This window comes from Brachyistius frenatus, unplaced genomic scaffold (assembly GCF_029030835.1).
Source record: "Brachyistius frenatus isolate BFR_SWC_R1_liver_20210118 unplaced genomic scaffold, ASM2903083v1 Contig_111, whole genome shotgun sequence".
Classification (NCBI taxonomy): Eukaryota; Metazoa; Chordata; class Actinopteri; family Embiotocidae; genus Brachyistius; species Brachyistius frenatus.
Window position 1 is genome coordinate 1175672 of NW_027210710.1, and position 72089 is coordinate 1247760.

General features: G+C 41.2%; 2 protein-coding genes across 2 annotated transcripts; one reads left to right on the forward strand and one right to left on the reverse strand.

Annotated features, from left to right (window-relative positions):
- The first annotated feature begins 12042 nt into the window (after nt 1-12042).
- Nucleotides 12043-54945, forward strand: rims4 (regulating synaptic membrane exocytosis 4). Its single transcript, XM_069712656.1, has 6 exons — nt 12043-13321; nt 34573-34717; nt 40638-40750; nt 41993-42094; nt 43621-43760; nt 48441-54945. Exons 1-6 carry the CDS (start codon nt 13225-13227, stop codon nt 48657-48659), a joined length of 816 nt encoding a protein of 271 aa, XP_069568757.1. The 5' UTR covers nt 12043-13224; the 3' UTR covers nt 48660-54945.
- A 4709-nt stretch (nt 54946-59654) lies between these two features.
- Nucleotides 59655-65303, reverse strand: abraa (actin binding Rho activating protein a). The gene is made up of 2 exons (XM_069712686.1): nt 64216-65303; nt 59655-61202 (listed from the first exon to the last, which is right to left on the reverse strand). Exons 1-2 carry the CDS (start codon nt 64846-64848, stop codon nt 60765-60767), a joined length of 1071 nt encoding a protein of 356 aa, XP_069568787.1. The 5' UTR covers nt 64849-65303; the 3' UTR covers nt 59655-60764.
- Nucleotides 65304-72089: the final 6786 nt, after the last annotated feature.

A 72089-nucleotide genomic window follows, 5' to 3' on the forward strand; every position in this document is an offset into this window, starting at 1 on the left:
GCCAGTTTTCTTCGTAAACATTTTTGTGTGTGTGTGTGTGTGTGTGTGTGTGTGTGTGTGTGTGTGTGTGTGTGTGTGTGTGTGTGTGTGTGTATTCGCTTGCGTTCAGGGGTGTAAATCTGTTTGTATCCTTTGCCAGCTGCAGAATTAGAGCAGTAGACAATGACTGTAAATCTGCCAAAGCACCGGAGTGACCGACACGCCGTTACTCCTTTTCATCTGAACATCCCCGGCGACTCCACGTGGACACGACTCGAATGAGTAAAAGTCCGTAGAGGATGAATCCGAACGATCCCCCTCGACTGGACTAAAATCACCCTTCAAGATGCCCGTTCGGCGTACGTTGGATGGAACAACAAGGAGATTTACCCAAAACCAAAAAGTCAGTTGTGGATTTCTGAAGTGACATAACTTACTTAGAGCGTATTTAACTTGCCTAACGTACGCTAAGCAGCTTATGTGATGTACGTTAAGAGAGCTGCGATCTTTTCCAAACCCTAGCCAAGCTGTTTTTGGTGGCTGACCGCGTAACGCTCTAACCCAAACCACGATATATGTTCCTTAAACCTAACCATGAAGATTCGTCAGCCCGTCGGTTCGTTCGAACGGCCGTTATGAAGCCTGTCAATCAAACAGACAATCCCCCCCCCCAAACAAAAAACAAAAAACAAAAAAATAACACAACTTTTTGAAGCTTATCTTCAACTTTACGGATTATTTTTAGATGGACCGCCAGAAAAACGAATAAGAAGGAGCGACTTTAGCGCACAACACAAAATTTGTATTGACTTTGAACTTTTCGAGAGAAGTTGAATGGGAGTCTATGGAGGCTTTTTTTTTTTGTGGAGCTGACCTCTGGTGGCGCTCGGTGGTATCGCAGCTTTAAGGCGCTTCCGCATCGGCCTAATTTTTATATACTAGTCTGCGGGTGTGACGATTTGTGACGGAATATCTGTAAAACAAAACAAAAAAAAACAACTAACGTGACGATAAAGTGCTTAGCGTGTTTGGCAATCAAACCGCAATCGACTCATTTCATCACCGTCGTGCTCGCTGCTGCCCACTCGTCTCTCCCGGTTGAATTCGTGGCTCTTTTTAAAGTCTGCTGGTTATTTTTTCCTCCCATGTAAACAAACGCTCTGGTCTCTTTCTCGGCTCCATCTGTGCCTTCCTCTCTGAAAAGAGGACACAGACGCTCTTTTTTTTTTTTGGTCTCTTTAAATATCTCCTTCGCACACGAACAGCCAAAAACCTCGTAGACGTGACATGTCGGTCCCGGTGATGTCATACATCCAATGTGTGGGGGGCCGTGACAAGCTGCTACATCGGAGGTGTCATATTTGTTCGCTGCTTGTTTCATTTTTATTAATTTTATATTTATTTTTTACCCTCTTTGAAGATTAAAGGACCTCAGAGGGAGATAAAAAGATTTTAAAAAAATAAAAAATTCTCCTGCATGTTGACATCAAAGTAGAAAAGTTTCCTGATTGAACTTCCCGGTTTTTTTTTTTTAGAAATACACAATTTTAAGCATCAATATCATTCACATTATAGCCTTCAAGAGATTTCAGTAATGGTAATCAGAACAGATACATGTCGCTTAAATATGTATATGCTTATTTATGTGTTTCTGACTTAAGATCTTGTGCAATAATTAGCGCCCAATTCAAGCAAAGCTAGCTACGTCACTTTTACAATTTTATTTTTGGGGTAACTTTTAGCCCCATTGGTGCTTTAGGTTAAATAAATGAATAAAAACGATTAAAACTAAAATATTTCTGTGATGTGCAGCATGATTATTATCACAGGACGTGATTACATTATTGTTCCTTTATCAGGTAGTGCTTGAAAAAATATCATTTTCTTCATTTTCCACAATTTTGACGCAAACAAAAACTCTGGAAAGGATCCAGTGCTGGAGAGTTTATTTTCCAACATTTCACTTTTAGATTTTTTTTTGGTTTTTATCCTCGTTTAATTTTAGGAAATTATTGCTCATCCACTTATTTTATCGCTGAAAGACATTTAGTGCATCATCATCTGCTCTCAGACCACTCTGTTCCTACTGTTTCCCGGCCCTTAGAAACACACACAGTCACAAAATCATTATTTACACGCTTTTTGTATGACACACACACACACACACACACACACACACACACACACACACACACACACACACACACACACACACACACACACACACACACACACACACACACAAAATGAGCGCTGCAGTAGATGAAAGACTGGAATGAGGAATTGAACCTGCAATCTCATGAGACTTTCCCAACACGTGATTGGGATTCAGTCGGCAGCACTAAGAAACCGAGACCCATTAACCAACACGTTACACGCACACGCACACGCACACACACACACAATATGATTTATGCAGTCACATAAATCATCTACTTTCTCTATAAGGTACACAGATACACAACAAAGATTACTGTGTGTATGTGTGAGTTCAGTCGGTCACAAATTAAATGGGCTTTTTTTTTTAACTATAAACATTCACATAACAGCAAACCAATGTGATACGTTCCTGAAACCGTTTATTTTGGTCTTAAATAATCTGATTTGCCTCAGCTAACAACACCCAGATAACTGGTGGAGATGTTTTATTGACTGAGAATTTTATGAGAAGTTGAATGGGAGTCTATGGAGGCTTTTTTTTTTTTTTTTGGAGCCGACCTCTAGTGGCACCCGGTGGTATTGCAGCTCAAAGTACTTCCGCATCGGCCTCATTTTTTTCAGAGCCGTAAGCTACGTCCACTTTAGTCCACGGTCTCTACCCAAAGATCGACTTGTAAATCGAACGCCATCTCTTACTACCGTCCTCCTCAAAAAAAAAAAAAATCAAAAATCTAATTTTTATGGAAATCGATATCAAGAGTTTCAACATCATCTCTGCTTATTACAAACTCCCTTTCCCATCTCTTCCTTACTTGGAACCAAATCAATAGAGTAATCACACGTTTCTGAACAACGGCGGCCCCTTTGGCTCTCCCATTTAACAACAACCAACCCCCCTCCCCCCCCCGCCCCCCCCCAACCTGGTAAACAATTGATCGACTCGCCCGCTGCTGCTGGTACGTCCTGCCTCTGTCCCCGGGACATACGGGGGATAGAGGGACATACGACGTACGGAAAAATGACTCGCCTCAATGTTTTAGGTCCAAAGATGGACAGAAGGGAGAAGAGACGGTTCGGTTGGAGATCAGCGATACCGGAAAAGAAAAAGATGAAGTAAAAAAAGACAAAAAAAACAAAACAGGAGAGGAGGAAGCTGAAGGTTCAGGTTCATTTATTTTGGACCCGTTGGTTTGACGTAGAGGGGTGAGAAATAAAAGATACAGAACGCTTCATCCACAAAGACAAATCAATGTCACCTCTATGTTTGCACGCCCACCGGGACACACACATACTACACACACACTCACACACACACACACACACACACACACACTCACAGTCATGTACTGTCGAACAGCTGCACAGATCACATGCCGGTGCAAAGCTGCTCACCTCCCGTGGTTCAAAACTCCATCAGACACAAACACACAAAGATCACAGCGCTCAGAGTATCTCAGGCACATCCGCTGGTTTCCTTTCCGGCTTGTTTTTTATTTTTATTTATTTTTTTTTTTTATGTGCACGTGCGTGTTTGTGATCATAAATATAAAAGGTGTGTAAATACAGACGTCCCGGTGCCACGGTCAACCCATCGGCAACGACCGTCTTTGGACGTCTTTGCTTTACATCTTCTGCAAAAGTTTGAAAAAAGTTCACGTCATTATTTTCTAAATTAAAGTTCACAGATAAAGGTGAAGCAAAATCACTTTGAACAGTCAAAATATTGCTACAAACATTCTCATAAATTTCTCATAAAGAAAACTGCTTGTGAAGTCCAGCTCGGCAGGAAATGATCCGTTGACATGCTGGAAAAAACAAGAAGACAAAACTATAGAATAAATGTGTTGCTTGGATTATTTCCTTCCAAAGTAAATATTGAAGAATCCTCCTGAGACATTTTTAATAAAAGCCTAAAATAATGTCCGCTGGGCTTTCTGATGTAACGGAGGAGAGATTTGTGCTTTTTGAGTGTGTAGATACACACACACACACACACACACACACACACACACACATACTACAGAGCTACCTGGTGATCCATCATTACACAGTTATATAACATCTTTATCTGTCCTCCCTCCCAGTGTCTGCACACACACACACACACACACACACACACACACACACACACACACACACACACACACACACACACACACACACACACACACACACACACACACACACACACACACACACACACACACACACACACACGAAGCGTAAATGAAGCCTTCTGTGGTTCTTTGTCCCGAACACACACACACACACACACACACACACACACACACACACACACACACACACACACACACACACACACACACACACACACACACACACACACACACACACACACACACACATGCATTCTCTATCACAGACACACACAACAAAAGCGCACACACACTCAGTATGGCGACTCAGTGGAGGTATTTACCTCTGGCTGCTCGTCCTTCTGTCTCTTCCTGGACGGACCCCAGAGACGCAGCAAGACCGACAGACTGACGTCAGTGTGTGTGTGTGTGTGTGTGTGTGTGTGTGTGTGTGTGTGTGTGTGTGTGTGTGTGTGTGTGTGTGTGTGATTGACAATCCATGCACGATCAGCAGGTAGAAAGGTATGAAGGCTTTTTCAGTACCATAAAATATCCCCTTTTTATTTGGAAAATAATTTTATTTGTGAAATTGTGTTTCAAAGCTTCTTGTTACACGTTGTTCTTTTTCCGGGTCACTTTGTCGTACATTAGTAAAACCATCAACATCGGACTTGGACGATTTACCAGATTTCACACAAACTGGCGAACACAAGATGTAACTTTAGTAACTTCCTTTCGGAGAGAAAACGATGCTTAAAAGTCGCTTTGCGTTGAATGAAAAAAATACAGAAAAAGGAGTTCCACAGGGTTCAAATCGAGGCCCGCTGACATTTTCTGTTATGGGACTATTTTTTTTCACCTGCATCACTCCTGCTGCCCACTAGAGGGCCTCGGTCCTTGTCTTACGCTGCGTGCCAATGGAGGAGAAGAACGGCGCCCTCTTGTGGTATCCGCGACGTGGGAACTTTACATTTATCTATAAGCCTCGAGTTCACGAGTTGCAACGTGTTCACACGGAATTGCAGAGGTCGTGGAAGTTCATTTTCGGTTGTATGTTGAGCTAATATATTATATATATTAGAATATATTAGAATATATTATATATATTAGTCATATTGTAACAAAGGCGCGACAGCGAGGAATAAGAGAGTACGTGGGTGCCCTACTCTACTTATAAAAGTTTTGAATGTTAATACCCAGTGAAGCGGGATTATGATGGAATAACACTCATTCAGTTGCATAATCTCAGCGGACTACATGGCTGTGTGTGTGTGTGTGTGTGTGTGTGTGTGTGTGTGTGTGTGTGTGTGTGTGTGTGTGTGTGTGTGTGTGTGTGTGTGTGTGTGAGAGAGAGAGAGATAGAGCTGAGAGTTGGAATGATTTCAGAAATAACCAATAACACTGACAAGACCCTTTTCCTGTTATTTTATTTTCTCCTCTTCTGTCTCCTTCTTTTTCCATCATTTTTTTTTTTTTTTTGTCTCATCACTTGAAATATACGCCGTTAGGGAAAATGTCACGTCCGCCGTCTGTATAATTTCTTCCCCGCCTTTATTCTCATTCAATCTTCTCTTCCTACCCCGGGTGGTCCTGTCATCTCGCATCAGCGTCAGCTGATCCTGACGTTTGCTTGCTGCGACTTGCAGTTGCCGTGGGAACACGCGGGTTCATTTTTTTTTTGTTTTTTTGAGCTGGTATCTGAACTTCGTGTATTCAGTCACACCGTGCAGGTCAGAGTTCAGTCCGACTTGAGTTTTGTCTTTTCAAAGCGTCTCGTGGTGTCTAAAGAATTTTTCATGTGCAAAATGTTAAAAACTCAGACAGGAAGCCAGACAAACACTTTTCAAAGTGTAATTATGCAAGGTCGGGATTTGTGGCTGTTTACAGGTCTGGAAACACTATCGTGTAAAAAGTTTGAAAACAAAATGAGGCTACATGTATTAGCTTCATATATTAGCTGCTACAAGCGTAACATACCTAGCCTGGCTCTTAAAGAACATTACATCGCAGCTTTTTCCGTTTTTTGTTGTTGTTTTTTTGTGCTTATGTTTATAGTCTGGAAACCCCGTTCAGAATGGAGTTTTGTTTTAGCAACTCAAAATCAAGCCTTTTTTTAATACATTTTTTTAAATGTAGTCGGTAGTTTCAGCGCACCATGCGGGAGTCAATGCCGATTGGTTAAAGGCTGCTCTGGTAGTTTCAAAACGAACCCGAGGTCTACGCCCAGCGGGACGCAACGACTTAAAACAATCCTCAATGTTAAAAAAAAAAAGTGTCCAATTTTAATAGCGTTACTGATTAGACAGTCGAGAGGAATGCATAACTGAGACCTCTTCCAATGATAAACTGGGCTTTTTTTTTTAGGCCGGTGTGCATCATGTGATAAACAAGTCAACAAGGGTCCTCAAACCGAACAAAGTCATTTTATTTAACATAATTAATCATCTTTCCCTGAACCCAGATGTTTTTGTTCCAAACTAAAAACCTTAATTCAATCTTTTTGGGATAATAAAATAGAATAAGACGACAATAATATTGACAAAAGACGTATTTAGTCATTTAACTTGAAGGACTAATTTCATTTAGCTCAGCAGCATCAAGGAGCTGGAAGTCAATTCATTTTCCAGAAGGGACACTGATGTTTTCTTGTAAAAAAAAAAAAAAGTCAATTTTGCTGTACTCTCCTTGCAGTTAGTGACATTTTTTCTCACCTATTTTCTTGTCTTTTTTTTTTTTTTTTTTTAACCTTTAAAGGTTCATGTGCTTCTGATTTTTTGCACAAAAAAAAAAAAAAAAAAAAAAGTTTTTTGTCTGGATTTCATGTAATTTCTCTGAACTGTTTCCCATAAAATAACTCCAGGAAAGATTGCGCTTTACTAACCGGGATCAACAGCAAAGCCCTTTTAATCACTGATGCCCCGAGTCGCAAGCGCAGCGATTCTGACAGATTTCGCTGATCAATCGGTGGTCTACGGTGTGTTTTCATGGTCAGTATCGGGTTCGGAAAATTGGCACCGGGTACCGTCCACAAGAGAACACCAAGAAACAACAACAACAAAAAAAGAGTAGATGTCAAGCAGAGCCGGTACCGTCAGTGGAAAATGGGTTTTTTAAACTTAACCAACAAAGAATCTCAGGACAGAGATGTCACATCACAATGTTTGATTGATAGATGATGCCTGAGACATCAAAAGATGGACATAAAATGAATAATGAATTCAAGCTGGCGCCGCTAACAAGTGTCAGTGTTCTTTCATTTTGACGTTTGTGCCATTTAGGTTGACAGAGCAACGCCTGATACTGAAACTATTATCTAATGTCCCCTTAAAATCCAGCACAAATAACATTTACTCATTCCTTTTTACGTAAAACAAAGTTTTATGTTTTTTATTACATAAAATGAATAGAGTGTGAATATCTGAATATCTTTTTGGTCATTAGTCAGCTTAAATTGGTTTATTTAAATGCGTTATGGATTAAAACAGATAAAACTTGTTTATAGTGTAAAGGAACCAAAAGACAGGATTTTAAATTTCATGGAGACAGAAGTAGAAGTAGAGACACAGAAAACTAAAAAAGCAGATGTAGATTAAAAATAAACAAAACAAAACAGGGAAGCAGGGAAAAACAACCAACAAATCAAATTCTGAAAGAAAACAAATGGAGACGTGAATGCGAACGATGGAAAAAAAGGTAACGAACAGGATGTCGGGTTTATTTACGACAGCAGAGGCAGAAATGGCAAAAAAGAAACTGGCAGGTAGACAGATTAAACTTGATCTAAACTAAGACGGCCGATGATAGCGGCAAGAAGAGGGAAGACGGAGGGTCCGACGGGAAGGAGCAGACGGAGGAGGATGTGGAAAAAAAATAAAAATGCGGAGAGGCAGTGACACGATAAAGACGGAGAGACCGCGGCCGAGGCAGGTTGCTCGTAGCGAAAGGTCAGTGCTCCTGCGATAAGGCGTACTCGGACAGCGTGCTCGCAGCGAGCGGGCCGAGCGCTTGTCAACACGATGCCGGTGCACTTCACTGGCCACAGGACACTCAGCGGAGGCGCACAAGAGGGCGAAAAGGCATCGCTGTGTAAAGAGCCTTTTATATATATATATATATAAAAAAAAAAACAACGTAAAAACAAAAAAAAGCAACTGGAAATAACAAACACGAACAAGGGGACCTGAGGGACACAAAAAAAAAAAAAAAAAAAAAAAAAAGGACAGTGAGTAAAAAAAAAAAATAGAGGAGAGAGTATATCTGCACTGGGTTGATAAGGTTTGTTTATGACTGGATTCATTTGTTACGGTCTTTTTCTGGCCCCGTATTTGCTAGATGGACAATAAACAGCGGCGAATGATGCCTCAGTAATGAAGCATCGTGCGTCACGGCTGAAGCAAATAGAAATATATGCTGCCCTCGGTTTCTGTCTGTTTCCATCCAGCTTTTGAATTTAAGGTGATCTTTGAGGGAAAACCAATAGACGTAGCTTCCGGCTCCACAAGATGAGGCCAAGTGCCTTAAAACCGCGATACCACCGATCGCCACTAGAGGTTGGATCCAAAAAGCTAGATTTCTCTGAAGTTTTCTATATGACATTCGCTGAATTCACTCTTCCAAATTAGCGTACTGGCGTCTGGCGTCATTAATTATAAAATAAGCTTCAAAAAGCTGTTTTTTTGGGGGCCTCAACTTCTCAGAAAATTCTAAGTCAATAAGTTACGAGTTACCTCGGTGTTGTTAGCTAAAGTCACTCCTTCTTATTCGCTTTCTGGAGGTCCATCTAAAAAATAATCCCGTTATTAATTATAAAATAAGCTTCAAAAAGTTGTGTTTTTGGGGGGCGTGTCTGTTTGATTGACAGGCCTGTGGTGCAGTCACGTTACGACTATCGGTGGGGCAGGACGTAGCATCGTCGGGTTTCCGATCAGATCGAGTCAGATCCACCGCTCGCCCAAATATGGTCGCTTCCTTCTTGTGGTATTCGCGACGTCGGAGCTCGGAAAGTTCCTTTAAGCCTCGAGTTCACGAGTTGAGACGCGTTCGCTGATGGAAACGTCAGAAGTCGCTGAAGTTCATTTTTCGTCAGACGTTAAGCTAATATATATATTGTAATTTTATTCACGTAGAGTTTGTCTTCGTAACTTAAGATAACAGCCTACGTCTGAGGAAAATGTTGGCCTCATCTTTTTCCCCTCTTGTGCAGTTGCATTTCCTGCGTTACGTTACCCCGTCTATTAGCTCCCTAAATCGTTAGCCTCGGTGGCTTCTAGACGCCCTCCGAGAAATTTTTACGACGTGGAACGCAAAATTCTCCGGTGACGTATCTGTAAACAAACTCGATCATTTCTGCCAACTGTCGCCTCATGCGTGTGCACGTCGATTGTTGCGTTTGTTTACGTGAAAAAAAAAAAAAATGCGATTCACCACATTTTGTCTGCGTATTAACGCACAGTTTTTTTTTTTGGCATTTGTATGTCTCGGTCTGTTTTTGTTTTCTGTGTGTGTGTGTGTGTGTGTGTGTGTGTGTGTGTGCTTGTCTGTCTGTGTGTGTGTGTGTGTGTGTGTGTGTGTGTGTGTGTGTGTGTGTGTGTGTGTGTGTGTGTGTGTGTGTATGTGTGTGTGTCTGTGTGTGTGTGTCCCCCCTATGGCTTCTATCTATGGAAACAGAGAGATGAATGGAGGCCTGTGAAGAAACGTTGATTACACAGCCCATCTCTTCCCTCCTCCTCTTCCTCCTCCTCCTCTTCCTCTCTCGGCTGCACAGAAAAAGCAGGAACAAAGAAGAACAGAGGGGAAGCATAGATAAAGACAAGCAGACAGAGAGGAAGGAAATAAGAGGTCAGAAAGAGGGAGGAATGAAGCACACTTAGGAATAAAAGCAGAGAGAGAGGGAAAAACAAAAAAAAGATGAAAGAAGAAAGGTCGCCATCCCATCGAGTCTAATTTCACCACTCAGAATCCAACGCTGTCTTTTTTAGCTGTTGCTGTTTTTCACTTCATGCAAATTCAAAATGTGACGTCACTTCCTGCTGTTCTTCTTTCACAATAAAAGCTTTCCGATCAGAGAGACTTTCCAACTACAAAAAACTGTGAAATGAGGTTGCGATGTATTTTGTTTCCTTTTTTATTTTCGCCATGTGTTTGTTTACGCAACAAGATATGGATATTTTTCAGCTGCGTTATCTCCGACACTTAAATTACAACACTGAAAGAGCTGCTGTGTGTTTTGGGATTCTACAGTGTTAAAAATTACCAACAAATACAAGGAAAAGTGTGTTAAAACTGTAAAAATGAGGCTCTACAACCTCATCGGAGACTAAACAGGAGATTAGATGTACATGTCTGGCTGCAAAATGTATATTTTAAAACATTCACAGCTCACCGTGTCTCAGACTCAAAGCCTCACACTATACGTGTTATGTTGGAATTAATTACAATAAATTATTTATTGGGTTCAATTGACATCCCTATAAACATTCATTATTATTGTGTTCCTGATGGAGAGATAGCAAAATCTGCTTCTGGTTTCTTATTGTGCAGTAAAAAATATTTTTAGTGACTTATTGAGTGAAATCGGCTCGTTTTTCATAATTTTTTTGCTGCAAAAATATGTCTTTTAGGCTTGTTTTGGTATCTGTAATTTCATATTTGTCACTATACAACAAGTAATGCCGACTCAGAGATCTGATTGGTCAACTGTACATTTGGAACGTGCTCAAATCACCATGACAACACACTACGATCATCGCTAGATATATCACTTCGCCTTCTCAACGGGAATATATAATTAGAATTGAATTTCATATAATACGCAGTATAATGTTGTTTTTACTTGTTATAAGTTTATTAAATGTGACCCATTTGCAAAATTTGGATCCTTTTTTTTTTTTAACAGGGAGGATAGTCACGCACTTAAAATGCTAGCGGCGGCTAGCTTGGTTTGAACACATGACACGGTGTTTAAATCTTTTTCGATATATTTTTTTCAGCGGATATCTTAGTTCCAACCAGACTGAGGTAGCTGAGCAGTTTAGCGTTTCTACGCGCTGTATTTATTCAGTTTGAGAAAACCGTATCTGGAAAGCGATAACACGGACTAGAAATCCCCTCTGTTGCTAGGGTCGTTGCTAAGGGTCGGTCCTACTTCCTGGAGTCGTAAACATTGTGTGCGTGTACGTGAGCGTCTCCCGTCTCGCGACTGATCGATTTTCCAGTTCTTGGTCGTACCCAAGTGCATTGCCATGGAAACGAAGATCGCAAAAAAGGTTTATATTTTGAGAGCGAATGTGCTCCACGACATGAACATGATTTAAAAGTTTTTTATTTGGTAACTTGTTGTACGATCGCATTATTACGCGCGAGAAGGTGTGCTTTAACGTCGTTATCGGCACGACGAGCGACGCGATCGAACCTTCTCGTGTAATATCGCTTTATTAATTTGTCGTCAATAGTTTTGATATTCAGTGTTCGGACACCTCCCGGATTTTATTTTTTGAATTTGCTCTACCTCTGACAGCCTGCGCTTTGTTGCAGGTTTACTGATGTAGAGACTCTGTAAACTTGTAAACTGCCCTGCGTCGCCTCAACTCCTCCCCCCCTCCCTCCCACCTCCCCCTTAAGCCACACCCATATCCATATATCAATATTTTGATTGGTCGGGCTGCCAGCAACAGTCTGCTCTCCATCCCTACTGCCCCCCCCCCCGCTGCTGCTCTGTGTCTCTCTCTCTCTGTGCAGCTCGCCCCATGAATGAGTCCAGTCAGACACAAGCTGTTTAACAGTGCAGCCTCTCTCTCTCTCTCTCTCTCTCTCTCTCTCTCTCCGTCCTCTCCCGTCTCCGGAGCAGACAGTCAGTGGAGCATCGGCACGGCAACGGAGCGACACACGGCGCCGGCGAGAGGAGACGAGAGGGAAGTCGACAAAACCCCATCGCCGAGAGCGAATGCAACAATAAGAACGTTTACAAGCAGCGGCGGCGGCAGACGACCCTGAAGCTGCAGCACAGTTCAAAGCAAAAACCCGAGCAACAGATTGCCCTCTAGTTGTCAATTTGTTGCTGCAACTTCAACGCTCTACCCGGCACCGATCTGATCCGATCCGGGCAGGTGGATCGGCAGCTCCCGCGGCTCCGAGCAAAAGCCAGGAGGAGATGATGCCGAGCGACGGGCGGGAAAAGCTCTGATTCAGGCGGAAAGCAAACACGCCGGGCGTCTGCATCACCTCCGCCACCACCAGCGTCTCCTCCACCCTTCCTCCCTCCCTCCCTTCCTCCCTTCCTTCCTTCCTTCCTTCCTTCCTTCCTTCCTTCCTTCCTTCCTTCCTTCCTTCCTTCCTTCCTTCCTTCCCTCCTCCTCCTATCTTCCTTCCTTCAGCAGGATCTAAAGAAGACTCCGGCGTCCGAATGCACAAGCAGGGAGGAGGGGTGTTCAGATTGAGATGCGGAGCAGCAGAGTTCAGAGAGTTTGGCCGTGAAACAGAGAGATCAGGTTCGATCAGAGTGATAAAGAAGAAGCAGGTGAGACGGTCGACGAGTCCACCAGGCTGTCACCTCCACTTCTGAGGAACGAGGAAGAGGAGGGGATGTACGTCGACGAGCGAGAGGGCAGACGCTGAGAGACGATGACAGGACGACAGAGGTTCAACCAGACGGTCACCGATGCGTCTCCACTTCCCGAAAAATAAAAAGTGAGCGAGAATCTGTTTCGCTTCACGTTTTGTTTTTATTTCTCGGGGATCGCGCTCGACGTCTCGTCCGACGACGCAGAGAACGTGACGATCGAGCAAAAAAAAAAAAAAAAAAAAGCCAGCGAGTAAAGTTCCAGCGCCGATTTTCAGTCGGTTTTTCCCGACTGTGTTTTCGGGGTGAGGTGGATCTGCCGTGGGGGGCAGCTGACAGCCGTCCAAGACGCCGCGAGCCGTACTCCGCGTGAAGAATGCCCAGCCGCGCTTGGCCAAGCCGGCCGACCCGGGCCCGACGGCGGGCCTCTACATGGAGAGGTCGCAGAGCCGCATCAGCCTGTCGGCGTCCTTCGAGGCCCTCGCCATCTACTTCCCCTGCATGAACTCCTTCGACGAGGACGACGGGGGTGAGTGGGGATAAAACACACACACACACACACACACACACACACACACACACACACACACACACACACACACACACACACACACACACACACACACACACACACACACACACACACGGCTGCAATGTAAATCTGGAACACTTTCCTCGGTACCAAAAATGACAGAATAAAGATTGTCCTCACACCTACATGAAAAAAAGAAGAAAGTAATTTGACAAAACGACATCTATGACCGTCGGACAGTAAACGCGACAGGCAATACCGGACGTTCGTTGTCACGGTAGCAACAACAAATGGACGCGAATAACGTAAAACAAAAATCGCAGTTTGGGCTTTTGGTTTTGAAGGCAAAGGATCCTGGTTTGGCTGGAAATAAGTTACGTGCAAGTTAAATTTGTTACGTAAAATAACTTGCGGTTAAGGTTGTAAAACTTTTGAATGCCAGCTGATTTTCCTCCTGTGATTCCCGCCATAACGACTCCGACCACCAGAGGTCGCTGAGGTCAACGTTGGCCGTTTTGACCCGCTTTTAAACGATTGACCAGGTTTTTTTTTCCGTGAGGTTGACTTGACGTTTAACATCGTGTTTGTTCATCAATTTCATTTATCATTATTTTCCATAAGCCAGAGGTCATCTTTTTTTTTCCTGATGCTAATTTTAAGCGAGAGATGAAATGCGACTTGTCAACATTAAGTGCGGAAACAATTAGCCGATTATTGAATTAATCCGCCCACAGACAACAAAACACCGGAAAAAAACATGTGCGTAGCTAACGAGGATTTCCACATTTGTTTCCTGCCGGCAATTATCAGTTAAATGGAAATAATGTTGGAATTTAACCCAAATTTTGTCTCCAATATATATATATATATATATTTGTGTTTATCTGTGCTACGTACTTGTGTTCATGCTTCTGTGTGGTGTTATCAGGTTTCTGTGTTGAGACATCACATCCACAAACAGGAATTTAGATGGATTTCAAGCAGTCTTTATGATCAGAGGCTTAAATTGCACGTTGGCGGTTTTATTTTCCTACATGACAAAAAAAACCAAATGACACGGATTTGATTGTGATCAGGTCACCTGACCGCCTTCAGTCAAACATGTCAAGTCAGCCGAGACTAGACGAAGACTGATAAATGTGTGTGTGTGCCTGCGTGATTACGGCAGCGTTTCTATGATGAAATTTGTCGGTAGGATCAACTATTTCCTCAAATTGGATGCATTGGATGATGTAATGCATTTTTTTTTTTGTTGCTCTGAAATGGTACGAGTGCTACATCACATCCTGATTTCCTGCCGTACTAATCCTGTCGGGGGAAAACCTCAGTACGAGATTATCTTTCCTATAAAAATTGACTTAAAGGATATACGGTTAGGTACCAAAGCTACCGGAAAAAGTCTTTCATGAAATCCACATCATTTTTATTCTCAGTTTCAAATCCATGTTTCCTGGGTGAAAGTCTGGTGTTTTATCCATCTGACCACCAACAACTTCGTCATGACTTCCGTTATATGACCTTCGTCCACGTGACATGGTGTCTTTTAGTGGTCAGGTGGGTGTATTACACGCTGTGACATCATGCTGGGCTGTACTACAGTATTTTAATACTTTAACCAGTGAATTCAGAAATGTGAATCTTTTTTACGCTTTAAGAGCACATTTCTTGCACCGCAATCCAAAATCAAGTTCATAAGTAAAACTTTCTGAACTGAGAGGACACATTTTGGGGAGTTTTGTTGTTTTTTTGTTCACAAACCTGAGAATTTTGCTCGTGTCATCAAAAGTTTTGGTTGCAAATGAAGAGCATATCAAATTGGACGTGGCTCCGAGGGTGTGAAGAAATGAGGCTGACGTGCCTTAAGCTGCAATACCACCGGGTGGCGCTAGGGGTTGGTTACAAAAGGCCTTCGGGCGTCTCGGTGGAGAACGGAAACGAATCGGTGTCGACTACCGAGACAAAACGTTTTAACTCACGCTCATAAAACACACACACCTGTAAGAAAATACAGGCTTCCCCATGTCCGGAAACTTTACACACAATCGTTTGTGATTTGTAGGTGCACATGCCCCCCCCCCCCCCCCAACACAAATACACAGGTAAGTCTCCACACACACACACACACACACACACACACACACACACACACACACACACACACACACACACACACACACACACACACACAGATAGGAAAGCAGTGTGTGAGGTAATCAGAGCAGAGCGGCAGGGCCGTGGTTTGTGGCTCTCAGTCTAATTAAATGCTAATATGGCTGCTGATTGTGGCTGACTGCAGCTAAATAGAGGCCCTGATTGCAGGTTAATTCTCTCTCTCTTTTCACTCGGCGGTTTAAAAATCCCGTTTGCAGGTTACCGCTTTCTTTCCCCCTTAAATTGCCTTTTAATTGCTTTTTACCTCTTGTTTTTCCTCAGCTCCCCCTTTCCCCCTCTTCCCTCTTCTCGTTTCTTTTCCAACGCCGTCTCTTCTCTTCGTTTCAGTTTAATTCAAATATGCTTCGCCGACAGGACACGAAGGAAGTTCTTGTAATAAGAAACAGAAGTTTGAACACTACTCAGGTCTGAAAAACCTGCAGCTCCAACTGTTCCTGTGGATTTGAATGTGCTTTGAATTGGCTGCTGCAATCGCTTCTACGATTAGATAACTCTGAATAGCGACAGCGAACCGGGAGATTTCACCGTCCCAGGTGACGATTCTCCCGCTTTAGAGAATAAATGTAAAACCACGAAAAGCTGAATGTTCAATCAGGCGCTTATTGATCCGTCAACTTCATTACCTGTCAGACTCAAGCCAACATCCAGCTCCCGCTCATTTGAAGGAGAAATGTCCCCTTAAATACGATCAAGTCTGCAGTCATTTTATTTATTTTTTTGCAGGGTTAATCTGGGGGTTATTTGGGGGTTAATCCAAAGTCCCCCAGATTTGCTCATCTTCCGCTTCAGGTTATGATTTTCCTGCACCTCCTTATACAGTCTCTCCTCATTGCAGTCAGCTGTGGTTTTTACATCAAAGTGGAGGAAACGAGATAACGTGGTGAAAATGTTCCAGTTTCAGAAAAGTGATTTATGCCTCATTCTCAAAAACTCATTTCTGCATTTTATTCTGAGCTGTTTCATGCAGAAATTGATGTTTGTGTATTTTTCTATGGTGGATTTCTTCTTGCATGATTAGTGGGGAAATGACTCAAAAATGAGTGTTTACTTCCTCGAATCATTTACCAAAGTAAAAGCACTCATACTGCAGTTTAATGGAATATTATTCAGTTAAAATGACTGCATTCAAAACGTTAGTGAAGGCGCCTGTATGCAGTGTGAAGTACCAGTCGGATGGTTGGATAGCTTTTAGTAAAACAACCTCTTAGCATAATGCAGCCATCGATAACATTTGCCAACATTGTGTAAATGTGAAAACTGTTTCGCAATATATGTGCATAATTTCTAGGGGAAATAGTTGAACTGCTTATCATCAATTTTTAAAACCAAAATTTAAGGTTCTGCAGAAAGTGTGGCCAATTCCCGAAGCGGCGTTGTTGGTCTCTTGTCCGTTTACCCCGTATTACCTTGCTCACAATATATAATAATAAAAACAGTTGAATTATTTGAGTTAGGCACAAAACATCCTCGTCCATAACATCCGCACTCAAACTTTTGTACGCCATTTTTGCTGATAGAAACACAGCTAATTGCCGTAGAAGCTACTAGCTTTTTTTTTTTTTTTTTTAGCGGCATCTATAGAGCGCCCCCTAGCGACGCGGACAGGTCTAACACGTTAAATGATGGCGCTGATGCCGACAAACGCAACAGGTTTCACAGCTACTCGTTAGAGAAACAAAAAAACGTGTTGAGGAATTTACCGCTTCAATCGACTACATTTTATGATAAAAGTAGTAATTTTCCTTCTGTTCACATTCAAAATTGTCCCCTTTTTGTTATTTTTTTCATATACTTACATGTGATATAGTAACTGTAGTTTAAACCTTCGTACATTGCAGGCATTTTCAACGATCAAATTCTAGAAAGTCTTCAGACCGAGCAAATTCAAAACTGTTGTTCACTGAAGAAAATTGCCAGCCAAAGCAAAAGGTACATTTCCAACAGCTCGGCAGTTTTTTTTCCATTAAAGATTAAAGTAATAATGTTTAAGTGTTTTAAGGGCGATTTATTTTTTTTTCTCTCAGGCTTCTTCTTGTTCATTCTGATATTCTCATTAATCAAATGGAAGGAAAAAACCCAAAAAAAACCCACTATAATACAGAAACCGAACAGATGCTCCTTGTGCTGCTGCTCTGGGAGACTAATTGACTTTATATTTCTTTGTGTGAAAGTGTGTGCTGCAGTAAAATGTTCTCAGAAGAGGAGGAAAAAAAAAGATGGAAAAATATCTCAGAACGTGCTTATTTTTTTATTCCATAAGTATATAAGTATGGTGAAATATTAGAGCCGGGATAATGTCGGTTTATGCTACACGTTTCCTATCACATACCCGTGGCTTTTTTTTTTTTTTTTTTTTTTTTTTAGGCAATAAAGTTATAAATGAGAGTGTCGGCTAAATGTGCGCGTGAAGTATGAGCACGCGCCGCTTATTATGGCGTCGTAAAGCAGCCGAGGTAATGAGATGTCGCGTAACGACGGAGCGTCTCGGACGTTAGCCATCGACCGGTCGAGAGACGTGGAAAAGAGAAAGGGAAGAGACGGGAGGAACTAACTTATAGGCAGAGCTGGGAATGACGGACGAGTGGAGGGAGTGAAGAAAAAAAGGATGGTGGAAAACATGTAGAAAATGAATCATACGTCAACCGGGGGATACAGGCATGGAGGAATATGATGGAAGGAGTGAGGGGTGTGACAGAGGTGGAAGGAACAGCATCGAGGGAGGGAAGTGAGGATTGAAATATTAAAATGCCTCCGTAGGTCTTTTCTTTTTTTTTTTCTCCTTCCCCTCGGTTGTTATCTTTTCATCCTCTCCTTTCCCCTCAGTCCTCTCCTCCTTTTTTTCCCTCCCTTTATCGCATCATGACTCCATTTACACCAGTAAAACATCGATCTCCAAAGTCTAAATTAATCCCGTCACGCTTGTGAAGTCCTGTATTTTAATGAAAGTGTTTTTAAATCGGAGAAAAAGAGGTCTACCAACAGACACTCGTAATGAAAGGTAAAGACGAGAGAAATAAGGGAGGAGGAGGAGGAGGAGGAGAGAGAGAGAGGAGGAGAGAGAGAGAGAGAGAGAGAGAGAGAGAGGGAGGTCTCTGGTGTGCCTCTGAGCCGGAGAGACGACCCAGAAAAGTCAGGAGTAAAAAATGGACTGCCGAGAAAGGAGGTCTATTCTATAGGGAGGAGAGGGAGGAGGTCGGGTGGGGTGGAGGGGGGTAGGGTGAAGGCTGCAGGTGTTCATTTGTTATACCGAGCAAATATGGCAGCGGGGAGGGTGTTCTTCGGTGTTCTGTAGTTTGATGCGGGAACAATGGCCGTGGGATTTTTAACAGTGTGTTTCTCACCATGCACTTTAAAAAAAAACAAAAACCAAAAACCGTAATGGAACCAAGGAACACTTTCGAACCCCGAAAACCAAACAGACCCGAGGAATTATTCTTTAACCTGAAAATTTAGTTAAGATTACAAAAAAAAACGTACATTGTGCTCGAGTAAAACGACAACGCAGATCATCTGTCCTCCCAAATATGACTGTGAAATATTTCAACTTAATTGCAACGGCAAGTTTTGAAGGAAGTGAAGGCAGATTATGTTTTTATAGTCACGTCTTCAAGTCGCAACATTTTTTTCGACAGTGAATGTATTAATATCTTTTTAATGTGTTTTTAGTTTATGCCAACATATAAAATGTGATTCATCTTTTGGCCCCTAAAGCAATTCAATTCTACCTTATTTATATGGCGCCAAATCACAGCGTAATTCTTCTCAGGGCTCACAACATGGTAAGGTCGAACTATAACCTTCAAGCATTATGGAAAACCACCTAACAATTCAACAATTACCACTAAAAATAACCAGCTGGAAGGAAAAACTGCCTTTTAACAGGAAGAAAACTTCCAACAGACTGCGAGGTGAGCGGCCGTCTGCTTCCACCTGTTTATTTTATGAGAAAATTGTGGTTTTGATTAACTGCACATAAACCAGATCTTTCTTACCGAGGATGTTTTTTGTTTCCTAAAACCTGACTGGACCTGAACCTCGATCTCTGAATGCGTTTATTTGCCCTTCCATCCACCCCAACAACCTCCCACGCAGAACTGATGCACTTCATAAATGTGACGCTGAATTCATTCAGAAAAAAACACACACACACACAAAAAAAGGTCTTTCCTCTGAACTTAATCTAAGTCAGACTACGTTGGAAAATCGTTTCAGTTTGTATGGAAAACATTTTGTCACGTTAGTTCGGTCGGGGTCTGATTTTGTATGCATTGCGCTGCTTGTAGCGTAAAACGCACTTAATAAAGTTGCCTCCTCCTCCTCGTCCTCCTCCTCCTCCTCCATCTCCGAGGCTGAGCGGATGCAGGGTGATTGCGGCTGGCCTTTAAAGCGGGCAGCAACTCGATGAGGTTTTGATGGAGCGCGAGGAAACCGGCTGATATGTGCAGCTCATATCTATTGAAATAACATTGTCGTGTTTGCAAATTAATAGACGGCGAGCTACAGGACCGTCTGGTTTCTATTTTTCGATGTGCTACTCGGATTCACGTCATTCACGCTGGTGACATTAACCACTTCGGCCCTTTTGAATACCCATTCAGATTTGAGGCTTGTTGGATCACTGAGAAAAATCCTCACGAAACGCCCGGGAACACCTGTAGCTCCAAAACACAAAGAATGAGGCTGAAAGAAAAAGCACGTGTGAAGACTGTTGAGAAGATAGAGATAGAAAGGAAAAAGAAAAAAAAAAAAAAAAACCAGTAGTGTGAATGATGGAGGCTCCTGACAGGTTGCATTGTGACAGTCGGAGAGCAGGAAGTCAAGTCGACGTGGGCTTCAAGCGGAGACAAAAGCCAGACGAGACAAACCGCCGCGATGTCTCTTCAAAACATACCGTTACATAATGAAGGAATTTTCATTCTTAATGCCACAGCTGCTTAACAGCCGTGCTTTGTGTGGTAATGACAGGAAATCACCGAGGGGCAATTTGAACGTGTTGATCCAACGAGCTTTGACAGCCACCTCCAATTGTCTCCGATTGACGGCTTGAATCCTCCCCTTTCCTGCTCGGGGGACGCTGGGAAATCGCTCCGATACGAGCGTCTTTTTTGGAGCCAAATAGAAATATCGGTTAACGCTCGATCCGTCATCTTATTTTCCTCTCGTCTCTTTTTTTGTTTTCTCCTCCTCCTCCTCCTCTCCTCCTCCTCCTCCTCCTCCTCCTTCTCTCGTCTCCTCGTCTTTTTCCTCAACCTTTTTTCTTCACTTTCTGTCCCCCCCCTCTCGTCGTCATCTGTCCCGTTTGTCTCTTTCTTTTTCCTTGAACTCTAGATTTGAGAAGCTTGAGTATTTATCTCGATAGTTTCGTCTATAAACTGCACTGACCACCGTTTGCGCTGAGTCGTGGAACCGCTGCGGTTTTGACCTCTTACCAGCGCAAGTGTTTGGACTTTTAATGGGATCGTATTTACCGCGTACACGAGAAGAGTCCATGCGAGCCGCTCCCCTCTTGTGGTATTCAACAGCTCGGTTAAGTAAAGATAAGGACTCAAACCGTGGTGTTCATTAAAGTTACGGTTTAACAAAAAAGCGGTCCGACTCTTGGGTCAGAAACAAGAACCCACCGTTCAATCGAGTGCGCTGAAAGCATCAGAGAAAACGCATAATTACCTCCAACCACATCTTTTCCATTGTGCTTTTATTTCACGATCTGTTTGTGAAGGATTCATTTTTCTCGACGGAGCGACGAGGATGAACATTTAATACACTCACAGTGAAGTAATCTGGTCTCAGTTTAGTAGCAATACCACCCATGGTCCTCATTTTGGCTTCATGTTACTAATTAGAGTAAGTTCAAGAAAAGCTGAAGTAATTATCTAATGTCATCATCGGCTCTAAGTAAAGAATGTAATTGGATCTAACACTGTTATAATTCGCTTACATCACACCTCTGGTACCAAACCTCGAGCTACCAGATGCTTCTTTTTCTGTTTTTTTGTTGTTGTTGTTGTTGAAATTTCTTGATGTGACTAACATGTTCGGAAAGTGCATCAATAATACAGTTGCAAAATCTCTAATGACCCCTGAATGCTGCAGTGCTTCAGTGTGATATTTTAATTAATGAGCAGGTCTGCTGTAAAGGTGTGGTGTTTATGGTGAGACATAAAGCTGCACTGCACTGAAATGATGGCTGAGCAGTAAACGAAACACTTTTCTCCACAGGAAGTGTTTTATAACTGCAAGATGATGTAAAACTTGAGGGACTGTTTTCTGTCTGAAAACCGTTAACATTTATGAAGTAGCATTTACCATCCAATCAAGTATCTGTTTTACCACCAAGAGTTTCCTTTTAAAAGGCATCTTGAGGATGTAATAGGTCTTACGTTGACAATCAAATCATACGTTTGTCTCTTTTTAATTTGACATAATGCATTACTGTTTTACAATGTAAAAAAAAGTTCATTTTTTAGCTATATTTTTCTTTTTAAAAAGAGATAAAATGACTTCTAAGAGTTTTGGTAACAAACGGGGTTACCAACTTTTACAGCAATGAATTTCACAATACAATATACGACTTGATTTCCCAGCCCGGTTTACACCAAAGCATGTAATACACCTGTCAGTCCACTAGAGGATATAATATCAGTGTCACGTTGTGAGTCGCCTCCAGGCGTGAAAAGTACACCGTTGTATCACAAGGCTCGAAGAAAGAGGTCGTAGTTCTTACGTCATGTGACAATTTAGTGATAAAGTTCCAGACACGGGACTTGGACTGCCGGTGTTAAGAGTTCGCGTGAAAGCAAAAGTCAAGGTGAATTTCTTTTCAGTAATATAATCAAGTTACATACGTTATGTAACACGTTAAACTTTCGTGGCGTACATAACGTTAATTACGTAAAGTTACTTACTCAAACTCAAACTGTAATCTTTTCCAAACCACATGGTTTTTGGTTCATGGTAAAAACCATGTGGTTTGGAAAAGATTACAGCCTTCTTACCTTTCTTTTTCACGCCTAGCTCGCAGGGTATCGCCTCTACTGGACTGACAGGTGTATTACACGCTGTCGTCATTTCGGGTTGGATTACTTTCACTTTTTACAATGTAAAAATTCTCTCTCGCATTTATTAGTCAGATTTTAATTAATTGCCTGCACGTTGTGACTATTCCATGTGCGAACTTCATACCTGTTAGAGAAAAACTTTCCGATTATGACGGCCGAAACCTAATATAACCCCGCTTAATCACTGGAGTGTGTCCTGTTTGTGGCGGGGGGGATTATTTTAGAGGAACTGTCCCAGTGGATCGCTCAGTTAAATCACAGCAAAAAAAGCAAGACAGGTTGTCATCTGATACAATACAATTTTTAAACCCTAACAGCTGGTGGGCCATCAGAGTATAAAACGCAGAGGGAAGTTAGATAAGGTGGCCCAAGTAATAGATTTTGAAAAGAACTGTGGAGCTTGCACAGAAGAAAATGTGCTTTTTTTTTTTAGGTTAAAGTTCAGTGTGTGCAAAATACTGAACATTGTGTAAGTAATAGCCATACCGTGGAGGTGTCCTTAAAAATGGCCTTTAGTGTCAGCATAACATTTTTTTATTATAAATTTGACTTGGCATTGGAAGCGCTTGTGGAGCCTTTTTTTTTTTTTTTTTTTTTTTTTCTAATTTTACAAAGTCTTTGTGATACTTGAGTTTTTTGAGTATTTCTTTTCATTTCCCAAAACTCCTTGCTCAGGCATTTTTCCTCATTTTAAGAAGCCTTTGTCGAAGCCTCTTCTTCCTCTCCGAACCAGTTATTCCTCTCCTCTGCCCCGCGGTCTCAATACAGACCTTGGCGGGAACGAATCGCCACAGTGCCAGCTGTAATAGAGGATGGAGGACTCTGTTATGAGTGAAAAACACAAGTGCACTTTGTGTGTGTGAGTTCTTCGTAAAACATTTTGCCAAAATCATGTTAAATTTATAACTTTGGAAGCACCAACAAAATTGGCCACCTTTTAAAGTGATTTATTCTCCCTGCAGCGAAGCAGTAAAATTGTCTTGTCATTGCTACAAAGTAGAAAAAAAGGAAGACACAGAAGCTAAAAAGACGTCTGGCTTTTGCATTGAAGTTGATTTTCATCGAGGTCTTATCGGCGGTATGTGTTGGATACATGTAGGAAGAGTTGCTCTGAAACTTTTAGGGAGCAGATTTATGCGAAAGGATTCAATGTCAGGACTTCGGAAGGGAACTTTCAGCAGTACATCCAAGCTGCCGTGGATTCCCTCCAAGCTGGGTTTTTTTGCTGTATTTTTAGTATGTGTGTTGATAATCCTCTAGCGGCACCATGAAGTTGACATTTTCTGGTTTTAAGCTAAATATCTTGACAACATTTTCATCACTTAATGTAGTCACTTCCTGAGATCGATCACTTGGCGAACTTTTATTTTGTCCGGCACTTTGTTGCGCTGCAGCCGGGCCGCTTTTTCTGCACTAAAATGTTAGCATGGTAACACACTAAACTAAGACGGTACACCTGAATACTTTTGCAGGTTGAAATGTAGCACGGAGAGAGTCTCCGGAGCTCCTTTTCTTACGATACGCGGCGAACATTACCTGCTAATCATCAGCACGTTAGCATGCTGACGTTAGCATTTAGCTCAAAATGAGGTCGAGTCGATCAAACGCAGGACTTTCGTTCAGGAAACAAGGTGCTCGTGTCTCTGTGAAAGTAAAATTCAACGTTGACTTATTCTAACTTATATGACTAATGCAAGTAACGTATATATAAAAAAAAATGGCTTCCAAACAAATGGCAGTATTAGACGCCATGGAAATGAGAAGAGTTCGACCCTTGAAACAAAAGTCTTGTGCTGGACAGCTTGGTGATTGGTTTGCTATCAAAATATGTGTGAATTCAACAGGAACTGTTGGAAGCTGTATTTTGTCATATCGTTTTAATATCTGTCGGTTTCTTCCCGTTAAAGGACAGTTTTCAGTTCACTATGTAAAGTTGATATAAAATATCTTATGATTTGGTGCTTTCTCACTGCTTTGCTCTTCTATCCAGTGGAAGGAAAACAGTTTGGTTTATGGCGTCTGTCTCAAAATGAAGAAAAATATCGGTTGCGTAATTCTCTGGAAAACAGTTTGTCACTTTGCTGGATTGCTTCGGCGACGCAGTACTCTTTTTTTTTTTCTTTTTTTTAGTTTCATCGACGCTGTCAACTTTTCATTTGATCTTTCTATCTTTATCGCTTCATTCTCTCTCATTTCTGCCACTCACACTCGGGCTTCCTGTTTTTAATTTGGGCTCGTTCTCTTTTGTGTCTTTTCCAGTCTTGACAGTTCTTTTTTTTCTCTTTCCGAGACGCCGTCCTTCCGCTCTTTCGTTTTCACTCGATCCGTCTTTGTTTTTCTGTCAACGTATACCCATCCTTCTGACAAATGTATTAGAGTTTGTTCTTCAAAGACTTTAAAATACATTTTACGACAGAACAGTCTTGTATATTCAAACCAAAGCAATGCGAGACATTGACTTGATGTGCACTGGAAATACTTCAAGCCTGCGTGAGTAAATAATGTATAAATATGCTGACGTCAGCATCCTCATATCCTCCCTGCTGCCACCACACTTAACACTTCCCCAAGGAGGCCTCGGGGACGGCCGACCGAGGCTCAGCCAACTTACTTGTGGTGTAACAAAATCACGGCTGGCCCCCCAACTGCTAGTTACATTTAAATTTTTAACCTTTGGGTGTTCAACTGACCTCATTTCAAGGTACCAAAGCACTTTACAAAACTTTTGTCATCAAAGTAAATCGCTGGAACCACATCGTCTTCCTTCCATGTTTCTTTATATTTATTGAAACCAAGTAAAAACATAGTTTGCAATGTGAATCGTTGGGTTTGCGAATCACTTTGTTCCAGATTAAAACGTTAATTGTAACTTTGGTGAGACCTTAAATTCAACAACAATCCAACACTTTGAGTGTTTTAGCAAATACATCAGCATCATAAATCAGAGGATTACATTTTATAGAATGGCCTATGTTTTGTCACAATTGAACTTTACTGCACATCTACAGGATTTTAAGATGTCTGGTATTCAGTAGTCCAAATGTGCCACCTCGCAACGTTAATCAAAGAGAAAAATATCTTGTGGATCCGCAGCGTTGTTTGAATCCGCCCCAAAATTGAACAGCTACCTCGTTGGTCTACGTTACACCTTTCCACCAATTTTCATGAAAATCGGGACAGTAGTTTTTGCATAATCCTGCTCACAAGCAAACAAATCCCGATTAAAAACATAATCTCCTTGGTGTAAGTAGAAACATACGCAGATGAGCCAAAACACGATGAGCATAATGAGGACATGAGACGAAATTAACATTTGTCAGCATGTTTTTTTAATGATTTATTACAAAAGATGTCTGTCATGTGTAGCATAAGAGCCGTTTTGAAATCCATTCAACACAAGAATGATGAGTTTTAAATGCCGTGTGTTTCAGCGTGTGTGAATGGAAACATGTCCGCCCCCAATACGGCAGGTTAAAAGTTCATAAATGAACCACTGATGAACGAGTATTTTTTATGACAGAAACGTCCAATCGATGTAAAGGGTTAACCGGCGTATTGGCGGATCGATAACTTTCTCGCGGATCGCCGGGACACCGCCATTTAGCCTGAGTGGAGATGATTGAAAACATCCACTTCAATTTCCTGCGAATGTTTGCTGTAGTGGCGGGGGATGAGAGAGAAAGTGATGATCTGATGGCAATCCATATATGCACCAACACACACACACACACACACACACACACACACACACACACACACACACACACACACACACACACACACACACACACACACACAGCTTTGATTCACTTTCCCTTAACCGTTTGTCATCCAGGCTGTAAAAGCTGGTCAATGTCTTCACTTCGTCCTCCCCCCCCCACACACACACACGACACACATCCGTGTACAGCTTGCATATTTAATGCTTTAATATTTCCATGCTGTATTGTTGTTTTAAAAGACTTAACGTAATTGTACAGATTCTGTAAAATAAAATAAAATTTAAAAAAAATGCTAATACTGCAGCATTATACAGGAAAATGCGGCGCCAACGCTAATGACGTTGTCTCGACGGTCTTTCAGACTCTAAAAAAGTTACAGAGACTTTTGATATCGAAAAAAAAAAGCCTGAAATGATCTTCTCTGGGAATAACATCTTCTGGACCGACTGCGGCCGACGGAGAATAAGACTGAAGCAGAATAGACGCGATTGAAGCCAAAGGCTCGGTCCATGAAAGGCGGGCCAATTTATTATCTTAATTTAGTTCCGCTTCGTGCATAAACAGGCTTGTAAACTCCCTTAAACTTAAACGTGACTTTGAGCAAAAAAAGCATTTAAAACCCGGCTGCTTCGAGCCCAACTGTACACCACTGTACTGTGACTGTACTCGGCACAATAGCTGCCAGCTGCTCAAAAAAAAAAAAAATCACATTCAGCAAAAAAAAAAAAAAAAAAAAAGAAAAAAAAAAGCTTAATTTCGAAAAGGTTATAAAAAAAGAAGAAGAAAAAAAAGCTTATCTACCTATAAAGTAATTAGCTGCGTCTCCTGTCTTCTGGCCCGCGACGTTCTGCTTCGCCCATCGTTTGTGGTGCCAAGAGGTTTTAAAAAAAAAGAAGCGACTTCCGATTCATCTCCAGCCTTAGTCATCGCTCGTCATCGTTTCACCTCCACCGGGAATTTTTTTTTTTTTTTTTTTAAACTAAATGCAACTCTTTCAGTGCCTCCCAGGATCCTCTCTCTCTCTCTCTCTCTCTCTCTCTTTCTCTGACAAGCACCTTATGCCAGATTGTCTCTTTGTGTAATGAACAGGCTGATGGCGACAGAGCAATTTCACTCTGGATTTTTTTTTTTTTTTTTTCAGAGTATTTTATTTTATTTAACAATTTGTTCAATCGACAGAAGTGGAGATGTGGCGGCGTTACCTGACCCCTTTATTTAAGCCTTGTGACGCAGATTATTTCAAGGCAAAGTCCTGAAAACAGAACTTTAGGAGGGGAAAAAAACCTCAGACAGAGGGAAGGAAAAACTCCCTTTTAACAGGAAGAAACCGCCGACAGAACCAGAGGTGGGCGGAGCATCTGCCTCGACCGGTTGGGTTTGAGGGGGGAGAGCAGAGAGAGAAAAGGACAGCAAAGAGATCCAAGACGTGAACTGTCGACATATAGATAATGTCCAAAACTTGTCTGCAGATCTAATAGATAGAAGCAAAGCGGCTTTAATATCGTAGGAGGGACTACCGCAAAGTATTCCCAGAAGTATTTTTTTAGATCCCTCTTCTAAAGACGTTTAGACCGAGCTAACTTTGTTTGCCTCTTTCCCTTTTTTTTTTCTCTCAACGTCTCCCAGAGGAGCAGATGTACCCCCGTCTCTCTTCATTAGCTCGTCTAGCAAACTCAGCGTGGAGGAACCGAAGGGAAACGTCACAACTCTCTCAGCGCTGCACGGGAGACCAATAGATGCCTCAGATGTGTGTGAAGTGGAGAGTTTGGAAACTTGATAAAAAGGGTTTTCTCGGGAAAAAAAAAGAAAAGCCTCCCGAGGAGACGGCAGGAAGCCTCGATGACGCTCCGGTTCACCGCATTGATAGATTTTGGCATTGTTTTTGAGCTTTTGACGCCTAAACCCTCCCAAAAGCCTTCGCTTCTCTTTTGCAGAGTCTCTCCTCTTGTAGCAACCCCGCTTCAAAAGAAACATAAGCAACCGGATGACTCAGAAAAATACAGGAAAAGAAAGCGGTAAACATCTGGGAGCTACTAGAACTTCTCATCGACTGTAACGTTAACAGATGCAGTGAAACGGCTCGTTTGACCTCTTGCCCGTCTTGCTGGTTTTTAGGCGTCTTTTCCAGTTCACCGTCGGTTTCCTGAAGAAGGTCTCCGTCAGACCTCTGCTCACAAGTGAGGAGTGAAAATGTTCGTAGGTAGTAATTCACGACTCCCTCGGCTGGCAATCGTCGACGGCAGCCGACAAAAACGACTCACGGTTTCGGTTAGCCTGCCAAACCCCAAATTCACTGCGGGAACATACGGCTCTTAATTAGAGATCGTTTCCATTCGTTGCATCGTAACGGACGTTGACCTCGGGGTTGACTTTAACTCATCGGTACTGATCTCCACGTGACGTTAGCCTGGCCTCGGTTTTGGATCGTACTGATTGGTTACAGCTGCTCAAGTGGCTTCGCAATAAACCCGAAGTCTACGCCCGGTAGGATGGAGCATACATATCGATTCGTTGTTAGACCCACATTGGATTCACATATTAGCTGATGTCCTGAAGGGATTTTCAAAAAATACAATCCTGAACAAAATGGTGTCGTTGAGTTTTCAGACGTTTTGTTCGTGAATGTAACTTCAGTTCTCTGAGTGACAGTTATGGCCTGGCTGATTAGAAAATAGAGTGATTTAGGGCCACGAGGTGCAACCAACCAACCTGTCTGTCTGTCTGTCTGTCTGTCTGTCAGTCAGTGTGTTGACCTGGATCCGTTGGCTGAAAACGGGAGGGGGAGCGTCTATTTTCGTATATCTGTTCTGCTTTTCGTGAATACCTCTCTGCTGGGAGACAAAATAGTGAGTCCCAACTCTCTGATTGCTACATCACAACTTTTTTTGTATGCGTCACCTCAGACTCTTTTTTTGTTTGTTTTTTGTGCGACATCACAGTGGGTGCTCCAGCATCACACGCTGTGAACTACATTCACCATGAACGCAGGAACCTATTTTTAGGACCGAAGTGGGATTTTACTTGTAATTCGTGTTCTTTTTGTCTTCTAGAGGCAGAGAGCAGATTGGTATGACTTGCTGGTATTTATATACGTACGACACGCAGGATATCAGTGGGAAATGTTCACCTTTTCAACAGCGGTAGTTGAATCGTGTCACATCTGGTTGGGAACGACGCCCCCCAGATTCCCTAAATCAAGCCTTTTACTTCTGCAAACTCGCACAGATTTTCTTGGCAGATGATCGAACGTGGTGAAAGAAAATTTTAGTTTGACAGAAGAAAATAACTTTGAGCTGCCACATCGCCACATGACACGTGGCCAACATAAAACCTAAAACATCTGGAAACCAATAAACAACAACAGCTGGTCACAAGAGAGGGGAAAAAAAAAAGAAAAAAAAAAAAGGTCCAGCTTGGCTTTCCAAGCAGATGCTGGCTGGCCAACATCTGTCTGCTTATTAACCCCCCCGGTAAATGTTTGTGTTTCAGGGTCATTACCTGTGGTTGGTGTTCACTACCAAAGCGGTTTATTTAACCGAAGCAGCTCTTAGAGGGACTGGCTCGTTTTTTCTACCAACAAAAAAACCCGCATATAATCTGAATAATAGCGAGCTTTAAATTCAATACATAAAACTCAATTCATAAAGCAGCTTAATATTAACACAACATTAAAGGTCGCATCAATAGTTTTGCCTAGATTTGCATCTATAACAGGAGCCCCTCTGTTTTAATTTGTCATAAGTGTTTTCTAATTTGATTCTAATTCAAATTACGTGGTCATTTATTATAATGTTCTTTGTTCTCTGATTCTTTTGGATGGATGGATGGGTGGGTGGATGAGTGGATGAATGGGTGGATGGATGGGTGGATGGATGGATGGGTGGGTGGATGAGTGGATGGATGGGTGGATGAATGGATGGATGGGTGGATGGGTGGATGGATGGGTGGGTGGATGAATGGATGGATGGGTGGATGAATGGATGGGTGGATGGATAGGTGGGTGGATGGGTGGGTGGATGGATGGGTAGATGGATGGGTGGATGAATGGATGGGTGGGTGGATGGATGGGTGGGTGGATGGATGGATGGGTGGATGGATGGATGGATGGATGGATAGGTGGGTGGATGGGTGGGTGGATGGATGGGTGGATGGATGGGTAGGTGGGTGGATGGGTGGGTGGATGGATGGGTAGATGGATGGGTGGATGATCCCACAACGGGAAATAGTTTCGCTACAGCAGCATAGGTTAGAAACATACAGAGTAAAAGCAATCAAATTGACAGAATCAAATTAGAGGTAGTAAAACATAAAATAATAAAATATAAAACCTGTACAGTATATACAAATAAAATCAAATACAATTTTAAATTAAATTAAAGATGGCGCCGCCCAAAATCCGAACTCGTGGCTTCACAACGGCCGTTCACGTAACAAATGTGCAAAGTGTTGGAAACAAAGAAAAAAAACCAAAAAAAACCAGCGTAGAAATGTCACAAATAACCACAAACGTAATCGTTATTAATATTTCACGTTGATCGTCTCTCACTCTGCTGCAGATACATCAGGTTGAATTGGATTGAGGTGAAGTGAGATAATATTCCCCTATGAGTGACTTAGTTATGTAACCGTACTCCCCATCGGTCACACCTCCAGGTGACAGAGGTACCACACACACACACACACACACACACACACACACACACACACACACACACACACACACACACACACACACACACACACACACACACACACACACACACACATCCGCAGAGAGAAAAAAAAACAAGCTCGTGTAGAAAAAGGACAAGTCTTATGTGGTAAAAGGTTCACAGAGCATCCTCACCACATGTTCGGGTGCCACTGCGGTCTCCATAGTAACGGCATCCATTGTCCATGGCAACCGTGTCCGTGTCACTGCCGGGTGACACCAGCTGTGTCCACAACTCCTCCCTCATTCACTCGTTCATTACTCTCTCTCCATGTAAAATACACTTTACAGACTTCGTGGTGGAATTTGAACTATTTTAACTCAAGTACATATTTTAAGATACTTTTTTTTGTTTGTTTTTTACTCCGTTACACAAACAAGCAAAAATAAATAAATTAATTGGAGTGAAGTTGTTGTTTTTTTTGCATTTTCTTGTTGACTTTGTGAAAGCTACTTTAAAAAGGAAGCATATTATCGAGCCATTTGAACTCCTTTGATGCATATGACAATATACGCACCTGAAATGTCAGTTTTAATATAGATTTTGTGTTGAGCGACATTTGAAAGGATCGGAAAAAAAAATTCCAGCGTTGTTTTAACGAGGAGTCTGCGACGTCATCCAAACGTTTTGACGAGATGCCGGTAAAGACTAGCATCGACTCCAGTCTGTCGTTACTACGGTAACGGGACTGCGTGTAAAGCAGATTTATGTTGTTCGTAAATCCAGATGGAGGGTCAGGATTAGGATTAGGACATTTTATTTTACAACTCGAAAGGTTTTCACGTGTTTGTTTTTTTCAGGTTCGACCCACCAAGTCACACGAGCATTAAATTGACATTCTTACTCCGTGTTTTTGTTGGTGCTTGTTATTTATTTATTTTTATGTAAATGGTTGAAATTAAAAACTGGAATCCCAGATGCAGATTTCATGACATTGGATTGGTGGGCAACTGGCTGAGTTTGTATAACTGCAGCTGAATGTTGTGAATGTCGGGCCAGAGGACCGGATACGAGCTGGCTCGGCTCCACACTGTTGTTGGGGTTTTTTTGAGGGGGGGGGGGGCATTGATGGCCGAGTGCCAGTCACAGTTATTAGCTCGCTAGCTTCGAACCAACTTTGGCCTCTGGCTCATCAGTTAATAGAAGTGTGGAGTCAGTCGAGGCCGCCGTTAACCGAAGCCATTTGGGCAAACTGGGGAAAACTGGGGAAAAAAAAATGAACTCAAGATTATATGTACTATTTTAAATGAAAAATGCCTTTCCTTAACATCTTTTTCACTGAAAAAGACGAAAAACCTTGGAGGCATATTGTTTGTTGTGCAGCACAGAATGACACAACAAGTACACGCCCCTAAATACGACAGAAATATAAGAACTTTCTTCTTTTTGAAGCCTCGAGTTCAGATTTTGGCCGCCGCCATCTTTGCTAGTTCAGTTTGTCAAATTTTTGGACGAGCTGGTGGATCTGACTCGATCTGATTGGAAACCCGACGATACTACGTCCCACCCACCAACAGCTGTAACCTGACTGCACCACCGGCCTGTCAATCAAACAGACACGCCCCTCAAAAACACATCTTTTTGTCTTATTCTCAAAAAATGACGGGATTATTTTCGGATGAACCGCCAGAAAACTAATAAGAAGGAGTGACTTTAGTTTCTTCAGCAACTTTGTATTTGATGAGAGTTGAAAGTTGAATGGGAGACTATGGAGGCTTTTTGGAGCCGACCTCTAGTGGCACTCGGTGGTATCGCAGCTTGAAGGCCCTTCCGCATCGGCTTCATTTTTCAGACCCGGAAGCTACGAACACTTTTATATACAGTCTGTGGTACACACGCGTTACTTTTTCCGATGGTATTGTTTGTTTTTAATGGTTTACACAATGCACGAAATGAAACCCTGCAAAATATAGAAACAGAATTTGAATCCGGCTTGTATTCAGACCGGTGGGCAACAGTTTTTCCTGCAGCTACAGCAGAACAAATCTAACTCCAACAAACATACAGCTACAGACAAGAAGACTGATATAAGGTGCATTTTCCGTCTACCACGACTGTTACCGATTTTATACATGTCGGTATCAAGTGGTCTCCGGGGCCGAAGCGAAAGTGGGCGACATCAACATCTAATAGCTCACAAAATACTGCCGCTGAAGATCAGACGGAATAAATCGAAGGACTTCCTCCGAGAGCAATATATTTCAGCGTCTCTTAAAAGATGTCCCTTCCCTGACTGAGTTCTAGTTTGGTCTGGACCTTTTTTTATTTGTAAAATGTCTGACGGCGATAGCAGGTGACGGATCGTATGGAACCAGTCAGGAAGCAGAAGCGCTAACCCAAATCTGCCAGCGACCCATCCCACGTGGACGCGCTAGAAATAGAACCGTTCTAGGTCGTGCTTAATAACTGCAGAACTAACTTTGTGGCACTTTGTCTGTGTGTGTGTGTGTGTGTGTGTGTGTGTGTGAGTGGCTTCCTGTAAGGCATTTGATATATATTTTATTTGATCGATTTCACCAGTTTTAGCTTTTATTCAGTCAGAAAATGAAACATCTATCAGTACAATTTCACAAAGAAAATGTTGTGACACGGTCTTGATTCGATTTTAAATTTGTGTGTGTCTTCGTGTGTGTGTGTGTTCCTGTCGGTGCCCTCAGTATTAAAAGGAAAACATCGTCCCGTCCTTAAAACAAGGTCAAAGACCTCGTGCTCGAGCAATTCATTATAAACTCAGCCGCTATCGACACACACACACACACACACACACACACACACACACACACACACACACACACACACACACACACACACACACACACACACACACACACACACACACACATAAGCAGGACACCTTGAAGCCAGAGATGGGTCCCATAAAGTGTCCCGTGCATCGATTTTGTGGTCTATTTTGCAACAAGATGTATGTCCCGGCTCTGAGGAGGAATCGAGTGCTTTTTGTCCTTGGCTTCGCTAAAGAGATTTCTCTTCTCCGCCGTCGTCCTTCTGACACTGATGGGGTCGCGGCGGGACAAACGCATAAACAGCTGCACCTCAACTGAGCGGAGGCATCCCCTTATGTTTATGTTTCCGAAAAAAAAAAAAAAAAAAAAGATTTATTGGATTTTCGTGGTAAAATGGCGACAAAATGTGCAAAAAAAAGAAAAAAAAAACTAGAAGAAAATTGGTGTAAAAATTCCACTCACAAGGAAAATGTCACTTATTTAGTAGTTTTAAGACCACAGTGAGAAGTATTTTTCTTTTTCTCGACACTATTTTTTCTCATCATTCGAGGATCCTTTTGAGAACAATATCTAGCTGTACTTTTACCTTTTAATGTGGTGGAACAATGTGAATTGTCTCATAGTTTTTTTTGGGGGGTTTTTAATGTTCATTTGCTCCAAAAAAATAATATCAACAAAGAGCTGAACGCGACTGTATGTACATATCCTAAGAAGGGCGTTGTGCAGTTACACACCTTAGACTTAAACCATAATAATATAAATAAATCACAGACTCTTTCGTACGTGCTCGTATGGCAGCTGAAATTCAGGATTTATTTTTGCTGTCTGTTTCCCCTGCAGTGGACACAGATGGCAGGAAGTTGAAGGGAGGCATCCAGAGGAGCACGGAGACGGGCCTGGCCGTGGAGATGCCCAGTCGGACCGTCCGCCAGGCCAGCCACGAGTCCATAGAGGACAGCATGAACAGCTACGGCTCCGAGGGGAAGTGAGTAACGACCTCCTGCTCCGGGTTCGACGGGAATACAGACATGACGCTGAGAGTAAATGAAAAACAAAACGATTGAGGCAACGTATTCGGATGAAATGTAATGAAACAGGCAGAGTACAACAAAACGTGAAATAGACACGCATTGCGCCGTCAAGGCGTGAAAGCTACACGTTTTCTAGGAAAGCTACTGCGTGCAACCATGTTTTTTTTTTTTTTTTTTTTTAAACATTCAGCTAAAACCTACCTCCTAACACCTCCTGAATAATCCTAATACTGTTGCGGGACTTCGGTCACGTGACATTTACATGCGTGTAAGTTTCACGCTTTCAAAAACATGTAACTTTCACGCCTACACAGCCCAAAGCGTGTCTATTTCACGTCTTTTGCTGCGGTGGAACCGGCGTGTCTATTTCACGCTTTGCTGTGAGACATGGTTTGCTTTGTTTCTCTAATCTGCACATGTCTGTTAAGAACATATTTGTGTGGAAATTGGGGTGCAGATTGTCCTTTTTAAATTCATCTGGGATGTAAGATTGATTCGAAAAATGTTTTTCTTAATTTAAAATTTTTGGTGAATTTGTTTGCTATTCGTCGAGGTTTTTATTTTTGCTCAGAAAAAGGTCCCTCAGACCTTTTTGATTTCCACGTTATTTTTTCTTCCTTTAACTGCCTCGTGTTAATGCGTTTCTATTAAACCATCCAGAAGAGAAGCAGAAAAAGTCAGCAGGGGTTTTTTTTTGTTTTTTTTGATGCACAGAGGGAAGCAGTGAGGGAGGAAATATACAGTCGAACCTCAGTGGAAAAGCATCCATGACATCAGCAATAACAGCGTAGTACTACCGAACATGCGACACACGGACACATGCGGATCGGTGCCAACCTGGCGATCGGCTCGAATTCCTGCAGTTACATAACGAGACGAGGCGGACAGACCGAGCGATGATGGGAGGGTTTAAAGAGGAACAGGGGAGGGGGGGAGGCAGAGAGACCGAGAGGATGATGATTGCATCATTGAGTGAGTTTGCATGCGCATTAATATCCCATTTATTTTGGGAATATGCAGATATTTTGTTTATAAGCTGCTGCGTGGTTCAGTTTGCATCCCATAGAAAAACAAGGAAAAAGGAAACGTTAGCTGAAACACGATGATGCTTACCTACTTTTATACTGCAGTGGCTAAAACCAAATCATTTTTAATACATTTTAAAGTGTCATCCAGAGTTATATGGAAGAAAAAAAAACCTAAAAAACATTATTGATTGTGTCACACTGGGGTTAGTATGCAAAAGGATACTTCTATTTATATACATGTAAACAAACTTTTAAGAAGCAGAGAGCTAGAAAGAGAGCGCAGCAACATTAAGTCTGTTTGATTCAACTTATTCAAACTCTTCAGTCTTTCCTCCTAAATTTTAAGTGGCCTCAGTTTGAAAAACACAGCCAGAACCGATGACATCATAACTTATTTCAATCGTTACCAGTGTTCAAAACCTCTTTAAAAATATAGTTATTTTCACTGCCTTTTCCACATTAACCACCGTTTACTTTATTATTTACTGCTTGTTCTTTGTCGTGTGTTTCGCGTTGTCTTAATCTTGCTTTTGATTATTTTATTTTTTTTATTTCATTGTTTTGATTGCTTATTTCCTCCTTATGATTAAGTATATTTGAATGTTTTAATTCTGTCTATGTGCAGCACTTTGGTCAATCTTTTTTTGGGGTTTAAATTTTCCTCAAACAAATCTTACTTTTCTTTTTTTTTTTTTTTTTACGTTTATTTGTGTAGAGAAGTCCGTCCTTGATGGGCCTTTAATTCAATTCAATTCAATTCAACTTTATTTATATAGCGCCAAATCACAACAGGTTATTTTATGGCACTTAACACATTAAAGTCCTTCCAGCAAGACTTTACAATATTATACAGAGAAACCCAACAATTCAACAATTCAACAATTCCCACATCAGCTAGGAGGGAAAAAAACCTCCTCTTTAAGGGAGAAAAACCTCCAACAGAGGGAAGGAAAACTCCCTTTTACCAGGAAGAAACCTCCGACAGAACCAGGCTCAGAGGTGGGCGGCCATCTGCCTCGACCGGTTGGGGTGAGAGGAGAGCAGAGAGAGAAAAGGACAGCATAGAGATAGAAGAGAAGAACTGTTGGTGTACGGAAACTCAACAAGTCACAACACGTACGCAAAAAGACGGTACAAATCGTAGACTCGAAAATAGGTACGTAAATTCAAAACACAAGAAATACAGAAATAAACCATAAAACCATTAATTCTGTCACTGTGCCTTTTTTTTTTTTTTTTTTTTACATTCTCTTTAAAATGATCTCTTCTAGTCTATTTTCTTTCTATTAAATACACAATAAGCACTTTGAAATTGCCTTAAAGGGGCGACTGCGTAGGATTTAATAGGACTCTATTGGTAGAAATGTAATATTATTACACATAATGTTGTTTTCATCGGTGTATAATCACCTGAAAACGAAGAATCAGTGTTTTAATTAGCGTAGAACAAAAAAAAATAAAAACACTGGGTCTGGTTGATATCTGCACCGTTTAACTGATCTTTATGAATAAACTGTCAAACGGAGGGGCAGCGTGGTTAAAATCTGCGTCTGCATCCCGACTGCGGTTGAAACTTTAAGTTGGCTGCACCATCGTTTCTGTCGGACTTGTTTGGCTCGGCCGGCTGATTGAAAAGCTCCGTGTCTGCGTTTCTACGGCCATGAATAAGCACTTTGTCAGCTAACACCATCCAATCACACTTATGAGCTTATTGATTTACGGTTTGTGGGGGGTGGAGGGGGACGGAGGGGAGGTGGGGGAGGTGTGGGGGGGGACGGAGCAGCTCGGGACCCGGCCAGTGTTGTGTGTTTCTGTGTGATGGAGCTAAACGAGGAGTGATTTTCTGTGTTTGTGTAACAGTTTTAGTTTCTCTTTCTCGATTAAAGACGTTTCATTTATTAAAGAAAAAAAAAAAGAAGAAAGAATCCGAGAAGACACCGTTGACATTTTATTGACTTTGTGTTGTAACATTTTACTCCTTTTTCTCGTGGCAGCTCTGATTTTGCTGAAACCCCCTCGGGGGTGCTGCTTCGTCTGCAGCGTGAAGCTTTCAAGACTTCATGCAGTTGGAAAAAATATATGTCCATAATACATGAAATAAGGTTGTAGTTACATTTCCTCCAAATCATATTTTGGGAAAAACAACTTTAAACATTGTCCTTTTAAACTCTCAAAATTCTCCATGTCATTTTTTAAAATCTAGTTCATTTTCACGTGTGTAGAAATACTGAACTTTTGATGCCTTAAATGACAATATTCACCAGTAAAATTCATCATCTATTTCACGTTTGCTAATTATGTAATGTCTAATCATGACTTGGTCAAACTCTGCCTCAAAATTCATATACGTTTAATGGCCATAGTAAAGAGTTATAACAGAATAAATCTGTCCCCACGGTACATGTGGTACATATGGACCAATAGAGAAGCAGCTCTGTTGTAGTATTACAGCACATTCAGCCCATAATTAAAAAAAAAAGGCATCAAATTAGCTTTGAATGCTTCTTATAGCAAACAACAATAAAATATATTTGTCACATGTTCGTAGCTCCACTGCAGAAAAACCAAACTACATTTACATCTTAATTCCTCACCTGTATTCACTTATATGTCCGTACTTCAAAACAATTATTTTTGATCATCATAAACCGTAATAAGTATTTTTTTTATTTATTTTTTTTTAATTCGGAGTTGGAACTTAAGTCGTACGAGATCCTAAATGTTCGTCGGTTTACATTGAGCGTCGTATTTCTGTGAAACGGCGGCAGCATAAATCCCCAGCTGCGCCCCGCCGCACACTAACATTATAATCTAAAGCTCAGGATTTTATCACCCAGTAATACCCACTCGGCTAATGTCGCTTGACTTATCGCGCGTCAGCCCTCTTGGCGTGTGCACGCACACAAACATACATCACACGCTAAAGTTATTACCTGATTTGAATTTCCATGATATGTTGATTTGATAACCGCGTGCGTCGTTTATTGCATTAAGAGCGCAGATGGGCCGATGCAAACGCGCAGACATGGTATGTCGTCAGGGAACTCAGAGGCACCAGTAATGAGATATAAATGAGACTCCGGGATTATATTTTGCACGCGGTAATATCTGCTGACGTCGACATCGATGACTAATCTAAGATAAGTGTTTATTTGTGTCGCGCTGGAGGACCGCCTTGTAAATGATTCTGCCGTGACGGAGGCTCGTTCTGACGTTAATGTTCACTGTCGGCTCCCCTTTCGTTCCTTCGTCTGACTTTGGTTGGGAGCGACCCGGTAAATATTTCAACGCTCTTCCTTCATTTCACATCGAGGACAAACCCGGCGGGTCATTTAGGTTTGCGTTGTCCGACTGATAAAAAAAAATTTAAAAAAAGGAGGGACAGGAAGATCTTTTTTTTAATTTTTTTTTTTCTTTATCTCATGGGGAAGGAAGAGAAACACGTGCTAATAACATGACAGTAAAAAAAAAAAAAAAAAAAAAAAATCGCTGCAGGGTTTGCGACGAGATAGACGCCGAGTCGAAACAGGAAGTTGCACAAATTGGACAAATTTGGAAAAAAAAAAAATCTTAAGATTGACGTTGAGAAGCACATCGTAACACAAAAAAACTAAAAAAAAAAAAAATCTAAATAAATGAAGATAATGAGACTGCAAGATTATATTTTCTAATCAGTGTTTTTTTTTTTTGCTTTTATTGGGGAAAGTACAAAATGATGTGGTGATGTTGACGTGATAGCTTCCTTTTTTTTTTAACTGGTACAACTCGCCACCCAGGCGGTTTCCAGTTTCTTTACACGGCATCTATTTAAAATCACAGGTGTAACTAATAATAATACAAATTTAATTACTCTCTTTTGCGCTTTTCATACCAGAATGAGTCGCACTCGTCGGTTCCCCGTTAGTGAGTTCAGTGTGAAATGCAACCGTTATAAATGCGAGCCGGCACTCAACGCTGCACGGCACGAAGTAGCTCCCAGAGAATACTGAATTACTTGGCATCGACTAACTGCTTTTCATCTTTTTTCTTTCACTCGCCCAATTATTTCCTGAGTGATGAAAGAGTTCTCCACAGAAGCTTCGGTCTCTGTTTTCACACTTGAAAACCATATTTGTATGAAATTGAATGTCTGCCAGCGTTACAGTCGACAACAGTTTTACTGTCGATTTCATTTTTTTTTCTGTCTTTGGAGCTGTCAAACACGTCGGTAATATACTATGATAAACAAGTCTCTAAATTTAACTTGGGACGTATTCATGGTACCTTATAGTTTATGGCGTAGTTTTCTTGTGTCTCCAGGAGGACATTGATTACTTGAACCACTTAAAAATATTAAACTATTTCATGACACCATTCTTCATACAAAAGCTACAATATATGCATATATATATATATTTTTTTTTTTTTTTTTTGCCATGAATACATCATCTCTTTGCATAAATAAAGATTACCTTTGCTGGATTTTTTTTTTTTTTCTAAAAGAAAGATTTTACATTCACACAGAGTTACGGTACCTGGCGGTCTGCCACCAAAGCACTCTGAGCCGATTCCTTTTGCACACACACACACACACACACACACACACACACACACACAAGAAGGACATACGGGGTCAAACTTCCAGAGCCAACAGTCTGAGTTTGGTTTCAAGCAGCCAATTTGAATTCTTTTTTGGGAGGGAGTTGAACGAAAACCAGAGTGATAAACGGCTTCTTGTTTTTCTTTTTTTTGTTTCATCTCACTCCTCTCGACTGTTTGTGTCTCCTCTCTCTCTTTCTCTCTCTCGTATTGTGTCGTTATCTTTTGGTCACGTTTTTTTCTCGCTTGTTTTTCTGTCCTCCCGCAGTCTCAACTACAGCGGCATGTGTTTGGCGTCGGACGCCCAGTTCAGCGACTTCCTGGACGGGATGGGGCCGGCCCAGTTCGTCGGGCGGCAGACGCTGGCGACCACGTCGATGGGTGAGAGAAAGGCCGGAGTATTTAAAACTCTGAGGATCCGTCACTGAGGAAGCTGCTTAAAAAGTCCCTTTTAAATATATGTAGATTAAAAGCTTAAATCGTCCCTTTTTTTTTTTAACCTTCTTATCTCTAACCTGAGAAGGAAATTATTGAGATTTGAGGGTCAGAATTAGCACCCGTATTTTATTAACCAAGAAAAACGGGTCTGAAAATTGAAAAGAAGAAGAAGAAAAAAAAAGAAGCTTATTCCCTCATAAAAGTGAACCAAACGACTGCTGAAATCATTTCACGCTGGCAAAACCGCCGCCTCATAAATCAGGGCGCCACGTCTTACTGTTTTTCCCATTGTTTCCATACTCATTTCTCAGGCTGTGCACATATATTTTTATATATATATATATATATATATATATATATATATATCTCGCACGCGGCCTGTCCTCCGCAGCCGTTGATCTACTGTAAGTGGGTCAGTTTTCCTCGCTGGCAGCCCCGGCGGTGTCCTTGGCCCGACAACAGTGGCACCGACTGGACCGGCTCTGCTCCAGACCTGCTGTCCAGTCCCCGGTTATATAATGTCAGAGAACCCAGAATAACTTGGCCGTCATCTGCAGCTCCGTCGCTTTTCAAAGGAATTTTTTTTTGTCATTTTTAGGGGAACGTTTCGCTGAGACTGTCATTCAGACGGGGCTTTTTGGAAATGAGCGAAATGAAGAAAAATTGACATTTTGCACATTAAAAAAATGCAATAAAGTTAAACTGGTAAAAAACAGAAAGTTAAAATACCGTTTTATTACAGAGTAGATATGGCTAACATGTTACCTGCTGGTGCTGTTTGCCATTTAGCTTTGGTACGGTGGGTTTTTCATCAGTTGTTTTTTTTTAGGTACATTTTAGATTAAAAAAAACAAATTTATCTAAAAATTTTATAAAAACTAAAGTGTAAATACACAAACAAACAAGCTATATACACAAAAAAATTATACACCTGGACCTATACAGAAAAATGTGTAAAGAAAAAAAAGATCGTTATTGCACGTATGTGATAAAAAATATGAATGTTAATTTTATATATATTATTAATGATAATAGCTATTCTAATATTCAGGTAGTAAGAAATATATGGCTACTTTTGTATTTCTGTTATTTATTTTACTCTATATTACACTATAGTCAATCACCACAAGTATAAAAGCCCAAATGATCTCATTCACCTGCTCCATCCTCTTTGTTACCTTCCAGGTGACGTGGAGATCGGTCTGATGGAGCGGAACGGCGGTCTGGAGGTGGAGGTCGTCCAGGCCAGAGGACTCACCATGAAACCAGGTTCAAAGGGACCTCCAGGTGAGTCCTGGTCCTGCCCTCATATTCTGATGAATGAGTCAGCTTCTTTCTGCCATTTTAAAAGAGAGAAAAAAGCTTTACCATTGTACAACCGTAATGTCTTGAAAGTTTCCCGCGACACTCGAACGCATCACAAAGCCAGTGAAAAAGGGCACACAGCATCCCCGTAGGGTACATTATTAACACACACAGAGCGTTATGTTGCATAATATTAAACCAGGCATTGATCCTAATTGCATAAGAACAAAAACAACGTAAGCGAAAAGGAAAAAAAATGAAGAACTATATCTGGAAAAACTATGAAGGAGACATAAAAGAGGAGATGAGAAATAATCTGAAACAAAAAGCTATGCTATGTGTGTGTGTATAAAAGTATATGTGAAAAAAAGGTATGTAAGCACCAGTGTTTAATCTTGTTACTGCTTGTGTTACCTAGCAACAAATTTTTACTCCCTATGATATCAATTTAAAACTAGAAGACTGATGTTTGTCATTTTTATAATTGGAGGCGAGGTTTTCTCTTTAAAACAGTGGTGTGACAGTAAAAAGAATAAATAATAATAATTATACAGGCTGATAACTGATCAAGAGATTTCATGAAAGATGCTCAATTTGTTAAAAGAATTTTAAGATGTTTTTTTTGAAGACCAGAATTTTTTTGTTTTAGTTCCAACAAGAAAAGCATTGTAATATTAAGAATCAGCACATCTGGAACTGGTTGATGTCATTAAATCAACATATTCTTAAAGTTCAACTTTTATTCAAATTTCTAAATTGAACAAAATTTTTGAATTAGAACCTCCAATGTTTGGATCAAATAGCTTGTAAACAATAAGACAAGTTTAGTCTGTATTTATCACCTTTAATACAATACTGCATAGCTTCTGCTGTTGCTATATTAATATACATTTTTACTACATATCTTTAATATCTTAAAAGAATTTTGAGATAAAGGAGGTTCTGTTTTATCAACGTTTCTGGTCGGGGATCAGAGTTGAATCCCAACATTTTTTTTTACTAAGATATCCCAAGTCACAGTGGATAGATTTCATAGATGATCAATTTGTTAAAAGAATTTTAAGAAAACCAGAATTTTAAGAAAAATTTTTGAAGACCAGAATTTTAAGAAAATTTTTTGAAGACCAGAATTTCTTTTTTTTTTATTTTTTTTTTTTAGTTCCAACACGAAAAGCATTGCAATATTAAGAATCAGCACATCTGGAGCTGGTTCATGGCATGACAATTGAAAAATCATTTAAAATAAAAGGCTTACAGACACCAAACTGATAAAAATCCTTTTGCTGTTGGAATTTAAGTAGAAAATCTGTGATGACAGATCTGTAATAATGAAGTCATTCATATAAGAGCTGATCCGCACCGGTTTTTTTTTTTCAAAACGTTTACTCACAGGAAGTTATGGATAAATAATTATTCATGAAGGTATGAACTTACATTTTTGTAAGGAGGTTGACTTGTGAGTTTCACTGTGACCTCAGGTCTCACTTTCCTGCTTGCTGTCGTTCCAGCGGCCTACATCAAAGTTTATCTCCTGGAGAACGGGATCTGCGTGGCCAAGAAGAAGACCAAGTCGGTCAGGAAGTCTCTGGATCCTCTCTACAACCAGGTCCTGGTCTTCTCCGAGAGCCCGCAGGGGAAAGTGGTGCAGGTACGAGATACGCTGTCGTGGCTCACGAGGATCGAACTGCAAATTTCTTGTTTATGTGATAAAAGATGGAGACCAGTTAAAATCACTATGGTGGTACAGGAAATGAAAAATTAATTTGAATCGAACCTAAATTATTCTTTATTGTCTAAAACATTAACAAAATTAAAAGGCTAACATTGTTTTCGCAGTTTTGATATTCATAAACGATAAGTTTATTCTTTTATATTCCAAAAAAACATTTCTGTATATTTTATACATCCCCTCTTTTAAGCTTCCCTGTGACGCTCCGCCAAGAACAAGCTGTTTTGTGCCTGTCTCTTTAAGACACATTGATATCAATGACCCTGTCTTCTGATTGGCTGATTCTTTTCTGAGTGACGCACACCCAGGTCAACCACAGGTTTCCTTCAGGTCTTGTACCGTTTTGTTTCCACGAGAGGTCGGACAGTGGGCCGTGCTCAGGGCGAACGCGGAGCATGTTCGTGAGTTTGTGACATCACAAAAATTGCGGAAATCCAGACAACTCGTCCAATCGGCGCAATTGTTGAATGCCAGCTGTGTGCGTTTATCTGTGGACTGAGTGTTTTGACATCTACACCGTATTTATACAACATAGCCGAAAGCACGGCCCGCTTTATCATCAAAAAGAAATGGAAATCTAAATTGATAAAATACGGGACCTTTAATGTCTCTTTAAATATATATTTGTAATCCAATTTATACATGTAGAGACATTTTTAGACAGACAGACCAACATTGCCGTCCACAGCTTGGTTACAAAACATGAAGCACTGTAACACCACAAACAGGATCTTATGAACGGATGAATGTTCATCCGTTCATCCCCCCCGATCTGTCTTTTTGTGGTTTCGTGGCCAAAAGCTCAGGTGGCATCGAGCAGACGAAAACAGAAAGCTTGACATTTACAGCGAGAGTCTGACCGGAGGGACCAGCTGGCTGCTTCAGCTCATTTTGTTCCTTTTATTTGTTGTGAGCTTCGGCTGCTTTCAGGATCAAAAATGTCACAAAAAGACCAACTGAAGGAGACTGATTATTATTATTATTATTTGGAGCTTTTGCTTTCCTCATCCATACATTCGGTTTGGTTTCTTTTTCCCTGTCAGTTGGTTTTCCACTCTCTCCTTTCCTTCCTCACGGTTAAACAACACCATGCAAACAGCCGTGTTTTAACCTGGTGTTTTCTCTCTGTAATCAGCTGGTGGAAAACGGCGGTGAGTTCAAGGCCCGCCGCTCCGCCTCCGGCTGCTCCTGTCGCTGTGTAATTAGCCCGCTAAACGCCTCCCTCTTAATTATCTGCTGTCTGCGTCGCCATCTTCCGAGTTTGATCCAACTCATTCACGCCGGATAATGAAAATCGCTGAAATCAGCAGAGCTTTTCTTCTTTTTCTTTTTTCTTTTTTCAATTTGTCACTTCCCCATTAAGCAAAGCAGAGGAGAGCGGCTTAAGTCTGCACTGAAAATTCATTCATTCATTCAAAAAAACGTTCCTTGACGGACTCCATGTTTTTCAGCCAACCAACTTGTTACGGTAATTACATACCGTAAATAGTTTTAAACAACATTTTAAATTAAATATCTGAATAGCTTCTTTTTGCTTTTGTCCCGTTGTATTCACACATCACATGAGATTAACACTTAAAGACGAGTTTCTTTTTCCCAGAATTTCGTGCATGCAGGTAAATGTAGCCGCCGGGGGCGCTAGCAAGCCGTTTGGCCACGCCCACTCGCGACTCTGATAAAATATGAAATTTTTCGCCGGGAGAGACGCGTGTACCAACTTTCATGACTTTTTGAGTATGATAAAGCCTCCAAAAATGCAGTTGCTTACGGAGAATAATAATAATCGCTTGAATAACAACGGGGCTTTTGCGCCATCGGTGCTCGGGCCCGAATAATAAAAACACAACTGCTCGAAGACATTCATCAGACACACAAGGCACGAGGCGTTCAAATGTTACGGTTATTTCCAGTCTGTGTTTTGAGACGACGCTACCCTGTCAAGATTCAGGTACTCCACAAGTCAGAGTACTAAAACGAAAGCGTACTACACGAGCGTACGAAGGGAAGTACGCTACTTTGGAACCGAGCCTAAAACATTTAAGGAATTTATAAGTTATGGTACTTTTGTTTTTTTTATCCTCTTTTTTTGTTTGTTTTGGGTGTATGAAATGAGTAACTCCCACGAGGTACATCGAGGACAGGTTTATGTTGGTTTTTTTGAAGGTGGCTGGTTTAAACCTGGGTAAGTTCATTTTGAAGGCTTTGAGAACGGCCCGAGGCTGCTTCTCTTCTTCTGCTGCTGTAATTAGCCGCCAAACGCTTCTCGTCTAATTATCGGCTGTCCGTCTTTCTCCTCCGCTCTGCATTTGCTTCCCCCTCGCCTCCCTTCCTCTGATCATCTCATTGTCTCTCTTATCTCGCCCTCTCTGGGTAATCCTTCATTTTTAAATTTTTTTTATTTTTTTTATTTGAAACAATTGCCTCCGCATGCTTATTGTGTGTTTGAGTTTTTCTGGACTAAAACGCTGTCTTATCCTGATTTTCTTGGGGTTCGAACGCTGAAGATCAGGTTGTTATCTGTTTGAATTGTTTTACTTAAAGACTTCTTCGAGTTAATATCAAACCGACAACATCGCAAATCACGAAGCTCGTAACATCGAGAATATTTTCCTTTTGCGTGACAGAAGTTTATATTTTCCTCAGATAATGCTCCATTTTTTCCCCCCGAAGGTTTATTGTGGTTTTTTTCTTTAACGTGTCTCTTTTTATTTTCCTCTTTTCCATCTTTCTCTGTTGATCTTGTGTCCTTTAACCGAGGGGGATGTTTGTGCTGTCAGAGCTGTGACGGCTCAGATCGTGACACGCGGGACATTTGGAGCAATCTCGCCCTCCTCATTTCTGTACTTTCGGGCTGAACCACACTAGAGATTTATATCGGCGTGTATATTCGCTGAACAGCGCGGGGTAAATCCGCACGGGCCTTTCAGGTCTATTGAGCTTCGCTGATCTTTGACATCCAAAAAATGTTTGTGTCATTGGCCAATTGCGACCTCATCCTCTCTGGCCCGTCTCTGAGGCCGACCCCTCATGTAGACACTCATCTATGACTGTTGGCCATGTTCTTCCAAAACCACGGGCATTAATCTGCCGCTTACATTGCTGCTACTCTTCTTGGAAAGCTTTCCACTGCGGGGATTTGCTCCCATTCAGCCACAAAAGCTTTAGCGAGGTCCAACAGGGTCGCTGGACAACAACAACAACAAAAAAAAGTATTATTTTTCAAATAAAAGGCCTCGTCTTATTGTCAATAAAATATACCTACAATGAAAAAAAAAAAACTGGATGTAGCTTCCGGCTCCAAAAAAATTAGACCTATGCAGAAAGGGCCTTAAAATGCAATACCACCAAGTGCCACTAGAGGTTGGTTTCAAAAAACGGCAGTTTTCCATAGACGCCCATTCAGCTTCTCTCGTGAAATTCTCAGTCGATAAAATGTTTGCACAAGTCTCCTGTGTGTCGTTCGCTAAATTCACTCTTCTGGATTAGCGTGCCGGAGGTCCATCTGAAAATAATCCCATTATTAATCCGAAAATAAACTTTAAAAAGCCGTGTTTTTTTGGGGGGAGGGGTCGTGTCTGTTTGATTGACAGGCCTGTGGTGCAGTCAGGTTACGGCTATCGGTGGGCGGTGACGTAGTGTCGCCCGAGTTCCCATCAGATCAAATTAGATCCACCGCTAGCCCCCCCCCCCTACCCCCCTCCGCCCCCCAGCTCGCCCAAATATGGTCACTACCGGCTCCAAACCGCTCCGACCTAGCAAAGACGTCGCAGGACAAATTACGAACTCGAGGCTTTTTGTTTCAATGAGTCTGCAATGTGTGTGTGTGTGTGTGTGTGTGTGTGTGTGTGTGTGTGTGTGTGTGTGTGTGTGTGTGTGTGTGTGTGTGTGTAACAGTAGAAGATCCAGCAGACTGCATTTTTCATCCTCCATACGAAACTCTCGGACAGTTTCTTCCCTCGTCCAACGCTCCTAATTAGTCGTGTCTGAGGTCAGAACCTCGTTTTGGTCGTAGAAACGAACAGATTCTCCTTTAAAAAAAAAAAGAGAATAAATTAAAGCGGATTTCTGGTCTCTGTGGAAATCACTTGCAAAACACGCACAAACCGAGAGAAAAAAAAATAAATCTGTATGCCGGCGAGCGCGAGTCACACAGAAGACCACCAGACGAGAGGACGCATGAGCTGATGGATATCGATTATTTCGTCCGCCGCCTGACAGGATGTGGGTCCGTCTGAGACGAGCCCCCGACGTTATCAGGATGTCGGGAGACAGAGGACACCTAACGTCGAAGCTCACACAGGATCCTGAGCACCCACCTTCGTCTCTCCTCTTCACCTACTTTAATTGACACCTCAACCTGCTTCGTGTTCTTGAGTCGGCTACTCGCAGCCGCCTCCGCAAACATGCAAGATAACAAAACCTGCGTGTTCCTCTTGAAGTTGAAGTTGATTTTCAGGGGTGTTTCTTTGGACCGAAAGAACCTAGAAACTTCTGATTCTCTGCATTAAACCTCCATTTAAGCGTCAATTCTTCGTTTTAATTGATTTTGAAGACATGTGTTTGTCCTCCTGATCTTTATCTCGCCGCTGTCTTCCGTAGGTGATCGTTTGGGGCAACTACGGGCGGATGGACCGCAAATGCTTCATGGGCGTCGCGCGGATCCTGTTGGAGGAGCTGGACCTCAGCACGATGGTGATTGGCTGGTACAAGCTCTTCCCTACCTCCTCCATGGTGGACCCGACGATGGCGCCGCTCATCCGCCACTCCTCCCAGATGTCCCTGGAGAGCACCATCGGGCCCTGCTGTGAGCGGCCCTAAGACTCGCGCCCCAAACATTGTATAGTTTTGATGTTGCAGCTAAAGATTCCATCGCTCAACCGAGTATGAAGACGTGTTTTTATAACGCCCTGTAGCCCCGCCCACCTTGCCCTCCCCCCCCCTCTCCCCCCACACACACAGGTCTGCCGGGTGGTACTGCCCCCTTGAGCAGGTAGGTGTTAAGTATCTCACTCAAGGGCACTTTGACAGGTCCAACCACGCTGGGGAATGAATCACTCCCCGTGTTGAGGGGAACATACCTTACAAACCAGTAGGTCATCCTTGGCACTCATCGGAAATGTATTATAATTCTTTTGATATTGTATCCGATTGTTTCCCCGAGACTCACGGGAAGCAAATTTCTTTTGTTGTTGCAACCGACCGCCCCCTCAGACTCGGAAGGAAGATTTTGCTCTCTTCAGATCTCTCTGGTGGAAAAAACAAAACAAAAACTTAATGAGGATACTTCAAAGGAGGGCTCGGTTGCCGCCATCGATCACATCCTATTGGGACCAGATTACACAGCAGGCTCAGCTTCGCTTCAGCTTTCGCGCCTTTCTTCGCGGCCTACGTTTCGATTCTCTTTCCCAGGACTGCTCGTTGTCTTTTTCTGTCTACTCATTAATGTCGGGGTGGGGCTGAAAAAGCTCCTGAGTGATGTCTGTCTATCCACGAGTCCGGAGAGAAAGAAAGCCAGACTACTCTCATGTGGTTTGAGAAACCAGCCTTCCCACCCTGCGGGAGCATCGTCGGCGGCGGACGGACGAGCGGGCAGCAGGACGAAAGGAGATAAAACATATTCGTTGTAACCGACCAAGACATTTTGGTTTTAAACACTTTGACTCGAGCTGTTTTTCCTTTCTTTTCTTTTTTTTAATCACCCATTTGATCAATCATTGCTCAATTCATTTGGATGCGAGCGGAGTAGACACGATTCAAAGCCTCTTTTGTCTTCTGGAGGGAATCCAGATCTTCACCTGATCTTTGGGGTCCAAAGTGCTGCCGGCGTTCTGTCCTCCCAGCGTGTCCGGACTGGATTCAACCTCTGGTCTGGTATAAAGTGGTCCATGAGTACATTTAATATGGCTTAACAGATGAACTTAGCAGGTACTGAGCTCCCAAAAGACCACGTGCCATTATAACCCCAAGAACTTGCACATTTTCATTGCAACCGATGAGAATATTATCTGATTTCACTGATCATTTCGTCCTCTTTCTTTTTTTTGTCGTCTATCGAATCGGCTCGTGTCGTGTTTGGTAGCGATGAAAACGTCCATCTTTGGGGAGGGGTTAGAAGAAGAAACAAAAAAAGGGATCCGAGACCTCCTTTTCATCTGGCTGTTTCTTGAATCGATGGCACACGTCCAATTAAGAGATTTCCAGGTGTAGTTGCACCCGAGACACATCGAGTGAAAGTTTGACTGCCTAAAAAAAAAAATCTTTTGTCTCCCCAAATGAAGTGTCATCCAGAAACCTTCCCGCGGCATAACATTATGAAAATGGCAGCTGGCGATAGCGCCCGAAAGTAAATTGGATTTTATGCATGCAGTATATTGTATTCGATTTTGATTAGAATTCAAAGAGGCCAACGGTGAATGCATGAGATTAGCATATTTCAAAGTGGTTAAGCCTTCTCAGGATACAGTTTATACTGTATGTACATGAAACAGCCAGGTTTAAACGGGGGTTTGAAATGTCAAGGGTGTTTTTTTTGTGTTTTTTTTTTTGGTCTTCATTGGGTTCAATTCTCTTCTGTGTCGCTTTCAATTTTCAACATCCCACCTTTTATAGTGCAGGTCACACACAACGCAGAGGGCGGTGTCGTACCTGTAGCATCGATGCACACCGAGCTAACACGAAAGAGGAGAATTGAGGATAGTAGCCCGGCTGACGGCGTCGGCCCGACATCTTTGCTGTACATCCCGGTTTAATTGTAGTTCGGAATGCTCTTTAGCTTAATACTAGAAGTAGATTTTTAAGATTCCTCCTCCTCTCTTTTTTTTTTTTTTTTTTTTTGGTTTCTTTTGTTTTTAAAGCTTTGGCGAACAGTCTTCTAATAACAGTTTCTACTGTGCCAATTTCTACCAGCAAGTGTCTTCTCCTTCCTGTTCTTCATTTGACCTTTTGCGGCACGTGCCATTGTGAGGGAGAAACCGAAATAAGCGTCTGACCAGCAGCGTTCGAGGCTGCCGCGTGAGAAGCGTCCCTTTTTTAGGTTAAATTACAGCCCTAATCCACCGAGGACCGCCGAGGCACCCGGTGGTCAGCCACGCTACGACTCCGTGTACGGAGGGAGGAAAAGGGAAGAGGAAGGAAGGAAGCATGAAATGTACTTTGCATCATCCAAACAAAAAGGATCAATCTGGACTGACGTCAGGTTTTTACAGACTTCAACAACAAAAAAAAGAAAGAAAAAAAAGACACAAAAGTAAGATGAATTTAAAAAGGGAACACAATGTGCACACTGTAGAGAAATTTATAGTTTATTAAAAGAACAGAAGTATATGTATTTTATTTGGGCACTTTATGATTCTTAATGTCTTTTTATGTGTAAATATTATGATTGTTGGCGTCTTTTGGAGTGAGCCAAAGTTAATCTATAACGACTTAGTTGATTAATGTTAAAACTCTAAAGGGAGGGAAGTGATTTGCTTTGCTGTTTATCGTAAGATTGTAGCATTAGCTGGTAGCATCCGCATGACTGATTAAAAACTTCTCATTAATTAGCACACAACTTGGTAAGACTATTAGCATGAGCTCTGTGCTAAACAGAAGGACGAGAAATGAAAATACGATATGATGGGTCAAGACCCAACATCAATTGAGGAACATAAACATATGTAGCAATTTAATTCAAAACTTTTGCAAAGGTGACAAAAAAAATTTTTTCAGGTTTTTTCTTTAACAGACAATGTGTAAAATCTGTAATAAGACATTAGCAAAAAAACAACAACAACTAAATTTTAAGGAAATTTATTTTTCTTAAAGATTTCGACGTGAGATTTCAGAACAAAATCCAATTTCTCTTGCACCCAGTTTGGAGTAATTTTACTCCGAAAGACTTTGCAAAAGTGGCCTCAGTTTTGCCAGTAGCAGTGTTACAGGGATATTAATGCCGTATCTGTTTCCAAACAAATTAAATACATTCTGTAAAGCAATAATCAGCAAAACATCCAGTCATTGCAGTTTTTCAGTCTGTGGGTAAATGTCGCTTTTGATTTTCATTGCAGTCAGCACCTATCAGTTATAATAATTAAAAAGACAAGTGGTTTCATATGTTTTCTATGTATTAGGGCTTTTTAAACATATGTGATTCCAAAACATGTTATTGCTCTGCTCTCTTTAAAGTGTAGCAGACATTTTATTATGGTTTAAAACACCCTTAAAAAGGTTTGAAGAATCTGAATGCAGAAATGTTAAAAAGTCATTTTATTTCAGTGCAATCATGTTGGTTTTTTACATGTTTTCCAGCGAAAGTGTAATTTAATCTGAATGTGAATATATGTAAAATTCAGAAGGAGTTCAAGTTAAATATCCAACAAAATATGGGAATATCTGAAAATGCCGGATCATTTTTCACACCCTAAAATTATATGGATGGATTTTAATATGATGATAACAATTCCTGCCTAGTATTTAAAACAAAAGGGACTATTTTTTAAGCAGTTGTATAAATCAAATATATACATATATAAATATAAATATAAAATGATTGACTCCTCTAACAGTGACCCAAGGAATGTGTTTTTGTCAGTGTTATTTTGTGCCAAAATTCTAACATATTTTGAGGGCTGATTTCCCACTTGAGGACCAACGAAAGAGAAAAGTTTACACACTTGGCATTCAATATTTTTTCCACCGAGTCATCTGCAGATTACAGAAATGAAGAGAAGAGAAGCCTGTGACTAAAACAGGGTTATGTAAAGAGTAATATAGCATGATAATGATCTAGATTTAGTGCAAATAGATCATTAAAGAGCGAGAATTGCTGTACGAACGGAAATCAAAAAGTTCCAAGACTGTTCCTGTTGTGCGTGAACTGTGCGCCGTGAAGTGTTTTTTTTTTTTTTTTGCAGAAGGAAGCACTAACCTTCATGAGTCAGTATTCCAAGTTATGTTGCTCGATCAACATCAGCACCAGAGTTACACGTGTTATTCTGACCACCGCGCCCATCACAGTTTTGCGGTTGCATTGGCGCACCACAGGAAGCGTCTCTGAACTTTTATGATCCACTACCATTTAAAAGGTTGCAGTGGTGACCATCATGGAAGCATCAGTAAAGACTTTTGGTGTAAACACGTATTCAGCGGACCCCGACAACAAGTTTTCAATTCTCATATTGTTTGAAAGAGAAGAAGTATCGTAAGTGTGTGCCAACGTTGCTAACAGGATTAAGAGTAACTGGTAAAATTGCTTCTTCTTCACCACTTTTACGTTTTTTCGTGACCTTTTGTAACGTTTGAAAACAAACGAATGAGCTAACGAACTCTGTAAATGTTATAGTCGACATATTCAGCACCAAAAAAAAATGTACGTCTTTGCATCCCCCCACCCCCTCATACTTCGATTGTGTCCGCCACTTGGATGTTAATTATGTACTACTATCAATTGTAATGTAAGTAGAGGCCTTAAATACACAATATACATTTTTGTCAGGGCTAAGGACTAAGAAATGTCTCATTAAGTAATCAAAAACGACGCAAAAAAAACCCCATTTCCACCTAAAGCAATTTAAGTGTCATCTATGGAAAAGATTATCTTTGCATATGTTCTTAAAGAATTTCTGATATTTCAACTGAATATTTGTGTATTTCCTGCACTTGGTGGGGGCTTAAATGAGCAAACTTTGACGCATAGATATTCAAACAATCTGATCTGTTTCTTAACCAGACTTATTTTCTAAACGTAAGGAAAATGACGCTATTGTTTCTTTGTCGATGTTTGGATGCACATCATGGTACTTTGTGGTTTCAAACTAGTAGAGTAAAATAAAAAAAAATTAAAATAACATTTGCAATCTAGCCATCTGTAAGAATTGTACTAGAGTCCGGTTAAGGTCCTTTTACACTCATTTTAGGTTGCAATTCTGCAAAACCCAAGATACAGAAAAAAAAAATATATAGAGACAGTTGTGCTACATACATTAAGCGACTTGTGTGTTTAGCTCATCTTTTTTTTTTTTTTTTAACGTGAAACAAAGGTAACGCGACTGTCTCTAAAACAACGTGAGCATTTCTCAACATGACTTCCTGCTTGTCCCCGCACAAATGATTCCGTCCAGTATCACAGAAAACTGTGTAATACAGCCGTCGGTCCACTAGAGGATACCGAGAGAAAAGTGGTTTATTTGGGGGGCGTTTTTGATTTGTAGATAAATGTATTTGTTTATTTTGTGAAGACAGAGTACAGGAAGTTAGTCTGATTTTGCCTCACCGTTCGTCAAGTGACCTGCAGTACTGACTGTGGCCACTGCGCCAAAAGTCAGTCAGGTTGATTTCCTCGTTTATTTATTTTTTTGATTGGACAAAAATGAAAAAAAAAACTGCAGCGGCTTAGAGTTCGCAAACCGTCCCACAAACAGGTAGTTAATTTTCTGACTAACATCCATGGTTATTGAAAACAGGCGAAACGGGCTTTTATCACTTTTTTTCAATTCTCTTTAAGGTTTTTTTGGTGTAGTTTTTATGTTTATTTCCTTGAGTCCATATGGAGATAAAAAAAAAAAACCAATACATTTCTCCTGTATCACTTCCATTACTTTCCAAAATACAAAGTTTTTGTGCACAAGTCCGACATGTGTGTGGTTATTGATATAACCTGGGTGCACACAGAAAGCCAGGAAGTCAGTGTCTGTTTGTTTTTTTGCAGAAATCAACCTAAAAGTGAAACTTGGTAAAATTCCCTTTGAAGTTCATAAAAAAAAAAAAAAAAAAAAAAAAAAACTTCTGTTACCTGAGCTGAAATCCTCCATATCTTTTTTTTTTTTTTCTTCTTCCTTTCATGTACATGGCTTTTACTCATTAGAAAGAAAGCGAGCACTGTTATGTGTCCTTTTTCTTTCCGAGTGACAGCGCGTACGTTTCTCGACATATCATCTCACGTTCCCTCCTGAGAGTGGTGGGACGGGGTGGGGGGGGGGGGGGGGCGGGGGGGGGGGGGGAGGAGGGAGGAGGAGTGGGAGGATGAAAGGGGGGAGTTGCAGCTCCTCTGTGGCTGTTACGAAACCGTCGAATCCCAAAAGCAACACATCTCCGGTCTGGCTGTGCTTGTTTTCTCGGGGAGGGGGGGGGGTTACTTCCCCCCACTCAAACCCTCATAAAAGTGCCCCCCCACACACACACACACACACACACCATCTGGTGGATCCTCTCATCCACAGCATCCCACATTACCATGACTGCATACATTTTTAGGTTGGGTGACCCCAGTGAGAATCAAAGTGCCATCAAATTTCATGATTTAAAAAAAAAAAAAAAAAAAAGTTCCTTATGGATTTTACCTCTCAATTGTCTGAGTTTATATTTTTTTGTTGCCAGATCCTTTTCTAAACAGAAAAAAAACACAACAATTATATCTAAAACATTCACAGCCTTAAAATCCTCATCTGTAAATGGACAGTTGAGGCCTTTTGGAGGACATTTGAAAGATTTTCCAAACACGATCATTTCCCAGGATGTTCTCCCAATGTGAAGGTGATGTTTTGGTTTTGGGATATCGAGACGTGAGACAGTTTTTACAGGCCTTCTCATGCTGTCAGGGACGCGTGATATGAGCGACGTCTGGAAGCAAGGCTGATGGGGAATCGCGTGGACAAAACTATCTTTACGTTTTCTTCTGCCCGTCGGCAAACGGCAAAATAAGAGACGCCATCGGTTTAAGCTCTCCCTCCGTTTATCTTCCATTTGTAAGTTTATTATACTTTTTTTTTTTTTTTTAAGCTTTCTTTTCATTCGTAGATTCGCGCCGACGAACGAGAGCCAAAGCCCACCTCTGCTTTCCATTTCGTTGCTCATGTTTTTACCGCCGAAGACCTGAATGTTAACGGACAAAGTGACAAAAAAATGATGTAAACTTTAGTTTTGAATTCACTGCACTGTCATTTAACAAAAAAAAAAAAAAACGAGTATATTTGCAGATTCTTTGGCAAACTGTTATATTGTTGAGTAAATGCACAATTTGGTGTATTGTTATTCTATTCCAGCTGTCAATAAAATAGTTTAACTCCACCGTTAGATGGTTTTAATTGCTTGTTTTTATTTACGCATTTGTGGTGGTCGTGTGAGGACTTTCGGAAGAAGCAAGCCGCAAAGCAATAAAGCCACAAAAAAAAAAAACACCAGACGGATTGGAAATGGAATTGGAAATAATAGAAACGATAACAACGTTAAATTTGAAAGTTGTGGTAATTATCGTGGAATATTTCGTAACGACATTTTTGCCTGTTCAACTTCTCCGGCGTTATCTGTACATGACGTTATTACTTATGATCGGTCTTTGGAGGTATTATCTTGTTAGCACTACGTCCCACCCACAGGCCTGTCAATCAAACAGATACGCCCCCCCCTCCCCCGCCTCCCCCAAACATATTCAAAAATTACTTCTGGAAAAAAAGTGATTGACTTCGTATTTTAATAAGAAGTTGAATGGGAGTCTATGGAGGTGAACCCTTAGTGGCCGTCAGTGGTATTGCAGTTTACATTCACTTTTATAGACTATAGTTTGTATGGTTTTTGTCATATTAAACAGTTTGTCTTCAACTTTGATGCCTTTTTTTCTTTTAAATAAAAAAAAAATACTCTTTAAATTGGATGTTTTTTTTTTCCTAAAGGGGGAAACAATGAGCCCATTTATCACTTGGGAAAAAAAACAACCAAACAACAACACTGACAAGCAACACCAGGGGAAGATGTACGCTTTATGGGACACGATACCTTTTTACAAGGTCGAAGACCAAGTGGCGTGTTTGGAAAATTGAACGTCGGATTTTCTTTCTTCAGCTGCTTCATCTCATATACGTGTTTTTTTTTTTTACCAACTCGTTTACAGACGAGCTCCCGGTTGACACTTTTAATATCTTTTGGTCAGGAATGAAATTCACGCAACTCAAGGAGGAGGAGGAGGAGGAGGTTACAGTGACGACAATACGCTTTTCATTATTTTATTTTCAAATAATTCCCACGATTGTTGTCTCATCAGTGTAAAAAATAAAAATAAAAACTTGAACCTCAATAACCTGCCAAACCTCTTCAGGGAAGAGATGAGAGAAGAGAAAACCAAAACATCATCATAATAATAAGGAGGAGGAAGAGAATTCGATTTGGGAGCTGGAGAGAGAAAACAAAAGGAGGAATTAATTTTGCTTTACATCCCTCTCTCCCCCTCCTCCCTCCCTCCTCCCTCCCTCCCTCCCACTCTTATCATATCTCTCTTTCCATCTTCACCCCCCACCACCCTCCTCCCCCTCCATCACCAGCTTCATCCTCGGTCCCTCACTCTGGCAGATGTCCAGACTCCCTGGCGACCGAACCCATCAGCTCCTATTAAAGTCTCTCTCTCTCTCTCTCTCTCTCTGTCTCTCTGTCTCTCTCTCTCTCTCTCTGTCTCTCTCTCTCTGTCTCTCTCTCTCTCTCTCTCTCTCTCACACAGAGCGGTTGCGTGACAGGAAGGGCAGGTCACACTGGGCGGACGCATGCACACGCACACGGCAGAGGCATGACTTGCATGCACATGCGCAGAGTGACAGACAGGAGAAGACATCACATCACACACACACACACACACACACACACACACACACATGCAGGCGTGACTTGCATACACGACACGAGACATGCTGCTAAATGCAAAATGGACATGATTTTTTTTTTTTTTTTTTTTTAATCTCAATTAGCCCCAAAACAACAAACCTGTTTCACCTGGATATATAAAAACAGACTCGCTCTCTAGCGCCCCCTCCCTCCCCCCGCTTGCATGTGACGTTTTCAGGTACTTTCATTTATCAGGTAGCACAAAAATTAAAAAGGTGGAATTTAAATCCGGTTGGGACTCACAAGGGGAGAAGTTTTAACTCACTTTTTCTCCTGTTTGCAGCTTTTTATAATCTATAAATGGCGTCTGAAAGCCACGCAGGCTGACAATGTGGCAAGCTAACCAGGCGGGTAACGTAACGTGAATAAAATAACGAGACATATTGGCTTAACACACGACGAAAAATCAACGTCCACGTCTCCAACCTGTAAAAAAAAAATTTGAGTTCCGACGTCGTGAATACCACAAGAGGGCGACGTTCATACGGACTCCTCTCGCGTACGCGGTAAATTACGACCACACTTGAACGCAGCATATCGTCCGCCACGCCCTGATTAGTTTCAGCTGTCCCTCGTTGTCCTCCTCTCCCCTGGCGTTTTTAGTTTGCGTGATTCCTTCTCGTCGTCGGTTTTGTCTTTTTTTTTGGGGTCTTTTTTTGTTGTTGTTTGTTTGTTGTTTTGTAACTACTCAATGCTCGTCGTTGTACGTGTTTTTTTTGGAACATTTTCTTTCTTTGGACTCGGCTCCAGCTGGCTCTTTCTGTATTTTGGTTTTCCCGATTTCGTATTCTCACGCAATCGTAAGTAAAGGTTTTGTTTGCATAAAAAGCTTCCTGTGTCGTTGTATGTCATATTAGTCTTCGTCTGTCTTCCTTTCTTCCAGCGCTTCCTTCTGTTATGGCTTGAAAGTAAGTTGTGTGCACATTAACTACATCCGATCTATAAAAAGAAAAACGGCTCCGATCTGAACTCCTTGAGACTTCGAAGAGGATTTTTTCTCTTCAGAGGGGAATAGCCCCGTAACTCACGGCAACAGCTACATCAGTAAATGAGGACACTTCCATCTAGAGGCTTTTCTTTTTTTAGGCTAATTGTATTTTAAATGACATGAATCTTATTTTATTTCTATATACTGTACATTTTTAAAAAAAAATATATATATTTATACCTTTACTACCTCTTTCTAATCTGTATTTTTTTTTTCGTTTTTGCCGTATCTTCCATGCCGTTGCAACGAAAAAAATTCCCCCCATGCGGATCAATAAAGTCTATCTAGCTATGAAATGCTTTGAAACTGATACCAGCAAGAAAACATGACGTAGCTAAGTTAAAAAAATTTTTTTTTTTAAATTTATTTAATAACATATTTTCCTTTTTTATGAGAGTATTTTGTTCATAGTGGACAACAAACATGAAAATAAAATCCACAATACATGTGTTTTTGGAAATACTTGGCTTACAAGTATACGAGGCTTGTGTTTTTTTTTAATTTTAAATTATTTATCCCTCATAATTAGGCTCTTACTTTACATTTCGTACGTAAACACCCCTCTCTTACGTGGCACTTCCTGATTGGTTCCCAGCTCGCGCCACCGTTCAAAGTACTCGCTTCAGGTGGAAACACCTGAGAGGAGCAGGTAGATTAGAAAGTGAGGTCGCTTCAATCTCTCCCGGTCATCTGTTCATCCATCTCCACAACACCCGGCCCGTATTTAAAGCTCCGTTATCCGGACGATCGATCGACTTCTGACCGCTTTGTGTTTGCGGAAGTCGAGCAAAGCGCTCCGTCCTGCTGAGATGTTCAGGGGCGACTCGGACAGAATTAATTCACTGATGAACTGACTGACGTGAGTAATGATTTGTTTTGTGAGTGTTTTATTTTTTTTTTGTCTGTGTGAAAACTGTCTAATTTGTTGAATGGAAGTAGACTGAAGTGAACATATTTGTTGTGCAATTTGAATGAATAAAAGTAGAATTAATCAATATATGAATTAAAATTTGTTCAAATATATGTATGTTTGAGATTGTTTCTACAACTTGATTTATATTTGTTGCCTTTGTTTGGGTTTAGTTTATGTTAATTCATTGTGTAAGTGTGTTAAATATGCTTCAGTTCACATCCTTTTTTTTTTTTTTTACTATTTCTTGCTATTTAATTTTGAATCTCATACAGAAACACACAATAAGTAAAACATTTACAAATTCTTTATTGATGTCTAATTTCGTTGATTTTTCTTCTCTCTTACAATGCTTCTTTGACTCATCCAGTAATTTACTTTAAGATCTTCTACCAAAAAAAAAATCAAAAGGTATGTTAAAACAAAAAAGGCAAAATAAAACTTTGGTCTTATTACAAAGTACTTTATTTTTTTACTGTGACATTTTTTTTTCTTCTGTTGTCATCAATTCTCCTCACTGGTAATGTCAGGATGAGTTGCAACACAAGCTGGGCATAGGTGCAACAATAAAGAGATAATTTGGTCAATTAAGATCAACACTTTCCAATTTGTGCGCGAAAATGATTGAAGAATAAAGAGTTAGGAAAAAATGTATGCGACAAAAACATGTATTTCTTCAATTTTTTTTAAATTCTAGCTTAAAAACAGTTGCTTTGTATGTTTGTGGGCTGTATTCATGAATATGTAGTTCCTGTATGTCACATAAAAGTTCAATGTAGATGGATGTCAATGTAATAAAAACCAAGTCGACGTAAGAACATGGTTCGTAAACATGGTTCGTCACCAACCCGAGCAGTCAAAATATAGACAAATGCTGAATGCAAAACCTAAAATCAAACTTTACCAACTTCTGCATTTGGTTATATAAATCAAATAACAGACATAAAATTAAAAATTCTCTAGATTACAATTTTTTTTTAAACAAAAAAGTGAATTTTGTTGGTTGTAAAAATGCACAATGTTGCTCACACAGACGTGCCATTTCTCTTCTCCCAGGACCTGTGAAAAGGAAATGGGAATGTACGATATTGATAACAACAAACACATGCTAAGGATAGCTTCCCTTCGCGGCGTCACGGGATACGAGAAGCACGAACGAGTGTGATGGTGCGAAAGCCGGTAGCTTTCATGTGTACTCTCTCGTGCGCATTTATGAATTAATTAATGTGCATATCGATTTTAATGTGACTAATTGCAGAGATTTTTCTTTGTCTTGGTTTTTTTTTTCTATTTTCTACAGATCAACTTTGTAAAACTTTTCTTTTTGGACGGGGAAGTTTGTTTTCTCTGGAGATTTGTAGGCGTGTGTGTGTGTGTGTGTGAACATTCACGTCCGTCCTCAGTCCCTCAGCGAGATGATGACGTGGTCGTCCTGTCCTTTCCACAGCATCTCCCCATCAAAGTCCAGCATCTTGTGCTTGCGACAGCGCAGCAGGATGCCCACCACTTTGTCCGAGATCTTGACGTAGCGGTCGAAGAGGCGGCCGAAGGAAATGACGGTCCGGCCCTCTCTGTCCTTGATGCCCATGTCCTTGATGATCCACACCATCTCCTCCATCTCCCGGTGGATGTGCTTCTGGGCGCGGTCGCCCCGGTCCGCCGTCTTGGAGCCGTCCTTGGGCCGGCCGTAGCCCGAGTCGCCCTTGCGGAGGCGCTGGGCCATGGCGTAGTCGTGGTCGAAGTCCTCGCTGAAGGGGTTGAGCTTCTGGCCCTCCACGTGCTGCTGGGACCACTGCTGCCAGCGGCTTTTGATGTCGCCCATACTGGAGATCTTAATCTGCGGGCCAAACAAAACGAGGGGGCGGGGACATTAGCATTTTTTGGTGGAATAATTTGCATTCAAGCAAATAAGCAAAGGAGAACCTTGAGTCCTTCATTAAAGAGGCATCTCGCCGATTTTTAGACACGGGAAGAACTCGTTGGCTCCTGAAGTGTCTTCTGTCGCTTTTGAGGCACTTGAAGCTTTAGAAAAATGACGGTGATGTCATGAGGGGAAATCTTGGCCCATATTCAGAAACTAAAGAATCCACTGGAAAAGTAATGATATTATGTTGAAAATGGGAAATGAATTATTGGATCTAGAGATTTTGGATACAAGAACAGTGTTACCTGGAATTTTTCTGATCCTTTTCTATTTTATAGGTTTACATTACTCTGTGTTGTCAAACTTAACATCTAGCTGGAATATGTTGATGAAATGAAATGAAATGCAGGAAGTTGACCGAACTAGACGACTGGCAAAAGTAATATGTAAGAACGTTGTATAAATCTGCATGGACTCCACTCCTCCGCCGCCTTTATATTAATTTATTATTATTATATTTATATTAATGACCTTCAATCTTTAAATAATCTCCCCTACAGTTGGTGGAATTGATCCCCAGCTTGACCTTTGTTCTGCACTTTAGACATAATATTAATAGGAATATGTTCACCATAATAAACATTTTCTTACGTTTAAAAAAGCAGCGTGCCTCGTTGCTTCTTCAGATATTTGCAAGTCTTCAAATGCACAAAAGCTGAAACGGTCTGAAACTCTTAAGATTGTGCAACAGTTGGAAGTTTAAAGGTTTTACAGAAAGAGTGATATAAAAAACAACAAAAAAAACAAAACAATTCTGATTCAAAAACCCTCCTCTAACTTTTGTCTCTTAGTTTTTCTCGTATATTTTTTTCTTCCTTTTCGAAGTCTCTTATTCTCGCCTTTCTCGATATTCTTCATCAGTATCTTCATCTTCCTCCCTCTCCCTCCCTCTGTTTTCTCCTTCCTCCTCCTGTCGGTATTTCCCTCAGCTTGCCAAGCCTTCAGATCAGTGTCATCAGATCTCTTTGGCATTTCCTACATGAAATGTGAAGACTTGTCACTGAGGGACCTTCCACAAAACTCTGTGAACCTTTTTTTTTTTTTTTTTTTAAAGTGTTAATGCTTCTGATCCTCATTTTTTTTTGTTAGGCTTCTTCAATTTCCAGGTTTCCTGGAGCCAGCACCTAGTGGCCGCTCAGTGGTACTGCACTTTGGAATCAGACCAGGAGACTATACGTCCATTTTTGCGTGCAATCTATGGCTCACAAAGCCTTTCTTTTTATTCCAAGTCTTGCTGCTTTTATCAACCTGAGAGAAGCAGGGATTTGAATTTAAGAAAAAAAAAAAAAAAGCTTAAAAAAAACAACCAATAAATGCCACCTGTCAAAACGCCAAACTCAAGAGAGAGAGAAAAAAAAAAAAAACAAGCTGGGGAGGAAAGGAGAACACAGAGCAGCTAAAGAGCAAAAATATTTTTGCGAGGAGCTGCTGGGAACCGAACCAGAGCTGCTGTTTTTGTTTGCATGTGACCAAAATATTTTAACGGCTGACGGCTCGGCTGCCAAGAAATCTGCCGCGGGTGTTAAATCAAAATCTCGGCCCGTCAAATGGACAAAATTAGTCATACAAACATCAGACCAGCGTGTTTTTCTCATTTTGATTATCGGATTATTTAATATTTATCATATCAGCTTAATTCTGATGGTATTTGCAGTTTATTTCAGGAGCTAATTCAAATATATATTAATAATAAAATAATGCCATATTTCCTTTCACTCGTGTCCCTCGCTGCCGTCCCTCCCTCCACCCTGTTTTCCTCCATGCTGGCTGTTCCACCTGAAGGTCAGGTCGGAGAACACGTTGCAGCGTGTGACTATATTCATTTACATATATTCCATTGCGCTGCAGTCCAGAATTATTATTATTTATTTATTTTTATGAGCTGGACCTGCTCCTTTGGCTTTTTATAGGAGGGACTTTTAGCCTTGGGAGTTATGCAACTGTTAACGCTGTTCGGTGTCCACGGGGGAATTGGATTTCTTCAGGTGACATCAAAGGCACTTTCTGAAATTTGTTTATTCTCGCTGTGCGACTTCGTCTAGAAATACTTGGGCTCTATTTTAGGGCGTTTCACCCTCCTCTGGTGCGTTTTCAAAAGCAGACAGGAGAAACTCAAAGTGTCTCGTTATAAAATTGAGTACGATATATTGTCTCAAGTAGTAAAAAATTTTTTTTTATTAAAGGGCGACTACATAAGGTCATTTTTTGCTCTTCCATGCGAAGCACCAACTTTAAATGACCTCTAATTGTAAAACTAGAGGTTTGGATGTCAGCCAGAGAAATAAGAGTACTTTATAAGAACAAATTACAAAAAGAAGTCTACTCTCAAGCAGCTTTTTACCTCTGCGTCATTGTAGTCAGTGATTTTTGGAAATAAAATTCCCTGTATACTTGAAGAGAAAAAACATAGTTTTGCCTAAAATTAGGTTTTATTTTCTTCATATTCACAAATTTTTCTCGTTGTCAGTTAACTTAGCTAACATTTCTTTTGTATCTTAAGTTGCATGAACAATATTTTGGGGGCCTTTTGGGGGCAGCAGAACAAGCTGAGAATAAAAATTGATCCCCTCGTAAAGTTTGCTCTCGTTTAAATGTGAATATCCAGCAACTACTGGACAACATTTACATTTATTTAGAGACAGGTTTTTAAGCCACCTTAATAAATATTAGTTCAGTATCTACTCTCCTTTTGGGGCTGGTTTGGTGTTTTGTTCAACGCTGCTGTAAACTACATCGAAAAGAGACGATAACCAAAAAAGACAAAATGGGCTAAAAAAAAATCTCCGTCGGTTTGCAGGCTTTTACATCAAACACAGTTACTCGAAGTGATCCATTATTAGAAAAACGTGGATTGGTTTGGCTATAAAATGAGATATTAAATCGACACATTAGCATGTTTAAACTTCTCCGTGGTGGACGACGGTACCTTGGCCCTTCCGGTCAGTTTTTTGGGCTCCGCGTCGCTCTGTTCGGTTCTCGACTCGTTGTTGTCGCTGAGTCCTCCGTCCTCTCCCAGCCCGCTGTCCTCCGTGTCCACGCTGCTGCTCCTCGACCCCAGCTTCTTCTCCTGGAGCATGAGCCTCCTGTCCTGGATCACCCCTCCTCCTCCCGCGCTCTGTAGCGCCCTCATCTGGCGGCGCCGCGTCGGCGACTCGTTGCCCAGGAACGGCTTGCTCTCCTCGGGGCCCGACTCCATCTTGCCTCGGATGGCGGTGATCAAATCGCCGCTGCTGCACTCGCTGCGCTTCGGCTGGACGGTCTTGGTCACGGAGCAGGTCCGGATCTTACTCCCGCCGGACTCGCCGGTGTCGGTGGCGATTACGCGCGGCGTCACGGCAAGTTTGACCGCGTGGCTGCGTTCCTTTTGGTCGAACTCCTCCACGGACGAAGGCATCCAGCCGCTCGGGATGGCGTCCTGCTTGCCCGAGTGGTCGGAGGCCCACCCCTGCCAACTCTTGGCCAGGTTGGCCACCATGGCGGCACATTTGATCTTCCGTACCGCCCGCTTGAAGGCCTGCGGCTCCTGCGGTGAAACTGCGGAGGTGCCACCGCTACTCATTGTGACGGGGTATAACCAATCAAACAAAGAAGATTGGTAAAGTTGGTGCTACTTCCCGTGTTGGTTTTATTCGTCCAAGAAATCCAAACTATGTCCAAAAATGAGAAGTTAACTCAAATGTCAAAAAAAAAAAAAGACGTACAAAACAGTTCTAGTTGGCTTCTGTTAAAAGTTCTTTATTACTTCGTCTAGTTGACCTGAATATAATTCGTTTGTTTCCGAACAAATTTTCAGCTTCTTTTGACTCCTGATTCCGACTCAGATCCTTAAAAAATAAAAAATAAAACTCCCCGACTCGCAAAGTGTAAGTCTCCCGATGATCCCGATGTATCTTCACGGAAACACCCGGAGCTTTTCCCCGGCTCCTCAGTCGGTCAGTGGGTGAAGCCGCTGGTGTGAAGAGTGCGAGGACTTTGGCTTTAATCCCCCTCGTAGCTGAAGCCCCTCCGGCTCCACACGGGCCCTTAAATAGGGAAAGGTCGTAAAGGAAGTGATGGCGCAAGGCGTCCACGTGAGACCGGAAAGTCCGGTGTCAACATTTTTGTTACTGACACACACACACACATAAACAGACGGTGACTGGGGAGTGGAATTTCTCCCGGAGGGATCCGGGGAACAGGTGCCCAGTGTTTTTAGCGATTCTGGATTCGGTCGTCGCACACAAACGTGCTGCAGCGCAAACAGGCCTTCGCTCTGAGTCAGCCTGCTAAACACCCAGCGTGTGTGTGTGTGTGTGTGTGCATGAGATTATTGTGTATATTTAGGGATGTTTTCATGCAGATGCACAACTTTCCTTCATTGCGGTATGCTTAGATCACTGTAGACCCATGAGTTTGTCAACACGTCTGTGCTTGTGTGGCATCATCTATTTCAGTCTCTGTGTGTATATTCGTGACTATCTGAGTGTGTATTTCTGGATTACGATTCAAACATATGACGGCACGAATAGTTATTAATTCATCAGTTATTTCAAGTGCATTAAAGAGAATTCATCACGGCACTTTTTTTTTATCCATTCGTGTAGCCCACAAAGTTTTTCCACGTCCTCGTCAGTCGGCTTGTCGAACTTGCCAAAGTTATTGTGTGGATTGAGCCTGCACGTCTCCGAGACTGACTCCGCGATGTTGGGATCGGGGCTCTGTCGGGGCCACGCCATCTGTTGCAGGACTCCTTGTTCTTCCTGTAGCTGAAGATAGTTCTATATTGGGGTCATTGTCATGGTGGCGGAATGATTTTTGGGAACAGACGAACAGTAACTGCGCGAGGAGTTGGAGTCTACACATCTAAAGCTCCTGAAAGTTTTGCAAAGTTCTGTGTGGTTTTATTCATGATTTGTTTCTTTGGCTGGTTATATTGTTCAGCTATGGTCTTAGTTTAAAAAAAAAAAAAAAAATTTATATATATTTATGTGCAACCTTTCAGATTAATCATGTAGCAGGACTACAACAAGGATAAAGATCATCTAAGGAAAAGACTTGTGACAAAGTTTAGAAGTAAACAATTTCTGTTTTAGTAAACTGTACTAGTTTCCAGTTCAAAACAGAACAAATTAGAACAAATTTTCTATAAAACTTTTAAGTGGCAAATTCACCAGTTTTAACATTTAGTGGTGAAACATCAGCTCTGATTAAACACAAACATTTTAACTCAGCATTATTCAATCAAAAAATTCAATATCTCTCTTTGAAGAAACAAGATAAGGAAAACATTTCTAAAGTTACATATACTATAGAATTAATACAGATGAATTGAAATTAAGGGGAATTTAGTGGGAATTTGCGGCGTGTTATTTTATTTACAAACTTAATTTGCAATTATTCTGAAATGTGGCACATATACCCATCGTAGAGTAAAAAAGGCCATATAATCCATCAGAATTACTTCGGTGATGGTCTGGATTTTTACTTAATTTTTTCGATCCCATGAAGGGAAGTTAAAGTTTTACTGAAGTCATAGAAAACACAAATACAAAGCCTAGGAATGAAAAATAACATAAAAAAAAAACCTACATTTGAACCATGGAGAATAAAACCAGTCGCTCAAATACTTACAAATTAAACAATTAGAAGTTGCAAAACACCAAATACAAAATTGAAAATAAACATAAAGAAATAATTGCAGTTCAAGTGCACTGGCTCTAAATGCATATAGTCTGTATTTGATTTAAAAATTTTACATACATTAATTTTATTTTTAAATATTGGTACCAGAAGCTTCAACACTTGGTGTCTTTTAACTTCTGTGTTTCAATTTGAAATAAATCTCTTAATAAACAAAGAAACAACTTCGCCGTGAACTAACAGACGTGTTTACTTCCAGCACGTGTTCCCCGGTGATTCGCTCTAATATGGCTTGTTGTTGCATAACATGGAAAACTGTGGTGTTGTCTGCGAAGTTCATTCATGCATCACATCATAATCAACACGAGAAAATGTAAAAAAGAGATGCTGCAGATTGATTGACAGGCTACAGACAATTTTTTTTATTAAATAATTACTTAGCAGTATATCCAGTTATTAATGTTCAACAGAATTAAATGGGACAATCTGAGATAACCTTCATAATGCTAATTAACTAATAAGTATTCATACTTCAAACTGTATTAAATATTTATTGCTGCTGTCATCCTGTATGCCTCTAAAAAATGAAATCGATCGTCTCAATATCTGTTTGAGAATTGAAACGCACCACGAAAAACGTTGAACCTTTTTGCATCACCATCATAAACACTTAAGTTATTGATTTATCTGATAAACCGAAGCATAATTGTTTATTTACACGTTGAGCGATGATTTTTCTGAGAATTAAGAGAACTAAAACATTTTCCTGTGTTTGAAACGCAGCCAGACAAAAGCTGAAAGTGTTTTCATAGCGTCTGCAGACTGAAATAACCAAATGAGGGGGCCAAACCGTCACCATCTCTGGTTTCGAATGTGTGTGTGTGTGTGTGTGTGTGTGTGTGTGTGTGTGTGTGTGTGTGTGTGTGTGTGTGTGTTTGTGCGCTTCAGGTTCACGGTCTCAAACCAGCAGCTGCTTCACGTGCACGCCCAGAAATAGACTCGCCTGGCAACTAGAAAGCTATGAGAAAAGTGTGAGAGCTGTAATGATTTGAATATTCGTACATGACTTAAACAGCGGAAAAGCTTTTTTTTTTTTTTTTTTTTTATTAATTTTTTTATACTGTATGTGAACCATGAGTCACCGGCTCCAATAATGAGGATGTGATGTAGTTTGTCAATCGCTGTGGGAAAAACTCTTCCTGTTTTCTTCAGCTGCAGCACAGAAGAGGCTCAGTGGCAGAGCGGTAAGCTGGTAGTAAGCCTGTGTTTTGCTTAAGGGCCCCTTTGATACGCTTTCGCAAGCTACCAGCAGCCCGCGAAGGTTCAAACAACATGCAGTGTTTCCCAAACATAGATTTACTTTTTTGGGGGCCGGTCAGGTATGTTACAGCCGATAATAGTTTAAAAAAAAAAATCTATTTATTGTCTAACCTGTTTGAGAATCTCCCCTCACTCCCTCCACCTGTGTCAGTGCAGAAGAGGTTGAGCGCCGCTCCTTCATTAAACACACAGAGATCAGAGGACACAAACACAGCAGAGACTCTCACACTGAGCTGGAAAGAAACGGGTGCTTGTACATTTTGGTAGCTACAATATTTTTTTTGCCTGGATTGTAATAGCGGGGGGCGGAGCTATAAAGAGTTTCATTTTTACTGAGTGAGTGAGAAATCAAAGTTACACTGCACTCCAGTTTTACACAGGGTCCAGCTATAAACTAAGTTTTGACTTGGATGTGTTTCTTTCAGGAGAGGCCCAATCGAAGGGGAAACACTGGATTTTCCTGTTAAAGCTTATATTATAATGTTTTATTAAAGATGAAACCAGATGGAAAGACTCTACACTACGAATCAATTCCTAATTATACGCACAACTAACAAACAATTATAGCCTCCACAATATGGGCAAATATTATTTTTCACTGTGCTAGATTTATATATAAACATAACTGTATTTAATTAAAAAAAAAAAATTAAGTTTTTGGTAAAAACCAACTGTTTTGAAATATTTCCTTTTAATCAGGTCTCTCCTAATCTCCGACAGCCAGGCCTCCGTCTGGTCACGAGAGGGAATAAACACACCGTGAAATTTACGGCACGGCAAACTTTAAAAGTCCAATTAGTTGTGTGCGTGTGTGTTGCGTGAATTGAAGTTTTCAGAGATTGGTTGATCTGTAATTAGGTTTCCTCTGCGGAAATGACAAAATGTTCTGTGAATGTTGAAAGAGAGGGATTATACGACTCTGTAATCTCTCAGCAATCCCTCCATGCAGACGGAGAAATTTCCCTATTTAATAATTTTGGTCATATTTCTTGATACGACTACGCAGATGAATCAGCGACGACTCGGGCTGCTTTGAGTTTGAACAAGTTTCAAATGACCTTTGTCTTTAGTCCTTATTGTAACTATTACGGCAAATAATGACTTTTAACTACTTTTTAAACCTACTTCAAGCTCTGCCTGGAATATATAAGGCTTGGTACTGAACTTTGATACCGTTATGGCACCAATCAAACAATTGAAAAATGCCTTGCCTGTCTGAGTTGTGATGCAGTAACGGGAAGCTTCTCTGTGCCTAGTCAGGTAGCTAGCATCTGCCGATAGCATGTTTAGGGAACATCGGTAAATTTGAGTCGTTCAGATAACATTTGTTTTAATTGTAGCTACAGAAAACAACCTGGGTTACGCTCTCCCCCTCTAAACCGCATGAACACTAAAGATTTGTTGCGATGTCAATGTTATTTTTGTTAAAATAGATTTTTTTTTTTAAATAAAATTTGTACGTAAAAAAGGAAAAAAAAAGTATCATTCAGGTTTGGATATAGAATTTTTTTTTTTTTTTTTTAACAATTCCCGGCTTTATTTTAAACCACAACCATTATATTTCAATATTTCAGCATTTATTTTATTTTCATAAATAAAAAAATTTGCGAAACAACATGCGTTGGAACTTAAACAAATTAAAGTAGAATAATAGTAAAGTGTATATTTCTTCGGTTGATTCGTGAAGAAACAATTTTACAAAAACTAAATAATTAAAATATGAACAATCCAAATAATTTAAAGATTTTTTTTATAAAACTTCTCTTTATTCCCTGAAACCAAAACTGGTTGGTGAGACAGTGTTGGAGATCCTCGAGAACTCATTTCCAAAATCCTGTTTACAGCCTCGACTACACGATGGTGTCAGTTTCCATTCTCTTTTCTTTTTTATTTCACCAATAAAACTTCTGTCCAACTCCGTCCATCCTTATATGAACCGGAAGAAAACTCCCAACAGAAAGCGAATCAATCTTCCCGAAGTGTTTTCGATTAAACGGCTGCTTGTGATGCAACACGTTTGCTCAAAGGTCGCGGTTTCTTTAATTTTGTCCGTAGTGCATAATGGAGATATTTGCATGTAACTGAAGGACGTCTTTTTTCAGCGTCTGCTGACGCCATCGCTTCGGACGAGACGAGCCAGACGTGAGATCTCGTTACCGGTCGGTTCGTCTTGCCCCGAGTCGAGCGTCCGGTCCTGGCAGAGTAAGAAACGCACTCGCCAACACGTTCACACTTCCACACTCCTCACGGCCACCCCGTGTCATCACTCATCCATCAACACCGAACCCCGCAACCTTCATCACCACACCTTCTTATTTTATTTTTACCCTCAGTCTCTGGTATTAATCTCAAACCGAATCACTAAAAGTAAATCTTAACTCTTCGGTAAGCCGCTCTGAAACGACCGAACGCACACACGGACACGCCGTCCAAGTCTCACAGCAAGAAGACAGATTGATGTCAGTGTGAGAAGGGTGAGAAGGACGTGTCTCTGGCTGCCATCGACGACCGTGACATCATCGCACAGCCGTGGCGAAGAACAATGCGTTCTGGTGAACAGAGCGACGGGCTCTGGCGCCGTTTCCCTCGTCGGTCTTGGACCTTTCGGAGGAAACCGCCACGCGGGAACCGTTTCGGTGTGCACAATCGGTCCTTTTTAAAACTGGAAATTACATTGCTGTCATGTGATACTTGGAAAATGACTTTACTTCAAAAGTAAACTCTGAAACTGTAAGGGGCACCCAGTCAAAAAAACAAAAAAACAAAATCCACTTTCTTACATAATGGAGCTTTAAATAATGGATGTATTAAACAATGGATGAGGTGTTTAATCATGGAGGCAGATCATTACCGTGTTTCCCTGACAGAATCCAGACATAAGAGACCTGAAAGTACTGGATGCATTGAAACTGTTAAAAAAGGGACATTTACAATGTTTGTGACGCTAAAGAGCGACTTTCACTCATTCACGTTATAATCGACATAATCGGATATGCGACTATCTTTCTCACTCCCACCCCCCGTTTTTACGGCTGCCTGTGGCTGTAATGCGTAACTCCCGTCAGAAGGTGGCGGTAATGCCCCTAAAAAGCTGTCTGCCAGCTGCCATTAAATAACGGAAAATAATTTATTTATAACGGATTATTTTCAGAGCGATGGCCAAAAAAAAAAAAAAAATCTTGAAAAGAGAATTTATGTGAATGACAAACAGAAAACTTGTGGAAAAATTGTATTGACTGAGAATTTGATGAGAATCGTTGAATGGAGCTGGAGGACTTATGGAGCCGACCTCTAGTGGCACTCGGTGGTATTACAGTTTAAGGCACACGGGCCTAATCTTTCCCACAGTCGGAAGCTACGTCCACTTTTATAAACGGTCTCATGGTACAAATCACAGTAGCAGAGAGAGAGACAGACAGACAGAGAGAGAGAGAGAGAGAGAGAGAGAGACGGGGGTGGTGGGGACGAGGACGAGGACGAGGAAGTGGGACAGCGGCAGATCAGAGCATGAAGCTCCGTTCGCCGGCACAAGCAAGAGACAGAAATAAACCTGACAGGCGTTCTTTAGTTCTGCAGTCCTCGCTCTGTTCCCTCTCAGCTGTGAGTGTGACACGGCTGAGTCACACAGCGACCGACGGGTGTGTGTGTGTGTGTGTGTGTGTGTGTGTGTGTGTGTGTGTGTGTGTGTGTGTGTGTGTGTGTGTGTGTGTGTGTGTGTGTGTGTGTGTGTGTGTGTGTACAGAAAAAACTTAATAGGATCAGTCAACTTCAATCTTCAGTCTTGACAATACACCGACACACCTACGCACAGCTCCTCTTTGAGGTGTGTGTGTGTGGTTGGTTGTGTGTGTGTGTGTGTGT

What these genes read in the sequence shown, in the direction of transcription:
- rims4 (XM_069712656.1), top strand. Translation starts at nt 13,225, where the DNA reads ATGGAGAGGTCGCAGAGCCGCATCAGCCTGTCGGCGTCCTTCGAGGCC. An exon ending in AGCTACGGCTCCGAGGGGAA is followed by an intron (nt 34,718 to 40,637) that starts GTGAGTAACGAC and finishes GTCCTCCCGCAG; the next exon opens with TCTCAACTACAGCGGCATGT. An exon ending in CGCAGGGGAAAGTGGTGCAG is followed by an intron (nt 43,761 to 48,440) that starts GTACGAGATACG and finishes TGTCTTCCGTAG; the next exon opens with GTGATCGTTTGGGGCAACTA.
- abraa (XM_069712686.1), bottom strand. Translation starts at nt 64,848, where the DNA reads ATGAGTAGCGGTGGCACCTCCGCAGTTTCACCGCAGGAGCCGCAGGCC. An exon ending in AACTGACCGGAAGGGCCAAG is followed by an intron (nt 61,203 to 64,215) that starts GTACCGTCGTCC and finishes TTTGGCCCGCAG; the next exon opens with ATTAAGATCTCCAGTATGGG.